The 55323-nt window shown below is 34.3% G+C and overlaps 10 protein-coding genes across 10 annotated transcripts; 4 read left to right on the forward strand and 6 right to left on the reverse strand.

Annotated features, from left to right (window-relative positions):
• Positions 1-751: 751 nt before the first annotated feature.
• Positions 752-3278, reverse strand: LOTGIDRAFT_228216 (hypothetical protein; the record flags this gene model as incomplete). Its single annotated transcript, XM_009053176.1, has 5 exons — positions 752-949; positions 1290-1454; positions 1852-1939; positions 2925-2990; positions 3258-3278. 5 exons carry the CDS (start codon positions 3276-3278, stop codon positions 801-803), a joined length of 489 nt encoding a protein of 162 aa, XP_009051424.1. The 3' UTR covers positions 752-800.
• A 1076-nt stretch (positions 3279-4354) lies between these two features.
• Positions 4355-8591, reverse strand: LOTGIDRAFT_181561 (hypothetical protein). The gene is made up of 8 exons (XM_009053177.1): positions 8292-8591; positions 7562-7685; positions 7111-7196; positions 6692-6914; positions 6039-6262; positions 5203-5335; positions 4745-4874; positions 4355-4525 (listed from the first exon to the last, which is right to left on the reverse strand). The coding sequence occupies exons 2-8, from the start codon at positions 7635-7637 to the stop codon at positions 4426-4428; spliced, it is 972 nt and encodes a 323-aa protein (XP_009051425.1). The 5' UTR covers positions 7638-7685; positions 8292-8591; the 3' UTR covers positions 4355-4425.
• Positions 8592-10518: 1927 nt separating this feature from the next.
• Positions 10519-13939, reverse strand: LOTGIDRAFT_152655 (hypothetical protein; the record flags this gene model as incomplete). The annotated part of the gene is made up of 7 exons (XM_009053178.1): positions 10519-10612; positions 10907-11036; positions 11487-11619; positions 11803-12026; positions 12642-12864; positions 13415-13500; positions 13864-13939. 7 exons carry the CDS (start codon positions 13937-13939, stop codon positions 10519-10521), a joined length of 966 nt encoding a protein of 321 aa, XP_009051426.1.
• Positions 13940-20500: 6561 nt separating this feature from the next.
• Positions 20501-23616, forward strand: LOTGIDRAFT_152656 (hypothetical protein; the record flags this gene model as incomplete). The annotated part of the gene is made up of 4 exons (XM_009053179.1): positions 20501-21574; positions 21932-21997; positions 22352-22441; positions 23524-23616. The coding sequence occupies 4 exons, from the start codon at positions 20501-20503 to the stop codon at positions 23614-23616; spliced, it is 1323 nt and encodes a 440-aa protein (XP_009051427.1).
• A 1101-nt stretch (positions 23617-24717) lies between these two features.
• On the reverse strand, positions 24718-29519 carry LOTGIDRAFT_228218 (hypothetical protein; the record flags this gene model as incomplete). The annotated part of the gene is made up of 4 exons (XM_009053180.1): positions 24718-26208; positions 26692-26840; positions 27311-27370; positions 29460-29519. 4 exons carry the CDS (start codon positions 29517-29519, stop codon positions 26121-26123), a joined length of 357 nt encoding a protein of 118 aa, XP_009051428.1. The 3' UTR covers positions 24718-26120.
• A 5779-nt stretch (positions 29520-35298) lies between these two features.
• Positions 35299-36407, forward strand: LOTGIDRAFT_228219 (hypothetical protein). Its single transcript, XM_009053181.1, has 3 exons — positions 35299-35307; positions 35656-35862; positions 36134-36407. The coding sequence occupies exons 2-3, from the start codon at positions 35663-35665 to the stop codon at positions 36372-36374; spliced, it is 441 nt and encodes a 146-aa protein (XP_009051429.1). The 5' UTR covers positions 35299-35307; positions 35656-35662; the 3' UTR covers positions 36375-36407.
• A 1646-nt stretch (positions 36408-38053) lies between these two features.
• On the forward strand, positions 38054-38846 carry LOTGIDRAFT_228220 (hypothetical protein). The gene is made up of 2 exons (XM_009053182.1): positions 38054-38279; positions 38685-38846. The coding sequence occupies exons 1-2, from the start codon at positions 38077-38079 to the stop codon at positions 38800-38802; spliced, it is 321 nt and encodes a 106-aa protein (XP_009051430.1). The 5' UTR covers positions 38054-38076; the 3' UTR covers positions 38803-38846.
• A 2733-nt stretch (positions 38847-41579) lies between these two features.
• LOTGIDRAFT_152660 (hypothetical protein) lies at positions 41580-42304 on the forward strand (the record flags this gene model as incomplete). Its single annotated transcript, XM_009053183.1, has 2 exons — positions 41580-41779; positions 42145-42304. The coding sequence occupies 2 exons, from the start codon at positions 41580-41582 to the stop codon at positions 42302-42304; spliced, it is 360 nt and encodes a 119-aa protein (XP_009051431.1).
• Positions 42305-46537: 4233 nt separating this feature from the next.
• Positions 46538-47239, reverse strand: LOTGIDRAFT_152661 (hypothetical protein; the record flags this gene model as incomplete). The annotated part of the gene is made up of 1 exon (XM_009053184.1): positions 46538-47239. One exon carries the CDS (start codon positions 47237-47239, stop codon positions 46538-46540), a length of 702 nt encoding a protein of 233 aa, XP_009051432.1.
• Positions 47240-48679: 1440 nt separating this feature from the next.
• On the reverse strand, positions 48680-51329 carry LOTGIDRAFT_228221 (hypothetical protein). Its single transcript, XM_009053185.1, has 4 exons — positions 51222-51329; positions 49938-50046; positions 49573-49676; positions 48680-48916 (listed from the first exon to the last, which is right to left on the reverse strand). Exons 1-4 carry the CDS (start codon positions 51253-51255, stop codon positions 48843-48845), a joined length of 321 nt encoding a protein of 106 aa, XP_009051433.1. The 5' UTR covers positions 51256-51329; the 3' UTR covers positions 48680-48842.
• Positions 51330-55323: the final 3994 nt, after the last annotated feature.

Genomic DNA, 55323 nt, shown 5'->3' on the forward strand with positions numbered 1-55323 from the left:
AATAAGTCAATCACCTCATAGCTAATAATTTTGCCGAAATTATATTTGGATTTGATGTCACAGAAACTATTAGAATCACTGATGAAGCTGTTTTCCTAAGAGGTGAGAGAAGTTTCGCAAGGTATTTGGATGTATTATTAATGCGCTGCCACGGGAGCAAACTAGAAGGCGAACTTTAATCGGGTCTTTATGAATCTTGACTTGAGCTTTGGCATATGGAGTTCTTTTAAGATAGATTTTAGTTTACGGTCAAGCTTTGAGGTAGGGTCCTTAGTTATCTTCCTATATGTAGATTCATCCGCTAATGTATTATAAACTAGTTCATTAAGGTGGCCACGATCAATTACAAATTAAAGGTAGTGAGACTCGTTAATACAATACATTGGCTAGGCATAGAAAGGAATAGAATATAAACTACGATTATGTGGGATGTGCACTTTAAATACATGTAGTGTACACATGGGCATGACGTATACTATTGTAAAACATTGTCTTATTGTAAGTACATTGTATATTGTAATGACTGACCGAGTGTTGACTTCATATTCGACGTCATTGTACCCGGTTATTCGTCGATTTGAAAGTCCCGCTAAGTGACGAATCAGTTTGAGAGATTTTTATTTTATGAATTTCTGTTATTGGGCAGTTGTGCAAACAAGATGTCAGATGAAGGGAAGCAACTACAATAATATATGAGTAACCATTTCGTTCAGTAGATATCCAAAGGATACGATTTAGAAACCATTTTTTTCATAAAACATAACTTTATTTACTATAATAATTGAGTAAGTTATCGATATCTATCCAACAAAAGACATTTGACAGGAAAATCCACATGGCGACATACAACATTTCTGCATGAAGGGACATTTATGATCCGAGGCACAATCATTCTTGCATCTTGAGAAATATCTCGGAGGGTCTCTGCAGAATCCTAGCTTACTGCCAACTGAAAAATTAAAGTAAATTATTGCTTGATCACATATTTGAAACCGCGTGTATAAAGAAGGACAGTTCTACTACATATTGTTTTACATAGCACACGGTAAAAGTCATACCAGCAATGTAAATGTAAATATTATATCAGATTGCGCAATCCGATGCCGGCTTAACAGCCACCAACTAATAATGATACGTAGTCAACACACATTGGGCGTGGTTGTGTTTAGGTGAGTAGTGTAAATATGAATATAAATATGTTTACTGTCCTTGGGTCCGTTACTGATATGATATGCATATACGATAAACTATAGTATTTCGGATGATGTATTTTTTATAATTTTACTTACCAAAATATCCTTTAAAGTCATAACAGCAGACACCAACTCCCACTGGGGCTGAACAGTAAGATTTTGATGGACATTGGTCTCTTCCACACATAATTTGACTACCTCTTACATCAATAATAGGTTGTCCAACAGCGCATGGATTAAATCTACTAACCGCCAACTGAGCTGAAAATATGACGAGATTTATTCAACCGTCAAATACCAACATTATTCAACTGTCAAATACCAACAGATTGGTTATAAAAGTACATAAATGGCAGTGGTGGTCGAAGACTACACTGAGGATTCCTCGGTCTTCAGCATGTTATTTGAATTGAAAATCTGAAAATCTGGTAGCAAATAATATTACATGACTAACTTGCAACGATAAAAGGATATTTGTTTGCAGTTTGTCATCAAAACAAAAACTTGAGGACGTTCTACGAATATTTCTGAGAATCGAATACAGTCGAATATAACGAAAATGTCTGAATCGTTAGTAAGAACAGACTGTCTCCACAGACTATCGTGTAATTATAAAACCCAAGAATCATTGCCACCTAAAAATTCAAAATGTATTTACGTGGAACGCAGGTTGGCTTTAAATCACAACTTTTTGATTCACAAACATCATCAGCTAGCAGTCGACACCCAAAATTACATTTCTTCTTCTGCAATGCCAAAATAAATATTTTTTGATATTTTTAATCAAATCAAAAAAAGAACAGTACATAGCAAATATATATTGTTAAATATAGCTTGCCAGACAAGGTAACATACGTTTACCACCAGCTATCAGAAATAAAAAAAATCTTTAGTGACTTGAAAAGGAATTATCTCAAAATCTTAAAGATACTCTATAAGTCGGGGCAATAGCTATATTTTTTTTTTCAAATTATCATCAAATTCAAACATAAACAAGATCTTATCAACATATTCATTTAATTCGAATTGCATCAAAATTTGATAAACACAGTCGTCTCTACGATCGTTACAGATCAATCGTGACATCATTTAATAGTCATGGGTAATTCCATATATAAAACCAAAATATTGCCAGTTTCACTACTATCTTTCATCAAAGTGAATTAAAAATTTGAACTTTTTAACTTGAAATTTGAGGACAATAACTCCAAAATATATATTTAACACAAAAACTGTTCTTCCGATAATTACGAAAATTAAACCTGACCGAGATCGTATAATATATAATACATTCATACCAAGTTTCATCAAGATCGAATAAAAACTGTAGTCTCTATCGTACAAGAAATGTGAACGGACCGACGGACATGTAGGCGCATACAAAGTGTAGATCACATCGCCAAAAGCAAAGTCGTTCTAGGATAACGTTTTTCCAGTCTATAATTCGAAAGGAATCTTCACCCGATTTTCTGTGTTAAGACGATCAGTTTAATCTGTTCAAAACCACATTTAACGTATTCAATAGAAATGACCTTTCACGAGGATGTTGAATAGAAAACTGGCGATGAAATTGGATGCATAAAAACATTATTCAAAGGTCTTAAACATAAACTTGAAAATTATTATAATATCTTGGTTACCTATCATTTTTCCGCCACAAAATTGAATAACCTCTAAACTACAAAATATCCATGTATGTACAATATATTTCTCGAATATCACTATACTTACCAGACAAGGGTCTTGAAAAAATTGGCTCTGGATTATGCCAAGACAACTACAAAATACAGCAGACCACTGGAATAGATGTAAACGATATTTAAATTAACGAGCTCCTTAATGAGTCGGTGATAATGTTAGAAATAAATAGTTGGACACAATGAGTTGACGAATTCCTGTTTGGAGGGCAAGCTGGTTCGCCCGAAATTTTCCCACGAATTTTACCTGTATTGTTCTTTGTTTTTGGGTTGTTGACCGATATTTTTTCGGACTCATTTGATATGTTAGGCTTCAAATTGTCTCATTATCAAAAATAAGTTATTGCGTTTTCACAAAACAACTTACCAAGAGTGTACTGACTGCCATGCTTGCCTGTTAAAAGCTGAGGAAATAAATGGATGAATATTTATAAATACTGTCAATGTCATCTATCATAGTTGATCAACGGTTTAGACAGATCCGTCAATCACAATAACTCAAAATAAAGTGTCATATCTATTGACTTTCACTAATTACAAGTCGTTTAGACAAGGGTAAGTTTCTTTAGAGTTGGCTATTGCTAATAGTTCATCCTGACATTGGCCCAAATCTACCATTTTTCCGTCAAATTGACCTCTTACTTTCAAGTACGTCTTGAGGGAAATTGCCGATTATTTCCGACGCGAGAATTTTACCACCGGATATTATGAGCAATCGCGACATGTTCTAATTGTTCTCAAGCATTTGATTAATAAAGATAACTGTGAAAAGATGTGATTTTCGCATCTAGTGTTAATAAGCAGAAATATTTTCACGGCAATTAGCAAGAATCATTAATATACAATGATGACGTACAACCAATTTGTATTGTGAAAGTGCCTCTGAAAACCATTGAGTGAACCAAAATGGCGGCATGAGTTGATTGTCTATACAAAAATGTGCTACCAGTCACTACTAAAAAAAAATTTACTATTAATTTACATGTACACAATATCATGAATATACAAGTGACGGCTCTAGCCGAAGTTAGTTAATGAACGTCTCCCAACCATTAACCTATACTAACAGGAGCTCAATCTAATATTTTGGGGAGTTGATATGGGCCTTTTCAATATATTTTATCTCAAATGTACTAGAAACAGAACGAAAATCGCATTATCTCTGCAAAGGGACAGTAAACTATAAATCATTAAAAAAAATCATTTATGTGCTCAAGTGTCCGAGAACTGATTTATGGATGGTGAAGGGCTTGTACTGACATACTCTCGTCTTTGTTTTGTTGATAGATTAACCGACCTCATTTAGAACATAACATGCCTTTTTATATTCCTCACATCACGTATATAATCATCATGAAAATGAGTCCGTTCAAAATTGTCTCTAGAAGACACAGTTCTCGAATAATTATGATTAAAGCTGGTGAAATCGTTTATCGTCGCCAAATAATGAATCCAATCGGGAAAAAAAATCGAAAAATATTTATTAAGTTATCGACAAGCTGGATTATCGGCTCATATATTTATGATATTGTATGTTATTGATCATAATTGAGTATTTCAGTTAAATTCTCTGGTAGATGTGGTTTTAAGCTCTCCAAACTCCATTTCATTAGTTCATCTTGTTTTTCAGGATCTCTACAAAATATCAATAAATTAAATATTGGTAATGATAATATATTGTCTGTTATACCAAGCAAATGTTTCCAAAAACAAAATTGGGCGATCGTTTGTTCATACTTAATTATTGACTGTCGGATATTACCAGACTGTAATTACTGAATAATGAACATTATCAATATTCAGCTGCTCCTTTTATTGGTGTCTTATATTCATGCTATATTCTGATATATATACCTTGCTAGTGAAGATGGTGTTTTGATTTTACAGTCACTCATATAAATACCAGTTTGTCCTTGTAACGAGTTATCTATAGCAGCTTTAATAATAGTTGCAGCACCCTCAAAAGCACTTCTGGCAAAATAAGCTAACAAAAAATATAGATTTTAATCAAACAATTACTTAAATTTTTGTTGATTCATTACTACATAGAAAATAGATATTAAACGAAGAAAGTTTATTGAGTATGAAGCCATTACATTTCCATTTTGTGATGCATTAAAAAGGACCCAGTCATTCGGATAGGACAATGTACCATGGCCCCATGCTCTGTGCACGAGTTTTTTTACAGTTGGACAAGTAAACTGGAAAAAGCCACTCAAAGCAAATTGGACTGTGATACACTGGTGTATTACCAGTAAGGTAGAACGGAAATGTTATTTTACGATAACATTAGGAAATGAAGATGTACTTACTCTTTGCAAATGCTCTTACAAACAAGTAATCATTTGTTTGAGTCATCTGAGTATAGACTATACCAGGATGACACGAGGATATTGTGACCTCTATAGACTTTATATTTCTTATTAACCACAACATTGACATTATCTGAAAATCAAAGATAACCAAAAAAATGATAGGGTGATGATACAACTTCATTTATGACACAACAACTAAATATTCAGTAACTCCAGTGACCATTATGAATGGTATACTACTTCTTAAGAGGGACTAAAAAATTTAATTTTTCAAACTTGGCCAAACTGAGTCTTTGATCATCAGTGGACTAACTGGTGTCATTACTTTTCACCAGAATCCCTCTAAACCTCCAATAAATCCCTAAACTGAGTAATAATTCATTAAACTAAGTTTAATTGATATTAATTAATGGGTATATCGTCTTATATAAAGATTTCATTTTTTTAGTCATGGCACCTAGTAAGTCCAACTGATGAACATATACACTTGTTGGCCAATTTTGAGACTTTAAATTATATGTTCATTCTAAGAGGTACAAGATACAACCCACTAGTAAAAAAATAGAGTCACAATGTACCTCAGTCACAAGATTATAATTCTGGTCACAAGATACAACCATCATCATGGATTGAAGCGACGGGGCAATTAATACAACCCACATCATGAATGGGTCAAATAACAACCATATATACAATACAACCCATATCATGGATTGAGGGGATGTGTCACATAAATACAATAAATTTGTTTTGCAAACATTAGCGCACAATGGAATATTAAAATATCCAGATCACATAATATATGTATTGCGTTAAATTAATTAACAACAAACCTGGTATAGTTTGGAACTACCATAAAATGTTATTTCTCCCCACGATTTCTGAGCATTTATATTTGTCAAGTCAAATTTACCAACTGTATGAGCTATAGATGATGTTTGGACAATCCTGCTGTCATCACCAGATGCCGTTAAAATTGGTAGAAAATGAAGAATGATTAATAGATGAGATAAATAATTAGCTTGTAACATCATTTCATAACCATCTTCTGTTAATTCTGAAATCAAGAGGAGAAGATGATGTCATCATTATCATAGAATACATACAAAGTAATTAAATATGTACATCGTCATGAAATACATATAATATGCATATTATGCACATTGTCACGAAATACATAATATGCACATTGTCATGAAATTGATATATGCATCCAGTTTATACTAAGTTGAATCAGGACAACAGTTAATTTTGCTCGTAAAAATGTTTAAAAACATGTTAATTAAACATCATTAGCATGTCTGAATCAAAAGGGTTAAGGTGTGGCGACTCAGTCCTCGAGTGGCAACAAATTTCTTCTCCCATTACCGATTACCTTCCTAACAGTCATTGGTAGTGGACCTTATGTATACATGTCATGCTTTTCAAGCTACAGTAAATTCTGGTGGCCTTTAACTTTTTAAACAAATTGATTAGAAGATAATACCTTTGGATTTCACTGCTATTCCAGCATTGCAAACCAGGACATTCAATTTACAATTTCTAGCTTTAAATGCTTCAATAAACCGTTTTGTGGCAGCAAAGGAGGCAAGATCTAATTCCATTATTTCAATATTCAACTTCCTTGGATCTCGTCTGTTAGCCTCTAATTCCTTCTCCATCTTCAAACTAAAGTCTTTAATATATTCCTCTTGCATATTTTTAACGGCCTGGGAAAATTAACATTTATCGTCAAATTTTGTTGTCCATAAATTCCGTAAATTTTCGAGCAAGTGTTGAAATTCGGCACCCATTAGCTATTAACGAGCATTACTGATTACATCGTGTTTGATATTGAAACAAGAATATGGAATATCAGAAATTGGCAAATTGAATATTCCACAACGGCTATACATTTAGACTTACTGTTTCGGCCTTGGTCAAATTTCTGCAAGCAATAATCACATGAGCTCCCAAACCTGCTATCGTCTTAGCTGCTTCATACCCAATACCTGTCAACCCAAAAAAATTATAAAGGATTTCAGATTACGAAAAGTTTCATTTCAAAACGCTCAGTGGCTACTACTTCCTAAATGAGACAGGTTCGCCACCTGTTTTATTAATGTAGCTAACTAAGTCTCACAAACCGTCGAAATTTGAGCCTTCAAATCCATGTATGTCAAGAATTATCTGCGTTTGAAAGTTGAGAAGATCTACATATAAATAGAAAGTAAAATTCCGTGCAGTTTGTGGTAGTTTTGAAGGAATTATTAAATCAATGTGCTTTAGTGATAACAACAAGCTGTTGTTATCAATGTTGCTTGGTTACTTGTTAGATGTTAATTTCAGATCATCAGCAACATTAAACGCGTTTAACCTGAATTTCCTCCAGTTATCAAATATGTTCTCTCATGATTGATTTCCTCTTCCGGAAAAGACAACGAAGCTCCCATTTTCACCAAATCTTAGCTAATTGTACACATTTGTGTATTTGTATTTTCCTGAAATAAATGAACGAATCATTCAGTAAAATTTTATCTCTCAAGACAAAATAATTATCCTACTGGCCTTTTTGTTTTGTAGCACAGTCGAGGGCGTTGGTGCTTTACATGACGTCATATGCTTAGTTACGTCGAACATTGCTGTCTGTGGATTCTAATCTCTATCGGCGTGCAAAAGTCCGATGAGGGGACAGTCGCCCACCTTCGCAGCCCTGACAGAGGTTAGAAATTCAGGCAATCGCAGATATTTCCCCCTCCCCTCTAGGAAGTACACCTGGCTCCGCCACTGGGAGTCTTGACACACAGCAATTACTTACTGATTGTAATTAATTGATAGCTTACTTTTTTCGTACGCCTGAAGTCCTACATTTTAAATTTATCCCCATGTGCAAATCTCAGCTGTGATTTTCTATGCGAAACACTTATCGGCAGCATAGAATGAGTGGTACAGAATTGTTTTAATAGCATTAACTCTAGTAGAACAGACATTATATGGGTCAAGGTAGTAAGTGTATGCATCTATTCCTTCCATTCAATTCGTACACATTATACAATTCTAAGACAGAAAAAGGTAGAAGATCGTTAATAGTAATTGTGTTTACTTACCAGGTACATCTATTAGTAAGGTATCCGTTAATGATAAACGTATCGTATCATGTCCCGAGAAGCAAAATAACATATATCATACTGATAACCATCAAATAGACTAGCCTAATATAATATGAACATACAATTCACATCTTCTATTAAGTCGACTAAACACAACGTATTACTCTACATCTCAGTTCGTCTTTAAAGTCGTACGCAGAATGATTCTGTTAATCATTGCTGCTATTTATCGTATAATTTTCAGATTAACCGAAAGTCGCTAGAAATCTTATAAGACTGCCATAGTCACCCGCTGTGTAATGACCTCTGTCGGAGTTCAAACCAAAAGAAAACGATATTATATGGTAGCTATATAGGCCAAAAACATACGATGTTATTATTAATTGGAACATCAGTATACGTTTCGGGTATAGTAAGTATATCGAATGCATCTCGTCAGCTTGTTGAAATTAAAGAGAAAGTATGACAACAAGCATACTCTAAATAATTCGCAAATGTCAAAGTATATACTCCCAGATACAATGAACAATTGGTTGGTTTTGAATTTAAATGTCAAATACAATGTATATATGTTGAGTGTAATAAAAGCTATATAATCGCCGACTTATTGATTGACTTTTTTATACATTCAAATTTTTTCGCTTTACAAAATGTAGACATAACTTTTAGGTTATGACGCAAGGGAACGTGAAATATTGGTCATGCAGACCTATTATCACTATGGTATTTTGAAAAAGAAAAGATACTCCATTTTTAAGTTAACGCTGACTTTTTTCCCCAGATAATGCAATTTCTATTATAGCAGATAGCGTTCAAAAAAATATCAGAAAACAAAAATGAAACGAAAGTATAATCTCTTTTAATTAGTAGGATATATACTGGGACTTTCAATTGAATTTTCTGTTTCGACGCTTTCAACTTCCATCAAGGGAGATAACTATTATTAGGTACCGTTCGATCTAAAAGTCCTTTGTCATTTCTGTTTCCATGTTAAATCACAAAATTTAACCTTTTCCTGGAATCTCATTGAAAACTTTCCAATAAGGTGTATGAAAGTATGGAAATTACAGACCACTGTCATTCCACACAAAACGACTATTTTTCCTGTTATCCTTCCGCATAGAAATCTCTCATCATCTCACAAAATCTGATTTCAGACATCAAATTCGAAATCTAGATCGAAAAAAACTAGACATACAAAAACCTTAAAGGAAGGGAGAAAGAAGATTTCTAAAAATTGCACTGATACAATCATTTGCATAATTTATGGGAGTGGATCCTAAATCAACAGAAACAAAATGGCAACAGCCAGTTTATATTTGATATTTGTATCACTTGATGCTAATTCATTGTCTCCTCGAGATTAAAACAAATATCCGGAACCATTTTCATCATTACTGATTTATTGTTATACACGGAAGTTCTACTTTTAAGTAATGATACCCCGCACCAAACGCTAACCAATCAGATTCCCTAGCCACAGGGTCAATTGGCGCGGTCAATTACAGGATTTTAATGGTCCAGGCCATCGTTCGTCAAAGCTGTGCATAGCAAAGTTGGACTGGGTGATACGCTACTTTCAATTAGATTAAAGCACAGTTCCTGGGGGGGAAATTGCATAATTTTATAGAAGAAAATACAGCCAAGGAAGCATATTAAACTGGATGAAAATCCCTGAATACAATCCTTCTTAGATTTCTTGGAAGACCATATGATTAAGTTTTCTGAAGTTTTTGCAATCAAGGTCTAAAGTCCAACAATTGCGAATTATGGCTAAATATGGTAAGCCTTTTTTTTTATTGATAATACGTACTGTCTTAGCATATGTTTTAGTGCATCTAGTATGCCTATTTTACTTACAATATTTTGATATAAGCTTCAAAACAATACTGATGGTTTAAGTATGACTTTGAGTTGTTAAATATAGTAATTTTTGTAAGTTCCATTGATTAGAAACACACTTTCCTCCCAGAAATGTCAACAAAAAATGTCACAAATTTTGACTGAAATTTGCCCTCTGCACAAACTAACGATTATATTGTGTACTCATGTAAATACCTTTTCCAACGTTAAGCCAGTACTTACACTACTTATTATGAAGCTAATTTGTTATCGAATTGTTATGAAAATTAACGGTAAAATGCGAACCAAAGAAGACAGTAACTATTAAATAAAAACAACACATTGAAACAGAGGAAGTTTATAAATAAATTTATCTAGTAGTTTATAAATCAAAAATATCTGAAAGGTTGTCAGGTAGATAAGGTTTTAAACTCTCAAAACTCCACTTAGCAACTTCATCTTGTATAACTGGATTCCTGTAAAAAGAGCAAATGATAGCTAAGAACGGATGTAATAAACACAATATATTTCATTACTTACACCTTATTGATTTTATGTTGGTAATTAGTTCCTTGTTATACATAAATTAATTCAATTCACAAATACAACTACGTGTATATCTGAAAATGTTTCACAATCGTCGAATCAAATCGCACGATGTCATTATGAACATCATTAAGTATTTTCAGCTGAGAGCTTGAGCACCACGAAACAAAGTAATTATAAGCATTTTGTTTCATAATGCGATTATTGACTGGAATAATTCTTACATTGACAAATCAGATGTACATTTCATTTTACAGTCACTCAAATAAATACCAGTTTGTCCCTTCAATGACTGGTCCACGGCACATTTGATTATGGTTGTCGCACCATCATATGGCCTTCTTGCCATGAAAGCTGTAAAAGTAAATAAAAGTTTTAGTACGTATGAAGCTGTAAATGTGCTTAAATGGTCAAATATATTACTTGCTTTAATTGCTTTTCTACATCATTTATGTCGTCAATTCGTTACTTCAAAGAAAAACGATAAAAGGAAAAAGGTGTATAAAACCTCTGTAGACATTGGAACCAGGTATTCACCATTTGCTCCAAACAGTCAAATTGTCCACGACAGGGCTATCTGACTATAAGATCTGTGATTGGCTACACTAACATTTCTTGCTACACTCACCGTCTAATTAAGGTAGCAAAATCACGAAGCGTAACACCTGAATTTACACTAAATGGCTATGGAAGCATCAGTGGGTTTGTCACCTGCCAGAACCATAGAAAGATTGTTTGTTTTCTCTGCTTTACCAAGAGGTATAATGGGGTTGTGTTTGTCATATAATCATCAAAATTACTTACAATTGACGTATGTTTTAACAAAGAATGAAGATGCATTCTGTGTCATCTGTGTAGACACCAGACCAGGGTTGCAACACGATATTGTCACTGAATTATTCTTCAGATTCCTGGCCATCCAATACATAAACATTATCTGGAAATTAAAATGACAACCGCTTATATTGTGACTTGTTAAAAGTGACAAGCCTGACAAAATTTCTAAATTGCATACAACAGTAATAAGGCAGTTTCAGAAGCTTTGGAACTCAATTTCATTAAATATCAATTCCAGTTGCACTAATGCACCACAGCAGTGTCAATTCGGATCTTGTCTCACCTGATATAATTTAGAGTTCCCATACGTTTTAGATTCGCCCCAGGATTTTTCAGCATTCATGTCATTTATATTATGTTTAGCAAAAATATGCATTAAAGACGAGGTTTGGACGATTCTGCTGTCGTCACCAGACGCCATTAAAATTGGTACAAAATGGAGAATAATTAATAGATGAGATAAATAATTGGCTTGTAACATTAATTCAAAACCATCTTCTGTTAATTCTGGAAAACATGATTGGAATATGAATCAAGTGAAATATTAATAACCACACACTCAAATGCCTCGAAACTTTAGTTTAGTTTGGCAAAATTCATTCGAGATTGAATTGATAACATTATGAAAGTGGTAAAAATGTTCTTAATTTTACTTCACCGGTAGGTTTTTACTTTAACGGAATTAACAACTGGAACTTTTTAAGCTGATTAGCCTGGATGACGATCCTCTTTCATTTTAAACAATAAAATCATACAAATTTTATGATTAAATAAAATAAATAAATATTTTTGAATAAGTTCAGAAAGATTAAAAAACGTTATTGGTCGAAGTTTGCTAGAATCTGCCGATATCGTCATTTCACTGGATTGGTAAACTTATTATCAATTAGAAAGCTCTATTAGATGGTGAATAAAGAAGCATTAACTGGTTGTTAGCTTTGTGGAACAATGATGGTCAAATGAAATTCAAATGCCTTGAAAAACAAAAATGTATGGGAAGGTACAACTTTATGGTTTCTATTTCATTTCATTTTGCGAAGAAGGATCGGGTTTGAAAAGCGGAACTTAATGCTCACATGATGGACATAAGGACATGATAGGGGTCAAAACATGTAAGGTTACCTCTGTTTTGTGCCGATACCCCAGCATTACATATCAGTACGTTTAATTTACAATTTCTGGCTTTAAATTCATCAATGAAACGTTTTGTTGATTTGAATGACGCTAGATCTACTTCCATTACTTCTAGATTCAATTTTCGGGGATCTTTGTTGATGGCATCGGGCTCATTTTTCAGCTTATCGTGAAAATCATCTTCGTATTCTTTCTGCATTTGTTTTATGGCCTGTAAGTATACTTTAAAAATATCAGTTTAATGGGAAAAATTTGCTGTTTTCGGGAGTTGTTTTGGGATTTCGAATATATGTAAATAATATTTAGAGGTACTACAATTGTACCAAAATCGTATAATTCCTTCAAAGATATCTGAAACTAGGAATTTCCGTATCTATTTCTATATTATGTCATTTCTGTATGACAGAGTCTCAAGAAAAGACGAGTCGGTTTTTTTTTAATTTCTAACTTGGATTTGAATGCCTAAATTTCGATGGTGGGCTGTGAACACTGATTATAGCTAAACAAAATCCATGGCGAACCTGCACTTTTAAAGGCATCCCAGAACAATCAATGGAACGAATATCATTTTCCAGTTACAGCATTTGCCAATCTGCGACCAAGATCATAGAAATTATTTTTATTTTTCAAAAGTATAAACATTAATTATAAACGTAATATTTTTGATATCTCATTTTCGAACTTAATACATAACGAATTGTATTTCTTTGAACGAGACGCGGCTAAATCCAGCTTTGTTTGTGATAGGTTATGATACTTACGGCTTCAGCTTTAGGCATATTTCGGCAAGCAATTATCACATGACCTCCTAAAAGCGCTATATTTTTAGCAACTTCGTAACCGATTCCTAAAAAGACAGGATACGGAGTACATACAAGTCGAAAAGTCAAATATTTGTTTGTAAGAATTAAATTGGATGGACTGAGCGGCAAAATAGGACCAGACCTCGAAAACTATTACCCTGATAGAGTTTGAAAATACAAAAATACAACTGAAAACCAGTTTAGCTTCTTCAAATGCATTCCTAATATTGAATGACAAGAGCTCACATTAAACAGCAACGTTTGTTTCTGGGGTTATTTGTTGGTCAAATAATGAAACGTCTTTTCACCTGTCGTCAACCCCATAATAATAAACATGAAGTAATATGTCTAGCCTATAAAAATTAGCCCGGGTGATATTTTGAAAAAGAGTTAAAGATTCCTCTTACCTGTATTGCCACCGGTCACCAAATATGTTCTATCTGGACTGATTTCGTCTTTAGGAAAAGACAATGAAGCCCCCATAATGCAGTTTCCAAATAAGATTCACCCACAGTTCCTGAAAAAGGGTAAGACATATTGGTTTGATAATGCATCATGCCATCAAGAAATATGAATCCAACTTTATACATCTTCCATATGCAATTAGCAATTTCTGGTTGCTTGTAACATTGAACTGTGGTTAGTTAATGCACAGAAAATACCATGCAAACGTAACAATCATTACAGATACCTATACAGTCCTAAATAACAGTTATTCTTACCGTTTTCTATAATCTATAAGCTGAGAAATAATAATAAAAAAAAATTCTTTCGCATACGTGATATCACTTCATATATGATAATCAATTTCTGATGTAAAAATTCATACAATTTCATAAACTAAATTTTTCATTTGATCATCACTAATATTGACATATCAATGTGCTTGAGTTAATGAGTAAGTTACTTTTTATAATATATCTTTTATCAGTGCTCCTTCGACCAAAACGACCCCTTGACCCATTAGCAATTTGAGCATACTCAACATATTGTTAAAACTCAAAAGAGTAATATACGTCATGTGAACTTATAAAAGCGTTTGACTTAACTTAAGTACAGTCACTGAGTGCTGATATATATACAGAAAGGCCCAATTTCTTAATAGAGGATAGTTGTGTATGGTTATTACGTTTGGGCTTCTACTTATATAAGGCCTATGTTTGGTGATATGTCTGTCTAATCGGATATGGATATACCAATTGCAAAATTAGAATATCCAGTTTTACTCTTACATTCAAATTTCGTATTAACGGAAGTTTCAAATAATTGCCTTGCTGAGGCTTTTCCAAGACAACGATTCACAAGTGACAATATAATATAAGATTAAAATCTGGGGCAAAGCCAGGGGTAAATTTAGGCAAGGTATGACCGTAGGTTTTGATATTTCAAAGATTTTTTAGAATGTTTTTCATTCACATCCCAGAGATCACGCTAGTACTTGCAACGTACAATATAAACAAAGAATTCTATTTAAAAAATCTTATATAAAAAAATCAAAACTTACCTTCAAGCGAATTAGGTCATGAAATAAGCCATTAGAAGTAGAGCATTGTGTATAGTAGCTATAAATAAGTATACTACTTTGTGTTTGAACAATTCTATTGATAAACTGATGAATTGAAATAAGGACTACAGTCATATCATTAGCCTATTGATGAGCATTACTTATCTCCCTTTAAATGTTCAGTAGTCGAGCTGGATTATCTTGTGTCGAGAGAAACCTGATCTGAAGATATGTATTATGCACAATAAATATAATTTGATTTAGTATCAAAGTCAGTCATCTTTCCATAATTCTATTGAATGTCTTCATACCAGTGGCGTTTCTACTATCTCCACAGAACTGAGGCAGAGACATAATTTCACCCTTCACTCTCAAATTTCATTACATATGGGAAGGAATTGCCTTTGACCGTAGCCGACACTTAATATTTGTTTAACAAAAAAGAATGATTAATGATAGCGACTAAAATTTATAGATAAGTAAATCGAAAGTAGACCACTAGAGCTGATAAACAACCATATGATCAGTTTTGGAAAAGAACAGTATTTAAATGACCCATATACATAGTCTTATTAAAGCGATTCATGTGACTCGAATTGCAAAAAGCAAGTATTTTACATGGGAAGTTATTTCTTTGACGTATCTTCAATCAAATACAAGGAAACGTAAAAATGACTTAAAGGCCATGGTGGTCATTTTCGCGGGTTAATTGTAATCTTGAATACATTTCAAACGCGGATAATTCTAGACTCACATTGATTTGAAGACTTCAATTTCGACGGTGAGCTGTGAAAACTGTTATTGATTAGCTCAACAAAACAATTCCCGTTTCTGAGACCTTGAGTAATGATGACTAAGGTACGATTGTATGGCATACGTGTACCTTTATATGGCATGGATGGAATTGTGCTTTATGCAGATTGGCAGCGTCATACATTGTCAAGGGAGAGAAACATTTCCAAGACGACGTAACTAACGTTCTCTTTTTCGATTCCAACAGTTGGTAAATCTAAAACGTGCACAAATTTTAGAACACTACTTTATTGTTCCATCTGAACGACAACTTGTTCTTTTCACCTGTATCATTGGCAGGAAGGAACAGAAAACATTCCACGGTATCATTTCGAGATGAACACAATGGGTTTCACTAACTAAGCCACCGTGGCTTCCAACAAATAAATTGAAACTGATTCATAATGGGTTTATAGATACAATGCTTTACCTTGTAGGTCTATAGAACACATTATATATAAATATCTGAAAACAGGAATTTGTATAAAAAGCTCCTTAAGAGATTGGGCTGAATAAATCGTTCTATCTATATTAAAAATTAATAGTTGGATGCCTTTCACGATACAGTTATAACCATTGTGATGTTATATATTTATGAAATTTTAAAAAGTTGACTACTGATAGATACAATTCTTTTTTTCTGAACGTCTGGTTTTTACTTTTATTACCTTTTACGCTAATGAGAATGATGTGTCAATATTTCTTGTTAATTAATATATATTCTACACTCTGATTTAAAGCCAATTTATGCAAGTTGTTGGAGCTGAGACAGTAAACGGGAAATCGTCGATCATCGCTATTTGATTTTGGGGTAGGGAGTGTTTGATTCTCCCAAACGTAGACCTGGTTGGAACATATACTTCATTAAGAAAATGGACTTTTCAGTTTTGAGAAAACAATCGTGCAAACTTGGTTGAATTCAGTTGATCTTGTGCAAATTCGATGAAATTGTACAACTAAATTATTGTGACTTAATTATACCAGAAAAGGTATTCTTTGGGTGAACTGAGCTCTTGTGGTGAGTATCAGTTTCCTTACAAAAACCTCAATATCAAGTTTATTCGTATCTATTACAGAATCTCCCTTGTAGACAGTGGTATCTAGAATATACTCTCTTGTGATGGTGATTAGTGAGAATTCCAAAGAATTCACAAAACTGTTCTATCGAATAAGTCCAAACCATGAAAATATCATCTAGCAAACGACCAAAAAAACAATGGGCCAAGAACCTCATGTTCACACGAAAAGGTTGGCGTATGATAGGGCGAAACGCTTATACATAGCAGTCCCCTAAGTTTGAAGATTTGTTTTACCATTATGGCAAAAAAACTATCGAATTATCGAATTCTGTCGAACTTGAAATGGAATCAGATACACGGTTTCTTCTTAATGCATCTAAATTACCTGTTTCTTTTTACCCATTCAAACAACAAACTTCTTATAAGGATGTGCTATTTTGTAACTTTGTCTATGGTTAATCTTTCGTCTCCATTCCTTTTATCTTATTTTAAGTCGGAAGTAGAAATTTGGTGCTATGTATATCGTAAGAGGTAAGTTGCTCTGAAAATCTGACATATCATTTATTGAAATAATGAAGTTTGTCTTATCTATCTTTACCGTCGGCATTATTGATTTTGAAAGCTCCCCTGTATCGTTATTTGTTAAATGCACAAATGGCTGTATAAGTTTACCCTGAAGGGCTCTTGTTTCATATCAATTAAGAACAATATTTCAATCAATGCAAATGCAAAAATATTGCCCATAAGATATTCAAATTAAAAGATACTTTTAACGTCTACTTCAAGACTCTGAGAGCATGAGGCAATGAAAATACAACGGGCCTTGATAGAATGGTCACACATATATAAATATATCGGTTTCATTTATTCCTCAATGTTTTGACATGGACTTTAAATCCGCTGGTATGTCAAAACCTTTAAAGCTGTAATTTTGTGAAAAAATGTGGAAAATATCTATTATTATGAGATCAAATATTTTGGTCCTAGCTTTGATTATGTATTAATAATCCTGAAATGAAAAGACAGTGTTATCGTTTTTTCTTAGCCAACTGATACATTTTGACTTCCCCTGCTTGACCAATTAAGCTTGTTGTTTTGATCACATTTATTCTGATGTATGGAACTGTATTCAATGAACACGAAACAGTTTACAATCAACATTTTACACAGGTGAGTAGATGTGAACAATGAGCACATCATCATGACTTCTTTATTTTTAAGTGAGAGAGAATCCCAAGCGACATGTACAATATAAAGGCAATTTAAGGCAATACACAGGTAATCTGTAATAACGTCCTCCTGCTGAACATTAAAAAAGCAATAAATGACAGAATATCCGAAAAACTAACCATGACAATTTATTGCGCAAATCATTTTCACTATCAAAAGGTTCACTTAAATCGCCGGAAAAAAACCCATATGCCTCTAATTATATTTGTACATTTTCTTTGTATTTGTCACCCTTTTACTCATACTTTGAGGTATACGCACTCACGTTACCATTGTTGTGGTACTTATGGGCATTAAACTTGGTCAGTTCAGCAAGTACATATTCAATCTAAATGTCTTCCTAATTTTATTGATGTTCCAAATTACCTTATGAATAAAACTTACGTGCGCAATGGAGTGTAAAAATATACAAAAGTGTTGAGAATTGTAGAAACAATTATTGATAGTGAAGTGATTAAGAGGCATTACAATAAGTGTTTTCAATAGACCGCGACCAATTATATAATATTTTATATTGTAGCTTTGCCATCAACCAATTTAAAAAACTTGAAAATATTTATGTAAGTTTGGATGAACTGTGTAATCCTCAGAAAGGTGTTAATGACCAGATTCACGGAGAAGAAACCACAAAAAACCCAAATGAAATGAAATGTCTTAAATTTGGCTCTAGACAAAGTAATCAAATATTCATACTGCCGAAAATTTCAAATAGTTCACAAGACAAATATTCAAACTTGCATCGTGAATATTGTGTTCTCTTTCCTAACCAATTGGCTCCTTAGTTCACTGCTACATTGTATTTTACAATGATAAACGTAAGATGTTCACTTCCGGTCACTATACTGGGTCCATTCGACAATTCTCGGCAATGTCCGTAAGCTGATTCTTACTCGGTAATGAATGGTGAATTCCGTTGTGTCTTCTTGGGCGAGACTCTTCACATCCGGTCCAGTGATAGTAATATTCCAACCTAAATATATTCCTTGAATTGAGAAACTTTGGAGATAAATCTGACACTACATAATTTATGTATTTAATGCTCTATTGTGACTACTGGTTATACAATGATACATTTAATTAATAACTTTGAATACATATCTTACGGATGGTTTGTTTTCATTGACTTTGTTTACAAACACTTGAAGTCTGGAACGACCAGCCTCTAATATTTAATTTACCAGAATGACGTGACAATATTGACCTAGAAAAATAAGACAATTTTATGGATAGATACTTCTGGTATATTTATTTCTTCAATGTTTCAATGTGGTTCTCACACCGTCATCAGGAATATAATATATTGACATAGATCCGATAAGAAAATTGGCCATTCATTACCATGATATGTTGCAGAGCGCAAGCGTAACTTTGACGGAGGCGGATGGTACTTGGTGCCTCCACCTAATAATTCATAAAACCCTACTGAATACAATAGGCTAAAGCAGGCCTCACACTACACAGCACACTCCAAGGCATAGTAGTACAAACATATTGATCGTATCGCAGGCTATCGTGTAATCCATCCCCTCACTCTACATGACAACTTAAGCAATGTCGCGAGCCAATTTGCGTCATAAATGTTGACAAAAATGGATTCATCGGATGAAGATGAAGCCTTGGCTCTTGTCGTACATGACCGTGTGTCGTAGCGTGCGTACGTTTGTGCACAACATCGTAGCGAAATCGCACAGTGTGAGGCCTGCTTAAGCGCCCAATGGTTTTTTCTTTTTTGCTCTTGATTTATTGATTAGAATATCATACATCGTTTGATTGAATATTTGAAATGGTGAATGGATTTTCTGCTTTCCTCGAGTCTACTTCAAAACTACTCACAAAATGTTCTGGAAATATTTTTAAAAACCACACATAACCAACGTCCCTCAATAACCCTAATTCAAAGAATTCAAAGAGTTCCAAGCTTTTTGTTCCAGATCTATATGTTGATTTAAAGATCTTAAAGGACTTCGAATCAATTTGCTTTTACGTTACCACCCCAGAAATCGTTAATAAAAGATTACGAAGCCCAACATTTGAAACATGAACGGAAAAGGGACTAGTCACGAAAAAAACGTTTTGAATTATTCTTAATCTCGAAATAGCCAGTATATATCGAAATATATTGATATTTTATTATAATGTTTCTGATTGAAACACTCCATTGATTACTAAGATGATGAATTTCCTATTTGGCCAATATTGGATTTTTTTTTATAACAACCGCGAAGAGAAAACCGAGTTAGATTATCTGATGGCAATAATATGAAACTTTCTAACTACTGACAGGTTATTGCTGTAATGTTATGATTATATTTTAGAAACAGGCATTGGAATTCTTAATTTATGAACTCTACAATTTATTAGTTGTGTATTGCACAGACTTCTTCAAAGCTGATTTTGGTATAATCTTTGGTTTGTGTGTAGGTTTTTGAAGTTTGCCTAAAGGATTGGTCGGTTGGAATATACCAGCATTAAGCTTATGTGTGACCAGATGCTCTAAAAATGCCGTCTAATAGGATTTTCGTTGTCCGCGAAATGCGACATAACAAAGTAATTCCTATCAACACGGACTCTAATGACATATCTAAGGATGAGCTCAAGGATGAATTAGCCGAGTACATCGAGAAGAACCAAGGCCTTGACATCGAATCACCTTATAACGATTCAGAATTTTTCCGTAGCATTAAACCCGTTATTTACTTTCTTCGAGTGTTTGGGTTATTTTTCAAACGTTATAAATATAATGGGAAGTGGCAGACGGATGGATGGATTATCATGTGTATATTTATGTGTTGTATTCAATTGTTCAACTTGGCAAGATCTTGTTTAGTTTATAGCGGAAGTGACGAATTTGATGAATTGCTATTTTTCAAAATCCAATCTACTATATGGACTCTTGAAAACGCCGTAAAGATGCTCGGCCTCATGTATGCCCTATTCAAAAAGAATAAACTACCCTTGTTCTTCCAGTTATGGACAACAACGTGTAAAGACAAACCGTTAGGAAAACATTTGAAAGCTGTTATGAAATTTTCACTGATGATATCCACGAACTTTGTCATCGTCAATATTTCTAGTTTGATTTTAGCGTTTTTAGCAGTGCCCGAATTGGGGGATCTGTTTCTTCATGCTACGTGGCCTGGGATCGTTGGTTCTTCCAACAATCTCATGTTTAAAGTCATGTTCACGATATGTGTTTTCGTGAATTCTGGCATAGCCATGTATTCTGTGGCCTTCATGATAGTGTTATGCTTTGCTTTATCTAGAGAATTCTATGAAGTAACCGATGAAATCAAATCATTTGTAGAGAAAGATGGTGGATTTTCTGGTGATCTTGAATCTATTCGATTGCGTCATCAAGGGTTATGTAGGATGACTAACATTCTTGACGATAGTTTTATGGTCGTCATCGCTATTGTGTATATTGCTGATGTTCCTATGTCGTGTATTATCTTATATAATGCTATCTATGTGCAACATACTTTGGCATTAACTTTACTGAATGTATTTTGGATGGTTATTTTGATGGTTCATATGACAATTGTATCTATTGTTTGCGCTCTTATCAACGTCGCTGTAAGTAAGGGTTTTCTTTAGTAGTTTATATGATTAATACCATATCACGATCAAAGGTAATTCGATGGCAGGATTGTCAATATAGGATATGGAAACTCTTATATAATATCCAGTCATTTTTCGTCTTTTTCAGTCACGAAAATATTGCCCACATAATTTACTCTTCTTAAAAGTAGTAAAATGTACTTTTTTCCAAATTCATAATTAATAATAATTGTGCCCATAAAAGTTCTGAATGTATTTGCTTGATCCGAAAACAAATTTCCATATATCACAAAATCACAATTTTCCTTCACAAAATGCCTTTTTTGTCACTCTCAATAGTTTTGAATTTTAGAGCTCCCAATTTTTTTCCAGGCGCACACACCTTTGGAAGAACTGTACAGAATATCAGCTTCACAGCTTCAGAATCAACAAATTCAGGTAAAAGAGTACTCACTATTAAAGCCGTTTCTTTTAATTTAATTTGCCAGTTGCAACCTGGTAATTCTGCTTCAGAGCATCATAAGGCTATCGTACTGGGGATATCTGGAAACATTGCGTTGCATTGACGTTACAATAGCTTGTTTGTATATAACATTATTAATTTAGCATATAAACATGGCTGTTTAAGAGGAATGCAGACCCGAATCACCTAGATGCCGAGAGTGGAACGGTCTAACTGGCCTGTCCTTTCGTCTTATTGAGTAAGGTGGAGCTAGACTTAAAAACGAAGAAAGTTTCTGACCCTTACTCGAGATCCTAAAGAAAATGATCTGTAATCTGTTTTTCTTGCAGTTAATTATGTTTATGAACCGACTTACTGGGGGTGAGGTTGGATTAACAGCTATTAAAATGTTTATTATAAATAGACCAACTATACTAACAGTAAGTATAATCTGCTTCGTTAAAACTAAAAAAATTCTTTGTCCGAACTCTTCCCATTTTACCAGATACAAAACCTTGCTGATTCTCAGGATTTTTTTTTGGCTGAAGATTTTTTTGCTCATGTGAATATAGTTGATTTTCAGTCATGTATGTTTATTCTTTTTTACGGTGTTGCTTGATGATATAAATTTATTTGCAATATTGTGTTCTATTCAACATGATTTGAGCTAACAATTGTAAATGAATAGCAAGGTAAATGGTGTTGTCCAATACTTTTCATATTACAATCCTCTGGATAGATGATATAAATCTCGGGACTTTAATTTCGAGATACTGAAAAGTTGCCGGGAATTCTTCTAAGCTGATTATATCTGGACACCCGGATTTTTTATTTGGTCCTGATAACGCTACATCATTTAATAAAGCAGCGTCATATAGTCTTATCAGACAATTAAATGAGTTATAGTGAGAGATTCAATTCGAGCTACTATCTTTTGTGCAATATTTCATCAATATTCAATATCTAAATAAACAAATCGATGATCGATTATTTGACAGTAATTATGAATCTACACAAAATTACACCACTTATCGAATAACTTATGAATAATGCCAAAATACAAGATTGATAAATAAATAAGTCTTCTTATGGACTTTTCTGAAAATCAATGCCCTAATTCCAAAAAACAATAACTTCAATATTTGATGAAGGTCATACAAGACGGTATGACGCTTGGTGGTAGTCATATACAGAAAAAGTCCATATGATGGCGAAGTTTTCGATTTAGAATCATATACAAATATACTATCAGTTTTTTTATTCTATGACTTTATTAGACATAGCTCACAAATAATTTGCATTTTCATTGAATTTTATGCATTGTGCTCTGACAAAATACTACTAGTCAATCAAATATTTATGACAAATAACTGCCAGCGGTATAGCTTTTAGGTGTGTGTGTGTGTGTGATGGTGCGTTTGTAGGGGGAGGTGTACACAATTTGGTTTGATGAGCGAATGTGACGACAAAAATAGTCACAGACCAATTATTTTAATGTTATCTTGAAATCTTTTATTTCTAGGTAATTGGTATGCTCATCACATATTTTGTATTACTGGTTCAGTTTAAAACACCAGCAACCGCAATTTGCCATTGTAATTCAACATCGTCGTAATTTGAGTGCTGTTCAACTCCGAACTTGACAATTCAAAACTGTGTATTGTTTAATGTATGGATAGCGTTGTGATTCATGTGATTCGGAGATCCACCCAACGCTAAGAGATTCAAAGAGACATCATTTGTTGGTAGATTTAGGAGCTTCATTTGGTGTTGGGACACATGTTGTTGCCGTTCGGGAATCCATAATAGGAGTGTCAGATGTTGGCAAATCTAAATTGTTCAAATATTGGCTTCTTTAGTTGATAGATTTAAATCACAACCACCCGCATCATTTTTAGCAATAATATAAGTGCACATTACTATGCTTATAACAGTTTTTCTGCACCTCCACAAGAAAGCTTTTCTGAACAAAAAGAATTGTAGGATTTTAAAAAGAATTAGAAATAGTTGAAACTGAACCATTAATGTGAAAGCAAATATCCTGACGACTATGTCACTTTAGAGTCGAACTAAAGTTTCGTATTATGAATGGATATTATCAGACTCAAAAAAGGATATTATCATTGTGTTATGCATCACCAGAGGTAAACTTAAAGTTAAAAATACGAAAAAGGAAAACTAATCTTTTTATAACCTGAAGCTTACCAGTCACCCAAAACGACGATCAAATTATATAATTAACATGAATTAATGCTCCTGTTTTCTGCATTTATTTAAGTAGAAAATTAACTGTGCTTTTAAAATGTAATTGAAAAAAGCCAAAAAAAAAAAAAAAAAAAAAACGAACGTTTTATCTCAAAAAACCCTTAATATGTCGCCTTCCTTTTGCAGAGCTAAAATTTTCCGATACATATAAATTCACACAAGAGTAGAGCTGAACTGGTAAAAATTTCCCACCTCGCACCCTGTGATCTCAGAAATATATGATACCTTTTCGATTAACCATCAAATGAATATTGTTCTTCCAACAATGAATACACACGTATTGCATAGAGAAATTAAAGATGCTAAGAGGTGTTTCATTGCACGTCACCTCGCCTTCATTAATCCACATGGTCAGAAAAGTAGCACGTAAAACTCTATTCATTTCATTTCACTTGCACGTTGGGGTAATCTGAACACATATAGATAGCAGACTTATATCAAGACACACAAAAATGGTAAAATATAAAATTTATTTAAAATGGACGGATTAATTAGTGAGGGCATAATTAGTAAATATAGTAATCTACATCAACTTAAAATTTACAATACTATTAAAACGTTGCGAATAATAACGGGATCATGTAAACCTCAGTTCATACAATGACTTGGTTCATCAGTTAATGGATTTTATAGATGTCCAAGGTCTTGTTCAGTAAGGGATTGGGTCACATATAGGGGTATTTCTGTGTAAACTAAGTGTTTTCTTTCCGTTAAGATTAATATGAATGAATTATGATAATTCAATAACAATTTGCACTTAAGGTCTCATCAAACAGGAAATACGTTCTAGCTACGCTGCTACTGCTACTGAAAATTGGCTCAGTGCCTGTTAAGGTCGCCATAAGCGCAGAATAAGAGTGTAGGACACGCTAGGCGTCGTGCAATTGTCGCCACTATTCGAATCACGGCGTTTTGTTTTGGACGCTGCAAAAACGTTAAGTTTGTAATTTTTTTAAGAACTTATTCTCCAGTTTTCTTCTGGTTAGTACATTTCCAGTCGCTGAGAGCAAATGGTCACAGTCCTGTGTGACGGGGTCACAGTCCTGTGTGACGGGGCTATCACTATCCGTAATGCATGTTTGCAAAGAGCCACAGTGATAAAAAATGCGATCCGAGGTATCTTCACTGTAACCTTCTTACACTTCTTCAATCGTGGGTCATATCATTGGTAATGAAAATATAGTATAAATCTGTTACATTTACTTATATGGGGTATATATACATATAAAAGCAAGTTCACCATCATAAACAGTTTGGGAAATGTCGGATTGGTAAATGTGATTCAAAATTTTGGTCAGATTTGACAAAATTAAAGAATGTTCACACAAATCCGACATCCCGATCAACAAAAAACATAATAACAAAATAACACAACGCCACTCAAGACAAAAATGTACATCAAGAGTTGCAAATTATTAAAGGAATTACAAGTTATTTCCTAGACCTGAATGTGTATCGGGGACATTTGCACCATCTGTTGTTTACTTGGTGGTAAATACAATTCCTGAACAACAGTTTGCCTGCGTTTGTTACGTCATAATCTGATCAAGATTAATTAACTTGGAGAATTGAGTGTCCGCGATACACATAAAATTTTTGCTATAATATAATATCGCTGTAATAACTGCCGTATGAAAATTAAAAGTAATTAATTAGCCTGCCATTACCTGACAAAACTCATCTTTGTTTTAGTAGGTAGGTCTACACTGCAAATATTGTATATGTAGCTTCGAAATAATCGACTTTTTGAATTCATATGTACCGACATTTTTTGACCTTTTTCACAACACAATGTAAGTGTGAACATAAAAACGAAAATGTTAGCTAATTTCGCTGTATTTAACAATTTATTGTTTAAGCATAATTTGGTTGAGCGTGTTTCCACGGTGAAAATTTGACGGGATTTTTCGGTCGAAGTCTGTCAATATCTCCACCACCACATCTGAAATGATAAAATTAGAAATTTCCAAATGAAGAAAGTTTAATTAGTCACAGAATAGTGTTTCCGAACAATCCTAATCTACTCGATGAATCCATGACTTTGGAAAAAATTTCCCACACCACTTCACCAAAAACCAAACAACCGTTGAAGCAAATATTCTGCTATTTTTTATGTCTTTCACCGCAACGATTTCGAAAGACTTCACAGGGTAAAAACCGTTACCATAGAAATCAGTTAAGCGATATATTGAGTGGATTTGATATTTTCATTTTTCATTTTCTTAATAAAATTTCTTTTTTTGTAAAATTTTGCTCGAGACATTTTCCTGATTTGCCTGGATGTAGTTTCGGGCCTGGTTGAGAAGAACATTGACAGTAACTCACATACTATCGGTCTCCTGGAGGAATATTGGCCTTTTAGAATACGGATTAGTTTCGGATTATTTATTGCAAATTGACCTTCATAACATTTATCGGTACTCACTTTTCGAGGGTTAACTGTAACATGTTGCCTGCACTCTTAATCAACTGATGAGCTTGCATGTGAGTAAGGTGTTGAGCATTGGTATTACCGATACTTAATATAATATCACCAGCACTTAAACAATGACTAGCTGGTGACTGAGGTTGAACCTGAAATTATAAAGTTTCAGCCTTTTTTAGAGGACCAATTCGTACCCTCAAAATTCGGGAGAAGGGGTTTAGTTCTTTTGCGGTTTTCTTTTTCATAATAGAATTCCTGTACTAGAGAGCATGTACTAGTAATGATACTACCAACCGAATCTACAGAAACCATAAGTTGAATCTAGTTCCACATGTCTCCTACAGGGCACCGAAGCATGTGACAAGATAATAGATCCTGACAGTATACCAATCCTCTTTGCAACAAACAAAAAACAGCCATTGGCCGCATGAACATAGACAAGATTGCATCGTTAAATGACACCGAAGAATTTCAGAATGAAAAACATAACATTCTGAACAGTCAATAATCAGATGATGAAAGATTAAAATGCAAAGACAAAATTTTGATTTCAAATTTACACCTGTTATCTCATTATATTTCCGTCTGGATTTAATTCTTAATTTACAGTTAAACTTACATTCCCGGTTATAATATGAGCGGAGGGCAGTAAATAAGTACTGTCAACTTGTGTAAGTGTCTGAATAAGAAAAGGATTGATGCAGATATTGATTTTGTTTACTTTTCTCAAATAAGGACGTACTTGTAATAGTTTATTGCATTGATTGATTTTTAGATGCTTTCAAATCATCAATATGCTTCTTTGTTCATTATGTTTCCTTTTCTTATGCTAGTTTTCAAGCAGCTATTAAAATGAATAAAGCAATCGATGTCGTTATCAATTTGAATACTTAAAGGGCACATATATCGAAATTTTCCTATGAAAAATTGGGTTTCTTCTAACACTATTTTACTTGCCCCAGTCCCATAATTTTAGAAATTTGCTTTTTGGACGTAGATGAAAATACAGGAATAGGGATCAAACAAAAACAAAGGATAATGGGAGTTATCTCCCTTTAGACACACAATTTGGTAATCCATAGTTGGATGAGTAGACCAGTAGTTAAAATCTTATCCATTTCTGTTGGTTACCAGGTTTACTTACTAAAAATTACTGCACTTAAAAGCCAGTAAATTTTATATAAAGTATAAACAAAGAGACTCAATAACCTTTATATGAATAACACATAAAGTCTTCAACTTGAGAATTAGAATCAGGCATTGTTCACAGGGTTGAACTACTTTCACTTTGTGTCAGTGTCATCTGATATTGGTTCAACATATCCTTATTCAGTGGGTATGAATTTACAAGGCTTACTTCCAACCGAAATAGAACTTGAATTTTAAAGAATACACAAGATTTCCCCTTTAAAAGTGTATCTGGGACACTTAAAATAAGTTTTTCCATTTCCTATTCAAAACAAGCTCAATTAAGACGACACATTTCAAGGTAATTGGTGAAATTACTAGCTCAGGTACAAATACAAAGAAGAAAAAGAAACCTCGATTCGAATTTATTTAATGGCAATAATATGGTGACACGAAGATAAATATCACAATGTTCACAAGTATAAATTGTGTTGGAAATATTACACGTTCCAATCTTCGAAAAAGTCACATATAACAAATGTTTGTAATGACCCTTCCAACGAAATCGAATGCACTTCATAAAAACTGTCACGTTCTCAACGCATCTTTAAGTGACGTATTATTATGTTGAATACAGAGCATTTAGTTGGTAATAAAATATCGGATTGATTTTATTGCAAAAAAGGCAATAGGAAGTTATTGATAAATTGATTTTTTAAAATGGAATAAAATTAGTAATATTCATTTTAGTTACATTTTCCTTTTTTTACACTCCGGAAATATATCCTTTTGAAAAGTGTGCTTTTCGTTTACGTATTACTATTTCAAGTACGATTTCAAAGTATGTTTCATAACAGATAAAAAGTAGAGGACATGTCAGAAAATAAGAGATCAAAGTATAATGTCGCTTGTAAAATGAAATTCACCAACACCACTTTCATGACAGACAGGAAAACGCATGGTAAAACTTTGCTTCGTATGGTAAGGGAGGGGAGATAGTTGTTTTGTCTATTGATCTCAGTTTAATCAATATATATATATATATATATCTTAAACACATGTTGCACATATTTTAATGATTTAAATAATGCTCTCAAAAGAAACTTTTCTTATAAAAAGTGAAATGAATGTAGTTTTACGTCCTACTTTTCTGCACCAAGTGAGCTAATGAAGACGGGCAACACCATGCAGGGTGCAATGAGAAAAATTTGGCCAGGACAGCGGCATAAGTCTGCTCTTTTCCGATTTCCAACTGTCGAGGGGTCTTTAACGTGCAAAGTCTGTAGCAAACGAGGCTTCGGTTGATTGTCCCAACCGAACGACTAGACGCTTATTCCATGCCACGACAGGGGCCGGAATTGAACCCCGGACTTTCCCGTCTACAGAGCAAGCGTCTAACTCACTGACAACACCGCGACACCGCAAGATACCAGATTGATCCGAAGATACAAAGCCAAACCAAATCAAACCATCCATTTGTAGCCATCTGCGAAGTGGCAACCAGACAACCAGAACCAACAACGTACTACGACACCACCACGTTGCCACAAGGTCGCATGTCCTCATTCAATGCACTGAATTGAAACCCGCTCGTAAGCCACTGACACAGTATACCTGGAAAGCAACGGCATACCACTCACCATACAGTTTTTGCTCCACCCAAGGACCACTGGTATACGATAATGGAACTCGTCTTCCATTTTATAACCAAATCTGTCTTGAACAGATAGGCTAAGATTTTATACTCAAAGTTTCTTAACACTTTTAATTACGTCCAATCAATTTAACAAGTTTCATTGCAGAAACATCTTTCCCCCTTTTGTTGAAAGCTTTTCCCCCTTTTATCCCCCCCCCCCCTCTTTTCTCACTTTTTTTCAGGTCTTCTAGTTTTCCAACAGTTATTAGATAATCTAACCAAACCAAACTAAACCAAATCAACAAGAAATACCATGATCAGAACGAGTTTGGAAGAATGAAGGAGATCGAGTAAGTCTCGCCACACCACCCAGGGCTGGGTTTCACCGCTATGTCATTCAACCCGACCAGATCTAACGAAGAATCAACAACCAAACCAACAACACAGAATCATCCAATTTGAACCAATCCAACTACCAACTACTACGACTACCAACAACTACCTAGTTTGCGATATCAGCCTCCGCTGGAAGCGATCGCTTATTTGTCATCTACCAACCAACCAACCAACGCATATTTCAATCTACATTTCATGAGAATGTATGGATATATGTGCATAGCAATCGTTGGAGAAATACTACACACCTAGAGCCATTTCTCTTTTAACTAGCTGTTTGATAATTACAGTGAATTTCTATATGCAATTCTTTGAATAAAAAAACATACTGAAGTTATTTTGAGAAAGATTCTAGAATATTTGTTGAGGCGAGAAGCTGTAAACAATATATATAGGTGGATGATATGTTTTTCTCAATGGATTTGGTTTAATGCCAAATTTCTTTGTCTATTTTTCTCATCACTATCTTCAACATGACGATTTATTACTTACAAAATTAGATCAAATCTTTGATAACGACTAAAAATACTTGTAGGGGAAATTGATTGGCTACTTGCGAGCCACACCCATAATAAAATCAACAATATTTTGTAATTTGTTTAGAAAGAAAACTTCGTATAGAACAGATTAAATCCAGTGATATACATATCATATACATATGAAAATTGTACTTGTATGCCTGGCCTGGCGAATAAGAAGCTTCCATTTTGTTCAATGATACAAGTTTAAAAGATTCCAAATTTGTCAACGGTATACATGTACTTTTGATTATCAAGTAACCGATTTCATAAACAAAGTGCCAGGTTTTGTCGTCGGATTATGTATTGCATATAAAGTTTGTTTAAGGAAAGCCTGGTTTGGTGGTGATAAATGTTATGTATGAACATAAATTCTGTATACCAACGTTCGAATATTCAGAAGAATAATTAGCAGTTAAGCTCGAATAGGCATCTTAACAAATTTCAATTCAAAGGCTCACCAGTATTGAAGGTAAAAATAAAGCTAAATAAAAAATAAGCTACAGAGAGGTTATGGATACTAACCAATATAAATATCTTATATGAAGTTTACAATTTGAACTTTAAAACAGTTATAACAGTAATTCAATATTTGAGTTCCGCCCAAAATAACAGCACACATTCAGTTCAGATGATAAATAGTCAGATACAATATTCTTTAGTAATATTAAAAAAGCTTTCTAATGTCTCCTGTGGTTCAACCAATCGTTCTGAAAGAAGCGGAACGCTCAAGCCCGTAATGTATATCAATGCATGTAGCTAAAATGTCTACGTAAAACTATTCTCTATTAGGTACAAGTTGTACCACCTGAACGTTAATATAGTGTGTAATGCAGTAAAACTTTAAACTGCATCAATAAACGTTAGGCAGAAAGGTTTGTTTATTATAAATTGTGTAAGCCTTATGGTGTTTTATATATATTGCTGAATGATAGCATAAGACATGTTTGTGCACTTTGGAATTGGGCATGGAGGTATAAACACAAACAATGTTGCACTTTGTCATAAGCGGGTATAAGTACTACAATAAGACGTACATCTTCGAGACACAATCGATTTTTCTTCAGATTTTGATGAACTCTTGAAGATTAATCCATGAGTCTTAGGCCACATCTCTGTATATTAGCTCCATATTACGATTACGAAACACATCAATCGTAATACATTCAATATGTGTGTTTACTCTAGCAACGGCCTTAGTAACAGAACATTGACGTAACTTCATTGGCTAATTCAATATTCGTGACCTTGACTTGACCGTATCAGTGAAGGTGTGTTTAATTTATTTAATTTGGTTTATAGATATAATTACTTAAGTTTAGATTAGCCCTGTTTACATTAGTACAACATCCAGATTACGGACGATAACGATTCCTCAAACACAGACATATAGGCGTATCTTATTACATTCCTGACTAATTTGGCACTATGGCCAACACGTAGTTTCTCGGTGAGCTAGTCAGCTGTTGCCAGACAACATACTGTATTGTCGGGTATTGCGATGGATTATACTAAGATTCATTAATCAAATCAGTACAGGTGGACGAAGCCTAATTAGGTTACACTCTCAATATATGTTATTCACATGCACTAATTGTCGATTCACTGAAAATAATAGCCATTCTAGATAGCTCCTTTACAATTTTATCGGAGCAAAACCGAAAGCTACCTCGGCTTCTTTACTACAAAAGCATAACACTGACAATTTCAAGTCAAGAGCACTTGCAGGAACTTCGTCATCAGTTTAGCCACATTTCTTAATAGAAAAAAAAATTAAGAAAGAGAGCCAGTATACTTTTCCAATAACTTAATTCTGTCGATCTTTTATTTGAAAATATTTACTCATATGTTTCGTGCACACGCGCCTATTGCAAAATAGGATTTTAAAATGTGTAGTAAGGATGTGCTTCCTGACATTTCATTCGAGATTCGCCAATACATGAAATATCCCAGTAATGCCAGCTAGTCTTATTCTCAGAGGTTGTTGGCTTGGCACCATTGCCATCATCGGAAGACAATAAAGTATTCTATTTTTATGCCGTGCGTCATGGAATATTAATAAAAAGGAAGAATTATGTGTATTGATAATATGCATAGCTTAACTTTCCTGTCAAATTAGAAAACATTTGAAGATTGACCTTACTGTAGTTACCAATATCAACGTTAACACACACCATAATCCATTTAAGAATTCGGAAACTAACAGAAACCACGAAATATCTCAAAACATACAACAACAAACATTACAAGTTGCCGATATTGCAGTAATCTGCTCAACAAAATATCATTGAAACAGCAACTACTATGTTTTAACTCAAAGCCATTTAAGGTAAACCACTTGGTGTTGCAATCTCAAAACACACTCAAACTTACCTTTTTAATACTTAACGCTTGACGATAATCCCGACCACCTTGAAGCCGAAATCCCCAAGATTCGTTTACATTATTCCTGTGAAGACTAACTACCACCGCCATTTGGACGTAGTGACCACACTAGAAGTGATTTAGGACGACTGACGATCTGAGAGTAGACTAAAGAATGGAGATACAAGATATTGAGTGAAGGAATAACACCGAATAATGTTACTAAAAATAGATTGATACGATGCTAAGGTAACATGAACAGACGAGTTTCTTACATCTGGTGAACAGTAAGAGGTAGATATAGTTTATAATTCCTGTATATCATAGCTTGTCTATTTCAATTAAAGGAAACGATCAGACTATATTATATATAATTCTATAGTGTACCAGGCAAGTTACAGACTTTCCAAAAGTGGAGATTCACATTAGGTTTATGGTAACCTCGTATCATTAGATGCCGTTGTTTGGACCCTCCCTATGGTAAGAAATTCTGATGCAACGGTCAGTGCTTTCAAAAATCACCCCAGTTTCAGCTTTAAAATCCTTTTCACCTGCATTGACGAATAGAATTTTATCATTAACATGTAAACCCTGAGCTTAAGTTTCATACATTCAATGCCCGAATCGGTAAAATCTTTCATTGTTTCAAATGAACAAAGTTTACTTATTAAGTTGAACTCAATGGTTTTTAACCTTTGCATCGATTTCCCCCTGTAAATCCACACTTTTTCGTCATTTTCTCTTAGGTTTTCCCTGTAATCTTGTTCATGCCGCCCTACGATCTTGTTCATGTCTGAGAATATAGTCTGACTGATTAGAAGACTTGCATTAGATTTTATCCTAGACTATCCTAGCGACTATTCCCCTCCAAAATCTCAAAATTACACCCGTGGAAGATTTATTAAGACGCTTTTTCCATGCCAGCCCATCTTACCGGCATCACTGATAGGGGGAAACCAGGTTGAAAAATAAGGTATCTTCTCGATCTATGCTGGGATTGAACCCTGGACCTTCAGCTTATCGACAAAGCTTCTAAGTCATTGAGCCACCGCGGCTCCCCAGCAAATAGATATAGAATTCTTTAAGCTAAGATTCCATATACGCGTCATGCGGATGCGTCATGCGGACATAAATGGCCCTTGCGGATCTGTCATTCGTCAAATATGATTCCATATGTGCGTTAAACGTATGCGTTATTTTTCTTTTGACGCACGGACTTCTAGACAGATGGATGCTTTGGTACATTAAAAAGTCAGGGAATCCCCACAAAATAGGTCACATTTGGGAGATATCCGCACGAAAAGGCGTCCGGGTGCGTCAAAAATCGCTACACCCGGCGATTTTGTTTACGCATGACGGAGACCATTTGACGGATACCGCTTCCGCATATATGGAATCATACCCGCTTAAACCAACCATTTAGATTTTTAACGCATGACGGATGACGGATCCGCATGACGCGTATATGGAATCTTAGTGTTATTCTGTCAGAAACCCATTGATACACTTTTTATTTAAGATATTGAAATAGTTCTAAGAATGACAGCTATAACTATAAGTCAGTGTGCACCACTGTAATAGCACCATATAGCACGGTCCCAGTTCCAAAAGAAAAAAACCCGTAAATATTAAAGGGGTAGATGTGCCATTCTGGGGGGTTGATATTATTCTTGAATATATGTAAATAGTCTTCAATAGTACTAAAAATGTACGAAAATTGCACAATTCCTTTAAAAATACTTCAAACTAGAAATTTTACTCACTATTTCTATATATGTCTTTTCTATATATCACAGAGTATCTTAAAATGACGAGTCGACATTTTAACATTAAAACGCGGATAATTCTGGACACACAAGAATTGAAGGCCCAAATTTCGAGTTGTAAACACTATTACTTATTGGCATATAGTTACAAAATTCCCGTTTCTGAGACTAAAGTTTGATTGCTCAAAATAAATGACGCTTCTGTCCCTTTAAGATTGGGTTCAATTTATTGTGACTCAGCAGTAAGAATTCAATTGGGTTCGCTAATCCGCTGAAATGAAAACAATGCGAAATTTCATCAAAGATGCGACAGAATGAAAGAAAGAAAATAGCACCATTCCTCCTCAAACTCAGATCTCACATAGCTTCGGCTTACTATGAATTGACGTCGACTAGTAAAATTTCATGATAACCATGGCTATCAAGGTATTAGGAAAAGTGGTAATTATGTTGTTGTGTTAAAGGAAAATTAGGCCATCCATCAAAGCGTGAGATGTCGAGATTTCATTTAAAACGTCACCCATTCAGCAATCGCCCATGCTGTTTCAATTTCACTGACAGCCAGGTGTAAAGTATTGACCACTGCCTTAAATGTGCATGACCGTTTTCTTTCATGACCTGTCTCCATATTTATAACTGGGATTGATATGTTATTATATCCCCTTTCTTATGATGGAAGTTTCTGTGTTGAAGTGAAGATATGTTTTTGAAGTCTGAATGAGAAATGCCTTTATTCATCTGTCATCGAAAATGTATTTAATAAGCAGGAAAAAGAGGAAAATAATTTAACTTTAGTTGAACTTGGAAAGTAAGTATATATCTTTTGACCATTCGATATATTTGGTTAGGCAGGCAAAGAGTTGAAGACTAGAACCATATTGGCTATTCGTGAACATAGCGGCATGGCAGTAGTATTAAGATTTGTCTATAGAACAGGTTGGATTAGATTATCAGCAAACAATTGTATTATAATCAATTTAAGAGCAATTTAACTCCAGAAATTTATCAATTATCATACCTGGAATATGTGATTAAAATGCTTCAATCGGCTATGAATTGTCGTTTAGATAAGATTAGATCATAATGCCCAATATTCAATATGGGCGTTAATGTTTGGTTTTTGAAGTTTCCATGCTTATAAATATATGATTTTTAGAAACAAAATGCAGTGGTTATTGTTAACTATTCTCGCATTGGCTACATTGGGGTCAGTAGCAGCTTTATCTTGTCGTCAATGTCAACCAGATCACGAATGTCCAGCACTGCCAAATGATGGAAAATGTCACCCAGCTCGGAGACCTTGTTCTTGTTGTGATGAATGTGCTGGCCTTAGAGGAGATGATTGTGGACCTTTCACGGCAAGGTTAGTTTATTAATTATATTAATATTATCGTCAATATTTCGTACATTTTGCTTCAACTATGTATGTTGAATGATTGTTGTCGAAAAGGTTTCTAAATAGGTCGTTATAGCAGATTTTAACTATTCGTTGACTTGAAGTGTTGATAATGACAATTTAGAATCCTCAACATATCTCTTCTGCACTTAAATAATAAAAATGGAAAATCAGATTTCCCAACCAATCTACCGTACTTTAAGTGCTTCTCTGTCAGATATGTAATTCATTTTTTCAGATGTCACCCAGACTTGGTATGTGTGAATGAAAATGGAGAAGAGAAAGAAACTGTTCAATGGCATGAAAAATTTAAGGGTGTATGTAAGAGATCTAAAGCTGAGAGGGCGGAACGAGCTTGTAAACGATTGAATCAATTATTTAGACTGTTTAATTCCACAAACGGCAGACCTGGTAGATTTTTAAGACGATGGTTAAAGAGATTGTACAAAAGATGCTTAGCTAAATATAATGTTAATTAAATATTCATAAATAAACCAGAAGTATCTATCCATAAAATTGTCTTATTTATCTATATCTTGTGCTTCTACTATGCCGTTGACAGATTATATATTCATTATTTCTTTTTAAAAGACCCATTTTGCCCATGACAGTTTTTCTGTTGCAAGATTTATAAATATATTACCTTGGTTATCGATCCCGTCTTTGGCCGAGACATAGCACTTTGTAACCCACAGCGCACAGTGTGTACCATAGACCAGCGGGGAAATCAAACGAGCTCCGACAGATCCTACTGCCCTAGCAATACTACGTGACTTAGTGCATGTACATCAGGAGTAGCCGTATTGTAGGATAAGAATCATGAGATTTCACAGAATGACGTGAAACATTTTTGAAAAGGTTTAATTTTCTGGCAACAGATTTGAAATCTCAAAAATACGTATATAATTATTATATATCCATGGTACCATATATCCTAGATAGGAAAATAAGTAAATCCTACACACATATGAAATGTTTTCAAGTTAAGGACTAAAGAGAGAACACCACCCCCTTTTCTCCAAACTCCCGAAAAATAACTGAAAGTTAGTTTACTGTTTGCTCTATATGTCTGATTAATGGATTTAGAATTGAACTATAAAAACAATTTAAAAGGTCAAACGCACACTGTAACAGAGGATCACGGAATTAAAATACACGTTATGAGAAGTGTGTGATCCATTAATTATGTTAAAAAAAAAATACGAATGATCCCGGAAGCAGAATTCGACAATTAAATGTAATAACGTTCTATTATATTCTATAGTCCGAATCATACTGATTCTTATGGATGTTTTGACCGTTAGACCGTTATGAGCTGATATGAAATCAAAAACACAGGTACGATTTATGTGAAACTTTAAAATCGCTTTAAGGATACGGGGAGTATACCGGTTTATCTCAACATCTATTATGTCTCATTACCAGCGGTTTCACTTCACAAATCCTCTACATACATGTTTCACCACATAACACTACATTTTATGTCCTTTTTGGATCAGTTCAATTTTCGAAATCAAAAATGATCGCAAGATGATCTAAAATTGATCTCCAAATGAAATGAATACTATTGTTGTTTATTCCAATGTAACAAAGCCTACGCAATGTCGTATTGGATACCAAAAGTCCTCTTTATTCCCCGAGTACCATTTTCTGGTCTTTCGTCAGTGATTGAGAGAATGAACCTTGATTGATGTTGAGAAGGTCAGAATTTGAGTCACAGTCTAATTAGAATTCGATCAAAATTTCGTTTTCCGTAGTTCAAATTGTTTTTTTAAATATACCCACTTCAGTTAGGGTCTAACGATAGCCTTCTTGGAAGTTCGTCAAATTAACCTTTTGACCTAACCTGATAAACATCGAACCACAAACTGCCAGCGTTGGAGAGTTAGGTCAAAAGGTTAATTTGACGAACTTTCTAAAGGACTGCTGTTAGACTTTAACTGAAGTTGCTTAAATAGAAATAAAAGCTAGCAAAAAACAAACGGAACGAAAGTTTGGTCGAATTTTAATTAGACTGAGTCGGGTATTGGATGAAGGAAAATCATGAATCATAAATATGTCAGCAAAGTTTGTGGTTCACTTAAATACTCCCTAAGTTATAATCTTATCTCTATAAAGCCTCGATCTCTGGGATCTTCTTATCTCTTCGTCTTTGTAAGTGTATCGTTACCCGTCGTTAATATGGCATCTGTAACCATATATATGATCCTGATTCTGTCCGTGACGTCAGTGGTCTTTAGTTTATCGTGTGTTGGGTGTGATAAAGCCGCACCGTGTCCACTGCTACCAGAAACAAAGGAATGTTTTAAGGCTCGAGCACCATGCGCTTGCTGTGACACATGTGCTAGTGGACTTGGTGCTGAATGTGGGGCATTAAAGATACGGTAAGATTATGGACAAACATAGCATTTTTCTCCATCTCCAGAATAATATAGAGAATTTCACACAATACAGGGTAACAATTACTATACTATTGAAAACAAATTTACTAAATTTAAATTGTGTTCATTACTAATTACAAATAAGATGTTTACATCTAGAAATTACAGATAATATACTCCGAAATGTTAATAGGTTGGAGATGCAGGTTGGGTAGATAGTTCTACCGGAAATGTTGACAGGTTCCATAGAGCAATTATCCATAACAAATGTTCAATTCTTGATACATTTGAGCTATGCGGGTGGCATAGAAGGTTACAAAGCCTGACAGTTTTGTCAGTAGTATCCGTGATTGATTTATATTTTATAACCGATGGATCCAATTGTGGCAACTGTTATTATTTTTTCAGATGTCACCCAGATTATGTATGTGTGAATAAAGATGGTGTAGAGAAGGTTATGATACCTTGGTTTATGATGGGGTTTAAAGGTACCTGTATGCCAACAGGAACTGGAAAAATCGTCTAATCAGTTTGAATTGAATTATGAAAATATGATGTTTGATTCATGTTAGTTTATTTTTTAATTTCAAAGACCTGTTTGCCGCATGAGACACGAATTTCTGCTGTGATGGAAGTCCATCGCTATCGATGAGGTATGATTGCATCCCAAAGTTTGATGCGCAAGGGCGGCATCACTGTCGGCATGCAAGATCCTATTGCGCGTCTCCATGCACTGCGATCTCCCATCCTAGTTGGGGTATGCCGCATGCTGCCAGGGACGTTTTAAGACACTCTTTGTTTCGTTTGAGTGGGCGATATTTCTTGAACCAGATGCCAGTTCAGAGAAGATCCTTGACAATAAGGGCTTCAACTTCAGTCACGAGAAGCAAGGTCCAGTCTGAACTGCGGCAGATAAAGGATACCGATAATATATCTCACTTAGAAGCTTGAAAATAATTTCGTCGGTAGCTTCAGCAGCTTTGTGTACCAACTCACTAAACTTCCTTCCACCATTTTGAAATTTGTTTCTTACCCTGATGAAATCAAATCTTTATGTATTAAGTATGGCATTTCATGTGATGCAAAACCTGCAGCACAGAATCATCCACCTCAACCAATCCAACTATAACTTCTACATCTACCAACAATTACCTGGTTCGCAATGTCAGCATCCGTTGCAAAATATACATTTAATGAATCGCTGTACTATCAGTGGCATTGGTGATCCCATCATGAAGTCTTCTGTGATCGGTTATTGATGTCTGCTTTTGTCTCAAGGGACTTCTCAGAAACACATTTGATTCTCGGCTGTCATTTTAAAAATATCCTATTGCACACTATGAATGGCTTTGTCAGATATCAAATGACAATGAAGCAAAAAAATTGATGACAATACGGATTAAAATCATTTTAAAATAATATTTCGAGTCAGTTGTCAGTTGTTGATATTTGTCAACTATACCATTATAAATCGTTCTTCATGACATGTTGAACATTGAAATTGACAGCAATTCTTTTAAAAGCCAGAACCAACATCTTGAAGTGACATCAAATCGTACAATGAAATTGATTATAATTTGAAATCAAACTTTTTGAGTTACCTACCTATGACCATGCGGCTCAACTAGATTAGTGGACATAAGTGGGTTTCATTTTAACATATGCTCTCCTGCATTTTGTCTGGGGGGTTATCAGTGTTAACCGTCACACAAATCATGAAAAAAAGAACGCTATTGCTCCCATACAGGTCAAAACAACCAGAAGGTTATTCTACAGCTAATCCTTACCCATGTAAAATAAATAGTTATATAATTCACATATGGAACACACATATTTCGGAGTGTTTTGCACGCTAAAGGCGTAGAAATCTGTAGGAAAATCATCTTCCTTATTATTAATATAAATATTTCCTCTTAACTTGGCGTTTCCTCATAATTTGTGTGATATACATGGATGTCATAATTAGAGGTCGGTATGGTATAAAAGACAACATACCGCTGAATGATATTTTTTAGGGATAACGAATATAAGCCGACTAAGATTTTTTTTCTTGTAACAACAGGAATATAAAACACAACACATGGTAGGTGGAACCATTTCTAAAATCGTCTAGTATCCCATACGAAACTACGCATGATTCTTACATGGAAATGACACACACGAACGCAGTTCACAACCATTTTGAATGTCTTACTCGACAACAAGTTTATTTTTTTCATTTTAAACAGGCTATAACATTTCAACTAAGTCTTCAAATCATATTTTAAGTCATTTATAAACCTTTAAATGTGATTTGAAGCCTTTATTGAGGAAGAAATTCAAAATGGTTGTAAACTACGTTCGTGTGTGTTATTTCCACGTCAGAACCATACATAGTTTCGTTTGCTACTACCCATCTCATCATACTATTTTGGACTGTTCGTGTGCCCGCATCTTTAACATGCATAAACGTAATAAGATTCGTCAAAATCTGCAGCTCGTACCGTATCAAAATAAGTCAGGGGCGTTCGAAAGTCGTTCATCAACAAACAGCGAACAAAAGCGAAACTTTGCAATATTTCATCCACACCTATGATTATGTCAAATTTACCCGAATTGTTTTTTGTGTTTGTAGATCATTTTTTACGTATTTTATCAATGTTAAGTGCAATAACTGTTGTAAACGTCAAAATATCAACATTCATTTGAAATTAAATTGATATTTCATATTGTCAATATTACTGCTCTCGTTCACGGTATTGTCACAGTGAATGACTGCATTCAGAAGCTTGGTGAACAGATGTTCCTAAATTCGTATATAAATCTTGCACAATCAGACAGGTCTACCATACTCTTCTTGTACGATAGTAAGTGTAAGTATATTTTACCAGATTTCGTAAGAAAAAGTTTAGTTTATTACAAAAATTATTTACAAATAGGAATATGATGGTTAAATTATTCTGTTTTACGTTTCAAAGGCTACAGTTTCTTATTAGCTCTTCGCATTCTACTACTAGTACTAATACTATTAATGATAATAATCTAATACTAAGTCGATATTTTAATCCATATATAAATGATTAGCAAATTGCATATCTAAATACTGTCATGTTGAATGACAAGTTGACTGCAACTAAAATTTGTTCAGTCGTTGGTGCTTTCAGGTCTACAGAACCCAGCTATCCAGTTGTTGAAAATACAGTTTTTCCTAGGCCGACATACCGTCCCCCAACCCCCCCCCCCCCTCCCCCCTCTCCCTCACTGGATTTATACATTTACCCTTGTATCATGTTTTATTTTAAACATGCAGGTTTATTTACAAAGATGGCTTCAATGATAAAGTTGTCGATTCTCTGCTCCATGATTGCCACGGTGACATCTTTATCTTGTGTGGCATGTCCAAAGGATCAAGTATGCGATCCACTTCCTGAATCTGCAGAGTGTTTTCCGGCTAAAGCAGCCTGTGCATGTTGCAAAACCTGTGCGGGACGATTCGGTGACAAATGTAGCACTTTGAGTGTAAGGTATGACATATCATTTTTTTTTTTAAATTTACGATCGGAATATTCGTTTTCCTTTTTCTATGCAGTTTCCTAAAATTACAGATTAGTGAAAAACCGTCTGTCATTTAGGCAGAACTCAAAAAGTCTGCATTTGTGATTGATTAGTCTTCTACTGAAGCTAAGCTCAAATTTTAAAATTAAACAGATTCTTCGAAATAATGAGCTTGAATATACAGAAACAGTCGGCCTGCAATTTTAACTCTATAGGAAAGTGGTGATTTGATTAATCCTAAAATACCTCAAATACAGATGGGTAGATTATAGTAGCATGTTTCCGAGCGTATCTATTTATATACCTGTTCAGTACTATTGTACCCATTTTTCAGATGTCATCCTGACTTTGTATGCGTGAATGAAGATGGGGTAGAATTGTCATCAGTGCCATGGTATACCTTTGATTTTAGAGGTATCTGCGTCCGAGATAGATGCCCTGAACCAAGCACCGGTGGTGATGGTGGTATTGTTCCATTACCCGTTGGCAAATAAAATGACTATTAAAAACTGCTTTTTCTGAAACCATTGTATCAAATACAGAGCAGGGCGATAAAAGTCGAACGTGTAGCCCGTTCTGAAAACAATGTTGTCTCTTTTGATTCAATAGAAATACTCAGAAAAACAAAAGAAACAGGCACTTTTGGTATTGTCTTTAGTCGCGTCACACGTGAAGAAAATGCGATAAAAAATCACAGTCGCTATCAACCTTGACATATGCACATATTGCGTTCCCCTAGTGCGTTTCTAATAAAATCTATGGGCATGGTGCACTTTTTGTAAATGCGTATTACTCTTCCGACATGTCGACATTAACAGGCTCGGGCTTATTTTCCATCGCTATAGCAGCTAAGAATGCCTTCCAGTATGACGGGGCTATTAGAACGTAACTGCTTACACAGCGTACCTTCTCCAGATAGATCTGATAATGGATACACCACGTTTAACATATGATATAAGGTTTTAAAAAAATAAAATACAATTCTTCATCACGAAAATACAATTTGTATATCAACATTTATCAGAGGAGCTCTAACGAACTTTTATAAGATTATGCCCACGCCTTTCTTCTGTGATCTTCTAATTGGGTTCATGAAGATAGGGAATGTACAGCCAGAGAATTACAAAGGAAAACTATCAATCTACACCAATATCTATGAAGGAAGGTAAGTGAGAAATCCCTTGCTTCAATGTTCAGTATATATGCCTTGGTAGTACCTGTCAGTGCCAGCTTCGTTTTACGTATGTTGTATCTTTTTTCTCTTAATACTTCATCTCGTGAAGATTTAAGGGATTGTAAAGAGTCTTTCTACAAAATGTTTATATGTATGGGGGACGCGAAAGCATCAGTTGTGACAATTTTCATTCAGACGTCTATGGTTCTTTGCAATTCCACCAAAACTAAGTGTTTAATGATATCACTAATCGCTAAGGGCCATGTGTGATAAAGCATATTTTGCGATTAGGGACGTCATCAAACATTTCCGTAAAAACGTCGTTGAATCAGAATTACAAATTTATGCTATCAGTGAACCCGATACACATAACCAATTTAGAAAACTTCATTACAATCCCTTTAATATACATCAGTTCAATTTCTTCAGAACTTGTCTTTGATTTTCAGGGATTCAATGAATGTTTAGGGCTCAGTCACTAACGGTGGATCAGTGACGTGGAGAATGATTATAGCGGCTCTCGTGTGTATAGCGTCATTATTGTCCGCATATAGTTGTACAATTACCCATCTTAACCATTATGAAACATGTCATGTGTCAAAGACCAAATCAGTACCAACGTCACCAAATTGGTAAACAGCAAAGTTCTACGTCCCACATTTTTTTTACTCGATTTTTATTTGTTTGTGCCCTGTCTTAAGAAATTGTAATCTGAAATGCTATACTTTGGTTTTGTAATTTGCAACATACGATGTTTGATTATGAAGGTATATGTATCAGAGCCAGATTATCTCAGACGAAAACAAATACTATATAATGTAATTATGTAAAATAGGACTCAAAATTAATACAACAATCGACACAACTTCAGAGTTCTCCTCCATCTATTTCAATAAATTTACCAGTTATTAAAGGGAAGTAACTCTTGTTATTGGCAAAAAAAAAAATACATATGCAACACGCGTGCATTGAATAAATTTTTAAACCGCAGGTTTAATTATATAACAGATAGAGACTATACTGCCTAAAATTTAAGCTTTAGCAACAACAACAGCATGCAACAAGCTGATCATATTTAATAGATATTACTGTAGATGGAATTAGTGTATAAATAATTTAGACACGAGAATAGATAGGATTGACAAGCTCCATGATATAACTGCTGTTGGTCCACCTGGAAAAAAAATCATATTCAGTTCTACATGGTTTGAAACATCCGTAACAATAGATTGGAGTAAGAAAAAACTTATGGACAGAGTTGAAAGCAATAAAAGAAGAACACATACATTTTAATGATGCCAACAGCATTAGTATGTATAATTTAATATATGTAGAGATACTTGAAAGATGAAAGGTATTCAAAAATTGATTCCGGGCCTAAAGATATAGGAGACACATTGCTTCATCGTGCAAAATTCCAAATTCTCGCGCTGAACCACAGTCGTCAAATGAACAACCGAATACTTTGCTACAACATACTATGTATTATAGAATTGAATCCCTGTAATGCACATGTCTGAAAATTTCAGACGTACGAATGTGAATAATTTTTCCATCTGCTTTATACCTCTCGAGTGGCCAATTGTCATATTTTATTTTCCCGAGGTCTCTCAGTGGTCACCTTCATATTATAATGGTAAGACTATTGAGGATCGTGTCTAAGTTTGCTTCAACGCAAATTATTGTTGATGCAGTCGCCTCGACGACGATGAAATCCCGTAGAATAAAAACTCTGGTCACGCTTAAAAGGTGTCTTCTTACTTCTTTTATTATACAGCATAGAGTGATACGGAATAACGTTCAATGCACCTACCGTTTTCACATTTATCATAACTCAGTGCCACATAATCTTGAACATACAAGTCGTCGGATTTTGAACACCCTTTCTTAATGAGAAAATCGAAATGTTTCTTCTTTCCTCTGAAATGAAATGGGTGTATGAAGAGAGGCAATGCCATGCAATGCAATGTGGCAACTGTAGCAATTCTGTCCGGAACGCGGCATTAGTCCAATCTTTTCGATTTGCAACTGTCTAGGGGTCTTTTACGTGCACAACCTGTAGCACACGGGGCCTGGTTATTGTCTTATCTCAGCCTCACCCGACGTACATCATTGGCAAGGGTAAACCGGGTAGATAAATTGTTTATTAAGCATGGAACCCTGTATTTCCTATTTAGCGAGCAATCGTTTAACTCACTGATCTACCACACCTGTTTGCTTTCCTCTGGAGTCACAAATAAAAGCCAGTGAACACGTCAAAAACGGCATTATTCAAAGTGTGCTCGGAATTTAGTTCCGTAGTAAATAGTAAATCTAAATGTTCTGGATTTGTAGGGGGCGAGAAAACGCGTGCAATCGCTGTCTTCTTGGGAAATCCCTTGACAGTTTGAATATTACAGTGTCTTTAATGCACTCTGGACTAAAAAGGTACAGAAAGAAGTAAAATTTGCATCAACCCCTTTTTAATTGAAAAGGGTCAAAATTTCAGTGAACTGTCTTAGATACATTAGCTGAAAAAGCTAGCTAGCTTCATTAGCTTGAAAAAAAATACCACGAACAGTTGACAAAATAATACATGTTGATAACGAGAGCACTCACTCGCAGTTTTTATTGTAGAAATCTTCACCATGGTATCCACATGCCGCCTTATCCAAAGTGCAATCTAATCCGTTTGATTTTACAGGCACAGTCAAATACAACACTGAAAAATGGGATGGTTGTTGGTTAATAACAGAAAACTACGCAGCCTATCCAGATCACCTATTCCAATTTCTCAATTAAGTATTTGTTCCACCCTAAGACTTTACATTTTGGAGAACCCTCTGAATTCGTCAGATGGGATATCATGTTGATAAACTCATGATTCACCCTTGTCAGTTAGTTAAATTAATGTTTATGAATAGGTTATTAAGTCGGTTAGCTTTGACAATAATCTGAAATTAGAATGGTACAACTTCAAGCTATAAATGTTTGCGATAGAAACGAAATAATTATTTCATTTAAACGAATCATTTATTACGTTAAAACGAAATAAGTAATTCGTTTAAACGAAAAATTTATTTCGTTTAAATGAAATAATTATTTCGTTTAAATGAAATAATTATTTCGTTTTAACGAAAAATCATTTCGTTTAAACGAAATATATGACGTTATTTCGTTTAAACGAATTAGTTATTTCGTTTAATCGAATAACTTATTTCGTTTAAACGAATTATTTGATAAAAGTACGGAAAATTGCACCTAAGGGGCACCGTTCGTAATCATGTGTTCTATAATACTATTATTTGATACATGTATATAGTGCAAGAATCGTAATTAGAATTAATTTATTATGAAAAGCAAAAAATAAAGAAACAACACAACACATATATGACCAATGAGAAAGAATAATGAAATGAAAAATGGTATAAGGTTCAGAATTAAATAATGACGCGAAAGGCCATATACCAGGTTAATCTTTAAGGGTTTTCTGTTCCTGATAATTTCCGATCAAATATAGAAGAATTGAGCTTACGGTTACAATTCAACACAAAATCTAGTGAAGTTGCAACAGTTATCCTATGAATCTTTGAGCCATATTCGTAGACATGGTATCGTCTGTTTTGGGAACAGTTTCATCATTTCCTGGACGGGTAGCACTTCCGCTTGTATTTGGTACTACTGTGGTCTTCTGATTAGAGGTGGTCTGGACAGTCGTTTCAGCTATTGGACTGGTTGCTGTTGGTTTTGGTACTGGATTGTCTGGATTTCTTGAGCATATAGCGGTAATGTTTTTATTATCAACTGAGACCTTACCAGCTTGTCCCCTGAATCCAATGATAAAGCACGACTCTGTGTTCATCTCGTTAGGTTCTTGAAAGACGTGCAATTCGAATTTGTTTTCTGTATTTTGAACTGGAATTGACTGTGCTAGGTACTCAGCGTTACATTCGTTCATTTGGAGAATCTTTTGACCATTTGTTGTAAAGTTCATCTTCATTCCTGGACAATGATTTCCAAGTAATGACGATTTGCTGCTAAAGAGAACCATTCTGATTTTTCCTGTCATTGGCTCGCCATCAAACATAATTTGGCAGTGACAGGAACCAGCTTGTACTCCATTTTGTACACCGAGGAAGATGTCGACCCCAGTTTGTAAATTAACCACTGCTCCACATACGTCTCCGATAAATTTGTCTGGAACTGGACATAGCTTACTGTGAACGCTCACAAACAATATATTAACAAACACAACGAAGACTTCTAACAAACTCATTATAAAAGCTGTTGATGTTGATGTGCTGACGAAAGTTTATAGATGAGAATATGCAAGTCATTAATGACTTTATATACCCTCTATCGTGCATTAAATGATTATACTTTTTCATCACAAAGTTTACAATTAATCCGCTATTTAAATGTTACAGGTGCGATTTAAAGTCATGATGAACGTTGTTAAATCTCCGAAATCGCACTGAGAGTGGCCTTCCGATATTGATTATCTGAAAAAAAAAACACTACCAGCTTCTAAACAAAACCGGTTTTTGCCTTAATCTGATGTGTCGGTTTTATTCGTTATACAATCGGTTTAATCCATGCATATTCAACAAATATTTAGATTGTAAATAAAAAGTTGATCTTGTAAACATTTCGACCATCACGCACATCTTAAAAATTATGAAAAAGTACTGCACTGATTGAAAGTCTTTATGAATCCAACAGGCACATTTTTTTTGAATTATTGTATGTATGTGTATTGTATCTAGGTAGCTAAGATTTTTATTTTGTATAGAAGGTTGAACAAATGTTTGACTGCTCGCAGCTGGAAATGTAAGCACTTACGAAGTTGGTTGGAAAAAGTCATTCAGTCAAATTGTTTTAAAAGCCTAGTCAGAACTTTAACAGCTTTGGTTATGATATAATTAATGAGTGTTCTTTATAAGACTGACATCTTAATTGTATTCTAGAATTGTCTTATGTGATGGAATAGTTCGCACTATTCATATATTTATTAGTGTCTGAATCCTGTCTAGAAAATAGTTGTCTTAAAGCTTTTCTCGCCAAGGGGACGCAACCTTTACAAAACCCATATGGACCATATACAAATCTCCACTTATTGATGGAGTCAGTGGTATTTTTAGACACACCTGTTTCCTTTTTTCGTGTCAGCATGCCTATTTTTGTTCTACATTTTTATTTTGATGATTGAAATTGTCATTCTTTGTGATGAGATTGATGTAAATGCGAAAGAATAAGTGTGAAAATATGTGCATGTTTACATTTACATCAGGCAGTGGTCTAATTTCAAGCTCAAAATTAAATTTAATAAAGGTGGAGAGAGGGGATTTTTAAAACTACGATGGACTAAATTCGTTGTCTGAGTATGCACTCCGTATTGTAGGGCGTATTTGTTATGGTAACTCTACATATCTTAGCCTATTCAAATGTATGAACAATTTAGTGATTTGTCTTGACCCGTCTACTTAACAATATATAAAGATTGAATATTTCCCTTGTGCAAATAAAATATCGCTTATCGTCTGACAATAAAATTTGTACTCGACAAGGCCAGACCATCCTTAACACTTAAACGTCTCAAAATCTTTAAAATGGAGTAATTTTCACGTGTAGTCAACTTGTGCTATATCAGCTGGTAAAGCAAATGTTGAGATGTCTACATGCCCATCATAGACGAAGGGGAACAAAAACAAATCATGAACACTAAAATTTTATTGCAAAATAAATTACATAAATATAATGAGAAGTAGAATTAAAGCTGCAAAGTTATTGAAGAGTGCCATAAAATTTTTCATATTATACAAGAATTCGATGAACTAGAAAGCGACAGTGAACAGTTTCGGAAGGGCGTATCTCAGGATCTATAAAGTAACAAATTTGCCAGAAATTACGAGAAGAAGAGGTAATGTCCATCCCATAATAAGATTCACAGAGCCTGCAAATAAAATAAAATTGTATCATTAGTGTAGTACTATATGGAAAAGACGTGTTAAGATGCACTTACACTAGTACCTTCCGGAACACCTTATGTCATTTTGCGACGACCTAATAGTATCTATTTGGTATATCTATTTTACTGTAATTGAAAACGGGAACTGATGTGGTCCAGTGAGAGAGACGCGTGTTCGCTCACCTGAGGGTCTAGGGTTCAATCCCGGCTCAGGTATTTTCCCGTCTATGATGCAGGTAAGAGGGGCTGACATGGAAAAAGCGTCTAGTCTTCGGATGGGACAATAAATCGAGGGCCAGTGTGATACATGCTGTATCGATAGTTACATCCTTGCAAAATTACCCTCATTGCAACCTGTACGGCCCATCTTCATTTGCCCACATGGTGCAGAAAAGTAGGACGCAAAACTCAGTTCATTTCATTCCATTGCAAATAAGAACGATGTATTTGACCAACAAATTTTTATCACAGGGAGCGTATAACGGTCAAATTGTAAAATCTACTTCATTTATATCATTTGTCCGCTATGGACTTTAATTTTCAGATTGCTATTGAATTCTGTTACGTGTGCGTTTTCTTCTTGTGATACACGAGGCTTTTATGAGGGCTGGACCCTTGTCATGTGAACATAAGATACTTACCACTGCAATCTCCATATGATTTGGATGATATTTCATTCTTATAATAAGTGTGCGATTCTTCACACCCATGACTTAAAACACAGTCGAAAAAAGGTTTCTTCTCGCTAAAACAGATCAAAATATTTATACTTTAAAGATGGTGAGCGGGAATACATGTATGTTAAATAGGCGAATTCTATCGATTTTGATCCTTCTTATGAGCTATTTAACGAAACATGGTCGTTAAAGTCAGTAACACACCGAACGAAAAGAAAAATAAAACCTTGAATTATAGATTTAGATAATGTGCTACACTAGGGCAATTTCAATTCATCTGACGAAATTAAGTATGCATGTAATATAGAAATGCACTATATTGTCTGTACCTGCATTTGGCTGAGGAGCTGTCGGCAGTAGGATGATCATTATCGCATTTAATAATTGCAGAGTTACATGACGTTTCAGATGTACTCAAAACATGACCCAAGCATAAAACTGAAATATAGATAAATGATATCGGCAAATAATATAATAGTATTATAATCCAAGTCAATTGCGATGGCGGATAATCCAGGAAGGATCGTTACAGAAGCTTAAGTGAAAAAAGTCAGTTTTCTGAAGATCGCACAGCGTAAAATTTTGAGTAACAACATGTTTCAGGCTCTGTTTTCATTATCGCTGAACATTTGATGTATTGGGCACTACTTTAACAGTGAAAATATTTTGTTTGTTTCTATTATATATATAATAGTGCGCCATATTTTATGATTTTCAATAGAAAATGTGGGTTAGTAACTATCCCATAAGGAACTAATAGAATCAGTGACGTTGACCTACATATACCATTATAAATAGTTATGTTATTGACCAGTTTACTTCACCTAGCAACCCCCAACAATAGACAAAATCTATTGTCTTTTTCTTTTCCTTACAAAATAGCTCCCATATCCGATCTCGGCTAAGGGGTATATTTTTTAAAAAGAAAAATGTCGGTGGAAACAGTAAATTCAGTATGCTTTTCGCATGAGGTGTTATTTTTATAGGTATCACAAGATATAGCAAATGTCAAAAAGCAAATGTATTAGTGGTCCGTAGTAGTTTTTATTCCCCCTTAAAATGTTATAGGAATTGTTCAGTTTCTGTAGGAATGTCGATTGAGCATTTAGAACAGTTATTTTCACCGGAACGTTTTTATACAATATTAAAATAACCGAATCTTTATTTTATCCTATCAGATCAATGCTATATCTTTGAATACTGCTGATTTGCCATTTCCATTGGTGTTCATATAAATTGACAACATTTGAGTTGATAAATCAGACAATAACTAATGACAAAATATGGCCCTGTTTTCTTACATAAATACATTGAATACATAACCCATTATAATATTGTATTTTAATAACACAGCTCTATAATTATAAGGGTACATATTATAATTAAACGGTTGATATACGCTATACAATTCAGGGCATCCTTCGATGTTACTTGTTAGATGACAACTGCCACAGTTCTTGATTATAAGCAAAGTCATTGTCACATTGTTCAATCTTTCTTCTGTCCATCCGTTTCAGTGGTTTTACTGATGACCGCCCTGAATTCGGTTCTTACTTGTTATTAACAGGCCCTGGAACTCTTTAAAAATTGTTTTGAAAATAACATGCACCTACCTGAAAGAACTACAGACACCAAAACAAGCTTCATTTTAAATTATTATGATCTCTACTTCACTCCTAACTATCGATAAGACACAGAAGACACTAGGACTTCACGGATTGCCTCCCAATCAATATAACTGCCCTTCAAAGTTTTATTTAGTTGTTTCCATAGGTTACTTGTTCAAATATAAAACAATGAATTGAACTGATCTATAGTAAAATCTATGTCAACAGATTTATAAAGAATGAAATGGGTTTCAATGAGGGTTTTACTTGAACTTTAATTTGGTATTTGTTTATTATTGCACAATATTGTTCACAAAAATAAAATTTCAAAATCTTGTGTATCTTTGAAAGTCCATATTGTCCTTAAATGGCAAAATATATTTGTAACTTAACACGTGAAAATAACAGATACTCCTCCTGAAAAAATCCCATATTCTTTCATTACCTTTTGAAAAATCAACTAAAGACTGTATGTACATTTAGATTTTCTGAAAGGATTGTGGTAAAAACGAAGATTGAATAAGAGATAAACAAAAAGACATGTGAATCACACAGCACCATTTAACAGCCGATGTGTAGGATTTTCCCTTCTTCGTACAATTCTGTCACAATAAGTCTACCCTTTGACTGTATTTTGGTTCTTCGTGGAGCACAGTTCGTTGTCTTGTTGGACTCATTAATGGTCCAGCTTTGTACCAAATATTTATACGCAAATTGGGCTTTTAACACGGTGAAAATTCTCAAAAACTAGCTACCCCAAATTGAATCAGAGCACCTTCCCAAAAGGTGACAATTTATATCAGACCTTAAACGCGCCAATTACCCATCCGTCGTATTTCACATCAGATGTATGTCTAGTTCGCATCTGCAAAAGATTTCAAATTTTATTTCAGGATGGAAACGTTGGATAAAGTAAGAAGATAGGGATTTCAAGATATTGTATGTCTTCTTTCATTATCGAAACACTTCCTCGGTCATTAGCTTGTCATCTTATTTGGGATTTCGTGTTTCGTTTTGTGGTTCGTATCATTTGTATACTTTTGCCTCCTTTATCTAATCTTCGTGTCTTATAGACTTTGTGTTCAAGATAAAGGGGTGTTCTTAGGTTTCCTTATACCATTCAAACCTAAATGTCCCCCTCCCCTTTTTTCTTTCCGTTCTACTATAAAAAAAAATTACGATTTTGAGCTAGAGGTCAGATTCAAGCTTATCTCAATGAGGTTCCCTTAAATTGTCAAATCGCTTTACAAAATGATACAAAACTTGCTCTCAGTGTAACGCTGTAAGCCTATATCCTGGCGGTGAGTGCAAGAGAATAGTGTAAAATTTTATAAAATGATTTTAATTTCGACATTTTAGAAATCCTCTCCCTTTTTGGTTTTTACATGCCTTATTTTCGTCCTGCTATTTTTAGAAACCCTCTCCCTTTTTGGTTTTTACATGCCTTATTTTGACTAATTTTTGGAGATTTGAAATTTGATGTCTGAAATTGCATTTTATTTCAGATTTTGTGAGAAAATGAGAGATTTTGTGAGCAGAGAAAGTCCATCGGATGTTGATATAATGTAGTGGTCTACTTTTAGTTTTGCTAGCTCAAGATTTTCATGGTCATGATATACTGAATCTTCGTCCAGAAACTAAGTATAGGCCAGTCTTTCATGTGACATATTGGAAAGTTTTCAACCGGATTTCTGGAAAAATTTATAGAAGGTTGAATTTCGTGATTTAACATGGAAACAGGTGACAAATGAATTACCGGCCTGTGAGTCCATCTCACATATGAAGGGATTTAACTCTTGACCTTCAAATTAGCAGACAATCTGACGTTACTTCCCTTTGAGCGTTTTCAAAAGGTATATAGTTTTTTAACGGTATAGTTTTGTGATGGTAGATCAACTGTAAACGCGAGAGAAAATCAATTATGTTTTTTAAGTTGTATTGTGATTTAGAAAAATGAAGACTTTCAGTAAGCAATTTTGCCACAAAAGCGACACTTTAAAATGTTTTTCAAATATTGAGAGGACTTGTGTATAGCCTGTTTTTTTTTTTGGTTTATTTTCCCATACGAACGACAGGGCATGTTGCTATTTCAGCCAACCCGGGCTGTATCATTTTACAAGGTGTAAAACTCAGAATAAAAAAATTACAGTATAAATTCTCAGGATGCCGGTTGATAAACCTGTTTGTAATGTAGTGTTTTATATTTTGTATTCAACGTGGTAAAAAAATCTTTTTTTTTTTCGATAATTGCTTTATAAATCGGTCAGCTGAATATTGGACTTATTTTCTGGAAATTAGTATGACTACCTAACGCGATTCATAAAGGATATTAATGGCAGATAAATCGAACAAGTTAAAGTTTGGTTCCCTTGTTTTCATTTATTTATATATATTTCCCATTATTGGACGGCTAATACTGATATAAATCGAAAGTAGTAGAGGTGTTCAAACGATTGGGAAAAGTACCAGTTTGTTTCAATAATTCAATAAGTCAATAATTAACTCGTATGTAGCGAAGATACAGGGATTCCATCATCAAGAGTCACTTGATAAAGACAATCCCGTCTCACACGTTCCTTAATAGAGGTAACTCAATGTGTGTCTTTTCACAGCCGAACATTACAACTACCAACCGACAAATTTAAAATTTCCAAAATAGGGAAAATGACGATGTTTTTTTATTTTCTAAATACACAGTGTATTTATTTACATTATTTCTAACTTACAAATAAGCCAAATGTGGCTAGATTATCAAGGTCTATTTTAGTCATTGAGTAAAGAACGAATCTATATTTAGCTTTTTAATCAGGTTTCAGTCAATTTGATCCCCAAGCTTTTCTACATCCTCACACAATCTCAACACTCAAGAATACTTGATTTATTTTTTAGAAACATCAATTAATCAAACAATAAGCATGATTTTACCAAGAAAAGTAAGCAAAGGCTACTTTAAAACACTGTTGAACAAAAGAATATATCAAATATTGGATTTACCTCATGGCAAAATTATATGAATGCTTAAATAAATTGTTAAAAGGAGACAGCATTATATTCTCACAATAATTATATTTATTATAAACACACCACATAACCAGACAAAAAACATACATTAACAATTACACAAAATAGCATTTTTCCTAGAGTAAGATAACATACTTAAATACAATAATTGTTACACAGAACATTTTGATTATAATTGTTTTAAAGCTTTGAATGTAAGAAAATATGGCCCTCTTTAGTTCTGCTATTTAAATAAGGTTGAATTTAGGTTGTAAGGTTGCCATGAAGGTCTAACAAATAAATTAGATGTCTGTTTTGCAGAGGAAAATGATCAAAAAATCATCAAATTCCAACTAATATGAAATCTTACCGAAATACACTAAAATACATTTCCAAGACTTATTTAAATTTAAACAACATTATTAAGGAAATTAAAAAAATCTTAAAAATCACATTATAGCTTGCAGCATCACAGGTATCAAACTTAAAATACAAAAAAGTGTGTATAAAATTACTAAAACATCTATTAAACTACTGTGAAAAGAATTTAGCTAAAGTGAACATTATGATTGGTAATGAAATTCCCATAGCGATTGATGTAGCACCTAAAACGAAAGAAAGAAGACAATAAAGCATATTAAAACTATAAAAAAAAATTTTTAAAAAAGGTTTTGTAAAGCGATTAGCGGCGAGAAGAGTATTTTATCTATTCATTTTAAACAATTCAAAATGGCTGAAGGCGAATTTATAGTTTCTTTTTCAAAAGAAAACTGAATGCGAAAATTTTTGTCAAATAATTGCCATGCATAATTACATCACTGACATACTCAGATTGGTAGCGACCACATACCTACAGTCAGCATTCCCGGTTTAGCGTTTACGGCTCAAAATTTTACAACCTCAACAAAGAAGCCCCTTAATGTTAGACCCGTTATGCTCTGTTGTTTGGCATGAATTATCGTTTTTTTTTCTTTTATTTCAAAAGCCAGTGACGGAACCAGGTTTACATCTGAGATTGTCCGAATTTCTTACCTAGTTATGAGATTATTGCCCTAAAACTTGCTTTCGGTTATCCCCCTCTGCCCCCCCCCTCCCCCCCCCCTTTGGC

The sequence above is a fragment of the Lottia gigantea genome, assembly GCF_000327385.1.
Source record: "Lottia gigantea unplaced genomic scaffold LOTGIsca_2, whole genome shotgun sequence".
Taxonomy (NCBI): domain Eukaryota; kingdom Metazoa; phylum Mollusca; class Gastropoda; family Lottiidae; genus Lottia; species Lottia gigantea.

Excerpts from the sequence above, each read along its gene's own strand:
- LOTGIDRAFT_181561 (XM_009053177.1), bottom strand. The coding sequence starts at position 7,637 with ATGGGAGCTTCGTTGTCTTTTCCGGAAGAGGAAATCAATCATGAGAGA. Across the intron at positions 5,336-6,038 it reads GTAGTTCCAAACTATACCAG|ATAATGTCAATGTTGTGGTT; the intron begins GTTTGTTGTTAA and ends TTTGATTTTCAG. Across the intron at positions 4,526-4,744 it reads ACACCATCTTCACTAGCAAG|AGATCCTGAAAAACAAGATG; the intron begins GTATATATATCA and ends GATATTTTGTAG.
- LOTGIDRAFT_228219 (XM_009053181.1), top strand. The coding sequence starts at position 35,663 with ATGCAGTGGTTATTGTTAACTATTCTCGCATTGGCTACATTGGGGTCA. Across the intron at positions 35,863-36,133 it reads TGTGGACCTTTCACGGCAAG|ATGTCACCCAGACTTGGTAT; the intron begins GTTAGTTTATTA and ends TCATTTTTTCAG.
- LOTGIDRAFT_228221 (XM_009053185.1), bottom strand. The coding sequence starts at position 51,255 with ATGAAGCTTGTTTTGGTGTCTGTAGTTCTTTCAG. Across the intron at positions 50,047-51,221 it reads GGTGTCTGTAGTTCTTTCAG|TTTTATGCTTGGGTCATGTT; the intron begins GTAGGTGCATGT and ends TCTATATTTCAG. Across the intron at positions 49,677-49,937 it reads AGCTCCTCAGCCAAATGCAG|CGAGAAGAAACCTTTTTTCG; the intron begins GTACAGACAATA and ends GATCTGTTTTAG.
- LOTGIDRAFT_228220 (XM_009053182.1), top strand. The coding sequence starts at position 38,077 with ATGGCATCTGTAACCATATATATGATCCTGATTCTGTCCGTGACGTCA. Across the intron at positions 38,280-38,684 it reads TGTGGGGCATTAAAGATACG|ATGTCACCCAGATTATGTAT; the intron begins GTAAGATTATGG and ends TTATTTTTTCAG.